Source organism: Helianthus annuus, chromosome 7 (genome assembly GCF_002127325.2).
Source record: "Helianthus annuus cultivar XRQ/B chromosome 7, HanXRQr2.0-SUNRISE, whole genome shotgun sequence".
In the NCBI taxonomy this organism is placed as follows: Eukaryota; Viridiplantae; Streptophyta; class Magnoliopsida; order Asterales; family Asteraceae; genus Helianthus; species Helianthus annuus.
In genome coordinates, this window is record NC_035439.2 from 47921068 (window position 1) to 47993156 (window position 72089).

A 72089-nucleotide genomic window follows, 5' to 3' on the forward strand; every position below is an offset into this window, starting at 1 on the left:
GTCGTTTAGGAGTAATCGCGGTTTTTCGGTCCGAATTCGCGTCATACGATACGATCAGACATGGTCCGCTCATTTGGTAATACAGGTTCGCTTATTTGGAATTGATTTGGTTCGCTCATTGGAATTAGATCAGGTTCGCTCATTGGAATTACATCAGGTTCGCTCAAAAATCAACATAATAGGTCCGCTCCAAATGCTTATTTTTTGGTTCGCTCATTGTGCCTGATGTGGTCCGCTCCAAATGTGTGTCAGTATGGTTCGCTTATAAGTCATCTTCTTCACGTAATTGTCTGATCATTACAGACTATCGGGAGGTTGTTGTCATTGTCGACAGGTTAATTGCCAGCCTAGGTTCGCCGCCCATTAAAAGTAATCGGCCAAATCAGTAAGGTTGTGGCAGATGGTTGTTTTTGTTTGCACGTGAAGTCATTGTCAGTAAATGATTGTTTTTGTTTACACGTGAACGTTTGTTTTTGTAAGTGGTGGTTCGTTACACTAAGTTTTAGGAAGTCAAAGGCACCGTCCCACTTTAATACCATTTAGTGGCCCAAGTGTTGAGATCACATGTTCACCGTCCCATAAAGTGTTAAGACCCAATCATCATTTCCTGTTGCCGCCCAGTGTTACAATTCTCAGGCCAATCAAAAGCCCATTAAATTGAAGGTCCAATCCAGTTGAATTGTTACACTGTTGCCATTAAAAGGGAGGCCCAATCACGGCTTTATTGTTGTTAAAAACCGGTAAACCAATCTGCAATCATTGTTAGCCGCCCACCGCCCCACTAAGATTGAAGAATTTTCAATGTTTTTGTGGTTGATTGTTACACCGCCCATTGTTACAAGTCTTAGGCCCTTTGTTCACCGCCAATATCATTTGTCGGCCCAATTAACAACCCTTATTCACCGCCATTTGTTATTGATTGTTTTGTTGTTGCCGCCCATGTGATCCAACCCAACTGCAACGCCCCGTTACATCTGCACCGCCCCATTACATCCCACTTTAATGGCCACGGCCCACTTACACATTTGTCGGCCCAATCCAAGTTCCTAAAGTTACCGCCCATTACATCACTGCCTCATTACTTCACTGCCCAAACATTGTATTTTGGCCCAATATGTCACACCCCGAAATATCAGAGCTGGCGTGACTGGACCGGTATCTTCATTGCACAGCGGAAGCAAATAAGCTAAGACTTCTAAACAATGAACGCCCGCTAAGTACTCGAATTCCCATGGGTTCTCCTATTCCAACCGTTTCATAGTTTTGAAAATGCAACCTGAGAAAGAACATGCGAAAAAGTCAACATAAAGTTGAGCGAGTTCATAGTTTGTTTTGAAAAAGATTTTAAACAAATCTTTTTGATAACCGGTTTTGAAGTTGTTGAGAAAATATAGTAAAATTATTTTCTTGGCATGATATATGAAAAACTGTGAGTCCAGCCCACAATAGTCTTTGTGCATTGCACGAGAGAGATTGGGCCGAGCCCAAATGAACCTTTGTAAGCAGGATCAGCGCGTCCTCTTACTTAGGTATAATTTGAAAAACGTTACCAAAGTTTGTAAATCCATGTATTTGTGAGTTTACATCAAATGAATCTTAAAACATTTGAAAGTTCAGTTATAAGTAGGTATGTAATGCGTCTATGAACATGTTGATCATTAATGTGTAGCTAAGACATTAATATGTGTGCCGACATAGGAAGCACTCAACCCGGTAGACGATTTAAGTGTCGATTCACTTCGACAGGGACACAAAAGCACTCTAAGTGGCCGCACATGGACCGTGAGTGGGGCTCGCCCGTACCCGATAGATCTACCCCCTGTTCCGTGGTCCTTAAAAGGATTAATGGTGCCTAAGTTAGCGCCTATTCGCACGTGATCCAAGAGTTCATTCCATAGCTTAATCATACCCTGGTTAATATGTATTTCAAAAGAAAAAAGGGGGACATAACCCATTGGGTTGTCTCGTTGTTCGTACGCAGAACAACCCAGTCCCGTTGTAGTAACTAGGACATTCCTGTCACTAGTCATGAAAATCATGCACGTTTGTGATAATACGCGTTTGTTTTGTGAAACCGGTATGTTTAGTATAGTCGTTCGTAAACCATTCAAGTTCGTTGAAAATCATTTGCAACATGGTTTATAAAGATGTGTTTTCGTTCATCGAAATAGTGTTTTCTTTTGCAAAAACTTGCATGTCTTTCCACCCCCGAAAACATTTATAAAAATGTAAAACAGTAAAAAGTGGGGGTTATGAACTCACCTTGAAATTCCTGTGCAAAGCTAGCTTAACGTGATTCCGTAGTGTCGTTCCAAGAACGTGTATTTAGCTAGCGTGCAACTATAGCATTCCTACAAATGAATACTTATGAGTTTTCTAATAGAAACAACGTAGCTAAACTACGTGTCCGAGCTCTACCGGGTCGTAAATAAAACGAATCTACGAAGGTGTTAATACTTTATTTTGGAATAACCGAACTATGGTTATTTGATCCCATTGATAATCGAGATAAAAGTAATTTTCCAAAAACAACTTAGTTCTCGAGTGTCTTAGAAAATATGTACATACTAGTAATAGGGAAAAATCCTTGTGCATGTGAAATAAACTGGTATCTAAAATTATTTAAACATGAACCCCATTACTTACAAAATAATTAACAGGATTATAGTTAACAAGAAGTCCGAAAATGTAAAAAAAAAAACTCATATGTATCAAGAGAACCATATATATAGTTATGTAAACTTATATTTAGCAAAAATATAAGTATATGGCCACGAGCCTCATAAGTTACTAAAAGCAAACTAGTTAACTTTAGTAGAGTTTTTAATGAAATTATGATATAATATCCATATAAATATATAACAAGTTAAAATCAACAACAACAGAATTTATAACAATAATGAAACCAAGATTTTACTTAAGTTCATAAATATTATTTACATGAAAATATCAAATCAAAATCATGCCTTTGTAAAATCTATGAACTTTAATACATGGAACATCATTTTGGGTGATATTACACAAGATAAAATAGAAAAAAAAAATAACAGATTTTTCTAAGAAAATACTTACAAGAAGCAAGCAAGGATTGATGTGAAAAGAGAATAAGAACTTGATCCGTAACTTGAATCCTTGATGTAAGCTTCTTGGACATATTCCTTGTGGATTTTTTTTTTTTTTTATAGAAAATGTAGGATGTATGGTTTCTTGAAAGATGACATGATGGATATAAAGGATGGTGGGTGATGTCTGATTGAGTGTAAATCCAACCATCAGAGTTGTTTTTATTTTCTTTGCCTTATTTGGTGTAAGGGGTATGATGTGTAGGTATGGCTCCACGTATTTTAAAAATACAATTATACATATGTATAATTAAATGGAAACTAAAGCTAGAAGGAAACAAGAAAACAAATATATGAAATACAGGGTTAAGGTTCGGACAAGGGTTTGGGGTGTGGTGGGAGGACATTGGGTAAATAAACTCGCTTGTATACGAAACTGTTTAAACGTTGCGCGTCTCGTTAATAAAAAAAAATAATTTATAGTTGCACGCTTGCTAGACGTGATTTTTTTTTGTTTGTTACAAAATAACTCGGTTAATATCATTTGTTATGACTTTACGATAACGTGTCGTATCTCGTTTAACCGTTCGATTAAATAAAAAAAGTAATTATTTTATTTTATTTAAGTCTCCGAGTTCGGTTAATTTATAAATCATGTTTATTGAAATTTTACCAAGTCTCGATACACATGCGTTCCGGTTTGACCATTGACCCGAGCTTGACCACATTAACCGGCAGTTGACCACGTTGACCGGCTGACCCGAGACGCCAAATCTGACCCGTTGACCTAGTTTGACCACAGTTGACCCGAACCCGAACCGAGTTGACACGTGTTGATCCAAACTTCTTGGAATGTCGTAAATTGTTTATTTAAAGTCAAAATTACGAAAAATTTTGTCGGTAATCGATAGTAGTCGCGTACGTTCATGGGTAGCGTTACAATCGCGTATGATGCTTCGGTTGTCGTTTCTAGTCCATTTTTCGATCCGATTTCCACTGCGAATATTAAAACTTGATTGCGAAGATAAATATATCATAATATTTCAACTTTTAAGGTAATACACGAGTCTAATGCTTCCGTTTCGTTGCTGGTGCATTCCTACAGTCGCGTTATTCATTCACGTGTGCGTTTTGTGACGTTCGAAAGCACGATAATTTCGCAAAACCAAAGTCATGTGTATAAAACATACGTGTAAAACTCGTATTTGTCGGCGTTGTCAACATTTTGTCCGTTGTCAGTTCGTTACCGTTAACATTCAGCAGTTTTCCCGCAAATCCACATTCACGTACTATAAAGTCAGATAGACGACACTCCAAAAGGCCTAATTAAGTTAATGCGTACCTTAAACACTAATTATTATTGCCTTAAACGCTTGTTAATCGCGTAATTAAGAGGCGTTAATTACCGGTTGTCACATTCTCCCCCTGTTGCAGAAATTTCGTCCTCGAAATTTAGTCTATGTTATCTCCTCAGAGTTGTGTCGTTCCTAGGTAAATCCGAATAATACCAAAGTTAATAACTACGTAATCAAAGCAAGAGTTATTCAGATTACGTGAATGTGAGGACATTTTGCATCAGTAAGAACCCAATTGTTCAACAGAGTTTGTTCTAGAAATCGATGTCAAGTGAACGAAGCGTTGTGATACTATCACCAATGTGATTATGTTTACGAGGGCCCAACAAAAGAGGAATTTCGACCAATAGAATTCCAAATGAACGTTCTCAGTGTGCAAATATATTTTGAGACAATAGAATTCAATACCAATGAAAACTTGCATTGGTTGTCGTTTAAATGAAACTCGAATTCAACAAACTCAAATAAATAGAATCAGAAAAATATTTGTCAACTATTGAACTAATAAAGGAATAAGATAAAATCAACGTGTTGACATTGTTGAGTTACAAGGATACACCGAAATGAAATACAACCGAACCTGGTGTATCATCATCTTAATACATAGTTGCATTAAGACTATTTAAATGATTTGTCAAACAAAGAGCATACGAAGTTTCGTAAGGAGCAATTGATCATGATTAGCACAAGCTACAAGTTTATATCGAGGCCACAAGGTGTCGTAGTGACTGAAATAATTCAACAATAGCGGTGACCGAACAAGCATCACCGTGTTTTGCATGAAACGCTCAATCTTGATTAGCCCAAGCTACAAGTTCGTTTCGACACCACAAGGTGTCGTAGTGATTGAAACAATTCAATAATAACGGTGATCAAACAAGTTCACCGTGTTTGAAATCAGATGAAAGGTTCAACGAAGTAAATCTGAATATTTATTTCAAACAAATCTCGTAGGATTTTCAACTGAAAACGAAACAAATAAACAATGTTTTCGAGTAAAGATGAAAAGCAATGAATATCACCAAAATGTCCGCTCGATGATGAAAGATCCGTTAAGAGGCACACCGAAATATGACATGAACTTGTGTACCATTGTCTTAACACACAATTGTATTAAGACTGATTTAACATGATAAATCAACAAAACAGATTTAATATCAATAAACAAATAAATAAATAATTAAATTCATACATGATGTGAGCAACAAGATTAGCACAAGCTTCAAATTTGGGAGAACGTCACCACAAGGTGATCGTGATCAAGGAAACGATTCAATGAAATCGAAGACCAAACAAGCATGTTATGGTTCAAAGCAAATGGAGTGCTTGTTGGGATTATTTGGAATATGATGGCCTCAATCCATCATATGGAATCTTGAATCGAATATATATTACGAGCAAGTTCAATCAATTGAACTTGGTAGAAACACAATCCAACGATAAATTCATGTATCAATAAGATAGTTTTGACATGGCCACAACGAAAAACCATGTATACCACTCAAAAGAAAATGAGTTTTCCAAGAAATTTGTCGACTCGATATCAAAGAGTCAACGCTTTGCAATAATGCGGTTCATCTAGATCACAATGCAAAGATCAAGTATAGCAAAACGATATTTGGGCTTTGATAAAAAAAAACAATTTGGAGTGAAGCCCTCCAATGGTCTTCACGAATCACGGACCACATGCGCTACAAACAATGCATGCGTACATATGAATTTATCAAAAATAAAACAATTGAGTGTTTGCTATTATGGAAGAAAATCTTCATGGTGCAACGACCACTAGGGGGGAGTAGAAATGCAAAAATCTACTCACTATATATGGAAGAAGTCGAAATTTCAACAAAAGAAATTTAAGGACTTTACCTGGAATTTCGTGTGAGGACTGGTTGTTAGGTGACATTACCATGGAATGCCGAACATAGCGTATTTGCCATAAATGAAATAGGGGGAATGCGAAGACGTGTGACTTCTTTTGCAGCGCCAGTAGTTGTGAGTCTCATTATACTAAGCATCGATTGTTATGAAATCTTGTTTAAGCGTCCCTCGGCGTGATTGGTGTCGCTTGCAGGATCACGTGGCAAATTACCGCTTTTCGATCAGTAGTTCTCCCACTGTCGGGATTAGCATCGTTGTTGTCATGCCCATTTGTGTTTTCCCCAAGGCCTTGCCTCTAAAGTCGTGTGTGATGTACCTTGACGTCCGCTGACGTGTAGTTTAAGTTTCACGTATAGTTGCGCAATAGTGTTACGTTCCACGTAGATTACCTGCTCGGGTAATTAAGATAGCATAGACAACATAACATAATGGTGTTTGTGCGAGTTAATAATCGCATTTCTTACGAGAGGACCTTTAATGAATTTCGACATAAGTTTCTCATCAAGAGTTTTCCAAAGGTCCTATATGCGTGTTACCAAATTTCTCAAAGTTTTGCTTTCTGTGTGTAATCGTTTCGTGTATCGTGTATCAACTCAACACTAGTGTATTTTTTTTTATCAAAATGCTTACTCATTGTTTCAGCGACGGTTGGAACCCATATTCGAGTGCTAGGCGTTCTATATGTATTCACAGTCTTAGAAATCTAAGTCCCTAGAGGAAGGTGAGGTTAGAGCCTAGGTACCTCTACAGAAACCTAATTCGCTGTAACCTATAGCTCTGATACCAATCTGTCACACCCCGAAATATCAGAGCTGGCGTGACTGGACCGGTATCTTCATTGCATAGCGGAAGCAAATAAGCTAAGACTTCTAAACAATGAACGCCCGCTAAGTACTCGAATTCCCATGGGTTCTCCTATTCCAACCGTTTCATAGTTTTGAAAATGCAACCTGAGAAAGAACATGCGAAAAAGTCAACATAAAGTTGAGCGAGTTCATAGTTTGTTTTGAAAAAGATTTTAAACAAATCTTTTTGATAACCGGTTTTGAAGTTGTTGAGAAAATATAGTAAAATTATTTTCTTGGCATGATATATGAAAAACTGTGAGTCCAGCCCACAATAGTCTTTGTGCATTGCACGAGAGAGATTGGGCCGAGCCCAAATGAACCTTTGTAAGCAGGATCAGCGCGTCCTCTTACTTAGGTATAATTTGAAAAACGTTACCAAAGTTTGTAAATCCATGTATTTGTGAGTTTACATCAAATGAATCTTAAAACATTTGAAAGTTCAGTTATAAGTAGGTATGTAATGCGTATATGAACATGTTAATCATTAATGTGTAGCTAAGACATTAATATGTGTGCCGACATAGGAAGCACTCAACCCGGTAGACGATTTAAGTGTCGATTCACTTCGACAGGGACACAAAAGCACTCTAAGTGGCCGCACATGGACCGTGAGTGGGGCTCGCCCGTACCCGATAGATCTACCCCCTGTTCCGTGGTCCTTAAAAGGATTAATGGTGCCTAAGTTAGCGCCTATTCGCACGTGATCCAAGAGTTCATTCCATAGCTTAATCATACCCTGGTTAATATGTATTTCAAAAGAAAAAAGGGGGACATAACCCATTGGGTTGTCTCGTTGTTCGTACGCAGAACAACCCAGTCCCGTTGTAGTAACTAGGACATTCCTGTCACTAGTCATGAAAATCATGCACGTTTGTGATAATACGCGTTTGTTTTGTGAAACCGGTATGTTTAGTATAGTCGTTCGTAAACCATTCAAGTTCGTTGAAAATCATTTGCAACATGGTTTATAAAGATGTGTTTTCGTTCATCGAAATAGTGTTTTCTTTTGCAAAAACTTGCATGTCTTTCCACCCCCGAAAACATTTATAAAAATGTAAAACAGTAAAAAGTGGGGGTTATGAACTCACCTTGAAATTCCTGTGCAAAGCTAGCTTAACGTGATTCCGTAGTGTCGTTCCAAGAACGTGTATTTAGCTAGCGTGCAACTATAGCATTCCTACAAATGAATACTTATGAGTTTTCTAATAGAAACAACGTAGCTAAACTACGTGTCCGAGCTCTACCGGGTCGTAAATAAAACGAATCTACGAAGGTGTTAATACTTTATTTTGGAATAACCGAACTATGGTTATTTGATCCCATTGATAATCGAGATAAAAGTAATTTTCCAAAAACAACTTAGTTCTCGAGTGTCTTAGAAAATATGTACATACTAGTAATAGGGAAAAATCCTTGTGCATGTGAAATAAACTGGTATCTAAAATTATTTAAACATGAACCCCATTACTTACAAAATAATTAACAGGATTATAGTTAACAAGAAGTCCGAAAATGTAAAAAAAAAACTCATATGTATCAAGAGAACCATATATATAGTTATGTAAACTTATATTTAGCAAAAATATAAGTATATGGCCACGAGCCTCATAAGTTACTAAAAGCAAACTAGTTAACTTTAGTAGAGTTTTTAATGAAATTATGATATAATATCCATATAAATATATAACAAGTTAAAATCAACAACAACAGAATTTATAACAATAATGAAACCAAGATTTTACTTAAGTTCATAAATATTATTTACATGAAAATATCAAATCAAAATCATGCCTTTGTAAAATCTATGAACTTTAATACATGGAACATCATTTTGGGTGATATTACACAAGATAAAATAGAAAAAAAAATAACAGATTTTTCTAAGAAAATACTTACAAGAAGCAAGCAAGGATTGATGTGAAAAGAGAATAAGAACTTGATCCGTAACTTGAATCCTTGATGTAAGCTTCTTGGACATATTCCTTGTGGATTTTTTTTTTATAGAAAACGTAGGATGTATGGTTTCTTGAAAGATGACATGATGGATATAAAGGATGGTGGGTGATATCTGATTGAGTGTAAATCCAACCATCAGAGTTGTTTTTATTTTCTTTGCCTTATTTGGTGTAAGGGGTATGATGTGTAGGTATGGCTCCAAGTATTTTAAAAATACAATTATACATATGTATAATTAAATGGAAACTAAAGCTAGAAGGAAACAAGAAAACAAATATATGAAATATAGGGTTAAGGTTCGGACAAGGTTTTGGGGTGTGGTGGGAGGACATTGGGTAAATAAACTCGCTTGTATACGAAACCGTTTAAACGTTGCGCGTCTCGTTAATAAAAAAAATAATTTATAGTTGCACGCTTGCTAGACGTGATTTTTTTTTGTTTGTTACAAAATAACTCGGTTAATATCATTTGTTATGACTTTACGATAACGTGTCGTATCTTGTTTAACCGTTCGATTAAATAAAAAAAGTAATTATATTTATTTTATTTAAGTCTCCGAGTTCGGTTAATTTATAAATCATGTTTATTGAAATTTTACCAAGTCTCGATACACATGCGTTCCGGTTTGACCATTGACCCGAGCTTGACCACATTAACCGGCAGTTGACCACGTTGACCGGCTGACCCGAGACGCCAAATCTGACCCGTTGACCTAGTTTGACCACAGTTGACCCGAACCCGAACCGAGTTGACACGTGTTGATCCAAACTTCTTGGAATGTCGTAAATTGTTTATTTAAAGTCAAAATTACGAAAAATTTTGTCGGTAATCGATAGTAGTCGCGTACGTTCGTGGGTAGCGTTACAATCGCGTATGATGCTTCGGTTGTCGTTTCTAGTCCATTTTTCGATCCGATTTCCACTGCGAATATTAAAACTTGATTGCGAAGATAAATATATCATAATATTTCAACTTTTAAGGTAATACACGAGTCTAATGCTTCCGTTTCGTTGCTGGTGCATTCCTACAGTCGCGTTATTCATTCACGTGTGCGTTTTGTGGCGTTCGAAAGCACGATAATTTCGCAAAACCAAATTCATGTGTATAAAACATACGTGTAAAACTCGTATTTGTCGGCGTTGTCAACATTTTGTCCGTTGTCAGTTCGTTACCGTTAACATTCAGCAGTTTTCCCGCAAATCCACATTCGCGTACTATAAAGTCAGATAGACGACACTCCAAAAGGCCTAATTAAGTTAATTCGTACCTTAAACACTAATTATTATTGCCTTAAACGCTTGTTAATCGCGTAATTAAGAGGCGTTAATTACCGGTTGTCACACAATAAACACTCTTAGCACCGCCCAAAAGACCCAATTGTTGTTACTGTTGCCGCCATTAATAGTGAAGGCCCACAATTGCTGCCCAACATTAACAGTCACAAAACTTGTGTTTCACCGCCCATTATTTTTAGAAAAGCCCAATCAATAGCCCATTATTACACCGTTTTTTTTTTTTGGTGTTATAAAAATTAATAATAAAAAAAAAACAACAAACAAACAAAACAAAAATAAAAAAAACCATTATTTTTCTATAAATAATTGGGGGCATTTGAATTAACAGTGTACATTCATTGGAACGTTTTCGCGGATCTTTGACACGAGTTCTAGATCAATTTCATCGACACACACTTTTACGGATTCAGTTCAGTTTAAACTGATCGTTTATCTGTGTATTTGCAGGTAATTCGAAGTGATTTGTTGTCACCGGATTTTCATCAATCGAATATTCATCAGATTTTTTGTTTGTGTGAAATCTTTTTAATTGATTGAAAATCTGTTGCTGTGTATTTCTCATTACCAAGACATGGATTCTGAAATTTATATTACACTGAACAAGTTTGAAAATTTTACAGGTATCGATGGAGAATCAATTGAAGAATTGATCAAAAGGTATATCGAGTTATATTGGGAGATGGTGAGATTGAAGATAATCAAGACAAATGAGGAATGGGTTAACAAGTTAGGAAATGCTTTACCGGGTGATGGATGGAGAACGTATCTGTCAGATTTGAAGAAGATATACTTAGACGTGAATTTGAGTTTGTTTATCGAGAAGATTAAAGAGCGAGAACGTGAATTCCAAAAGATTAGTAAGGCAGAAGCAACTGATAAAGCAAAATTCAAATCTGAGGAAATCGTTCGAGAGGTAGAGGAGCAGGTCAAAGAAATTTCAGCTATCAAGGTCGAGACGAAAGCTGAAGCTGTAAAAACGATCGAGAAGTGCTCAAACTGTGAAAATCTAAAATCTGAAAATGCCAAACTCTTGAGGGATTTAGAGAGTTTGACATTAGAAAACGAAAATCTTAAAAATTCAGAAAATGTTTTGAAAATTCAAATAAAAAATTCAGAAATTGAAAAAGTAAAAATTGAAAAAGATTTTCAAATTCAAATAAAGATTCTTGAAGATGGGAGGAATGTGTTTAGTAAGAATAACATCGAAAAGCAAAAAATGATAAATTCTCATCTTCAGAAGATTATCCAACTTGAAAAAGATGGAGAACAAGCTCGAAAGAAAATCAACGAGCTTGAAAATAAATTGAAAGATTTTGTGATTTCTTCAATGTATGTGAATATTCCATGTCCAAAACCGATCAATTCAATTCCAATAAGTGACGATGTCACAAACTTTGACAATGTCAAAGTTGAAGATTGTGATGAGAAATCTGATGATAAAATTGAAAAAATTGAAAAACAAAAATTGTTTTTAGAATTAAAAGAAAAATTCAAAAATACTGTTTTGCAATCTACCGAAATAGGTGAATGCTCAAAGCAGAAACCTGTTAAGAAGATTGTTAAACAAAAACAAATTGTTAAAAAGTCGAAAAATGTTCAAAACAAAAATAAAAGCTCATCAGATCAATCATCCAATCGCAATCAAAAATCACAAAAATTGAAAAACGAAAACTCAAAAATTGTTGGTAATAAGTGGTGCAGGTCAGACCACAGTGCTCAAAAGACAAATCCAACAATCAAGAAGAGGAAAGAGTATCACCAAGCCAGACAATGCTTTGATCTAAGCGTTTGGTATGAAAATGGTGATGGGTACGATAACAGAGTGTGTTACCGATGCGGGTATCAAGGACACATTGCTGTTAACTGCCAGAGACAGAGATTTGAGACGAGAAGATGCTTTGACTGTCAAATCAAAGGTCACATTGCAAGAGATTGCCCAAGGAGATCAAATGAAAGATCGAGGGCTGTATCTCAGAAGTTGGCAAAGAAACCAGTCACTGTCAAGCCCAAGGAACTGAGAGTTTCAGACCAGAAAGTCAAAGAACAGAAGGTCCAACAACCTAAAGTTCAAGAAACGAAAGTGAAGCTTTCTCAGGGGCAAAAAGACAAACTGCGAAAGAAGAGGAAGAAGGCCAGAGAATATCTGGAGAAGATTTTGTCCTCGGGTTCACCCGACAGATCGAATAAGAGTGCTGATGAATCAACCCCATCGTCTGCAAAGCCAAGCAAGATGAATTCATCAGATGCAAATCTGAGGACAAAAGAGGAGATAAAGAAGAAGGTAACAGTTTGTGGCAATGAATCTGTTTCTTCGGAAACAAAGGAGCCACATGTCGGCGACGAATCTGACTCAATAAAGTCAGACAAGCCACATTCAAGCAATGATTCTAGTTCGTCAAAACCAGAAGAGCCGATTGTTGAGATAAAATCTGAGAATTCAGGTTTAACAATGGATGATACGAACTTTCCTCCATTGATAAACAAGAATTCAAAATCACCCAAGGACAGTCAGGCTTGGGTAAAACTTTTCAAATGAAAAACCTGACTTGCCGGAGTTCCCAGGTTGGTAAGCGTGGAACATGAATCGGCATATTTCTTGAGAAATTTCATTCTGGTGATTTTTCGTCTTTCAAAAGATAAATCAGGGACATTAAGTTGTACTTGATTCATCTTTCCTATAAGTGGTAATTTGAAAAACAAGGTGATGAAACCCCGAGTTTATGAAATGTCACACAAAACTAATTTTCCGGAAAAACCATTTTGATTAAAACAAACTTAAGTATTTTGAAATCATAATGGGAAAATAGTTTGTTGTGAGGGGGAGTTCTGATTGTTTACGCCAAGTGGATGGAGAATTAATGTGATTCTCATCAAGTTGTCAAGTTTGTACAGTTAGTTTCAAATTTTCCCAGAAAATCAAAATTGAAACATATTTTGATTTTAGGGGGAGAAAATTTAAAAAAAATAGAAAATTTGAAAAAGTCAAAAACATTGAAAAATTTAAAAATGAGTTTTGTTGTGAAAAAGAGGAAATGATTGTAAATCAGTGGACTATCACAGCACGCTAAAGAAATGTAATGTCAAATGTAATAAACGGTCTCACTGATGATGTGACGATAGGTTTTGGTACATTTAGTAGATTTATTCGGGATATAAACCTAAAATTTCAAACTTGTGAAATTCGTGGGGAACACTACTTGGATATATAGGTAACCCCTGAAATCTCGTTTGAAAGGTCTCGTATTCTGATATACTAGGTGTTTATACTCTATGATGTCTGGGGTATTATTCCGGGACTTCTGCTGAACGGTAGTTCTGACCTAGTCCTTAGCTAATACTTTCCGCAAAATGCTTGAAACATAGCATAAAGCCCTCAGCTGATTAGACAATAAAATTGATAATCATCTGTTGTAGCTGAAAAGATCCTCTAAAGGGGACACACTGCTAAGTCGAAGCTGATATCTCTCTGCTGAACGGAAGTTCTGATCTGAGATCCCTCAGTTCTCGCATTTAACCCCTAATTTATGTACAGATATCATTGTAGTATTCTTGCCTGTAAGACTGAATATTGGGATTCTGGATACGGGAGTATATTCAAGAGGTGGGACACATGAACCGAACTAAGTTCATAAAACACTTAAATAGTATCCTGAATAGATTGAAAATTGTATGAAAATTTAAGATGACAACAATATCGTCAATCAACGTGAATCGTTTAAAACTTAAAACGATTAGAAGCTTAACGGTGCTTGTGATGTGTTTCAAAAACTGATATGATCCTCTTGCACAAACTCACAAAAACATGTTTGTTTTGCATTTTAGTTTCTGTCTTTGCATTTACGTTTCATATTTTGAAAAATCCAAAAAGATTTTCGACAACTGATGTTGAAAACCTGATATTCAAAATCTCAAAGGCTAAACAAGATGAACAGACAGGTTGGTTAAATGGTTTGGAATGTTTAGCTGATTCATTAAGTTGAATCACAATATTGTTTGTTATAATTGTGTGTTTGAGATGTGCAGGTTTCTGATTTGTTGATACGGAAAGCCAGGCGTCGATCCCAAAAGCACGGAAGCTTGACGAAAGGGGGAGCCTGAAGATTCTGAAGAAAGAGAGCAACGGAAGCTAAAGACAGATCCACCGGGATTTTGTTCAAGCAAGAGGAACTCAAGAGAGAGAGAAAGACAAGTTGCTACGAGTTTCACTACGAGATTGACTACGGCAATATCCAAGGGGGAGATTGTTGATGCATTTATTGTCTATCGCCTTCGTCAATCCGAGTCGTAGTGAGAAGCCGGAAGAAATCAAGCGCATAATGTCATATTTAGTTAGAAATGGCAAGGTGGCAAACTTGTAATTAATGAGAACTTTCATTAAGTTGCCTTGACCATATAAATAGGAGGTTATGTCATAATTTTAGTAAGATTTTTGGAAGAGTTAGAAGGAGAAGACTTCTAGAGAGAGAAAGTCTAGAGAGAGAAAGTGATTGTAATTGTGATTCTTGTACTGTACACGTCAAATCTAGCAATGGAATCACATTAGTAGTACGTTATCGTGTGTTCGGTCACGTTCGTTCACGGATTCCGCACGTGAAACGTTCGTTTCGCAATCGAACGGTCTCAAAACCGGTCCTACGTAAGTAAATGATGGAGGCATTAGGACTAACCCTTTTTCTTTCAACACCATTATTTTCATTTTTCTTTTCACCTACCCAAAAAATTCCCCCTAGTTAACCCCTTTGAGCCTAAACCTTTTCATTTCTTAACCCAAAACCCTTTTACCCACCAAAACCCCTTTTTCATTTTTAACCCCTTATTTTAGTAACAAAGCTTGGTTTTCATGTGACTCTTCAAAACAAAAAAAAAAAATGAATGATGATGAAGTTGGAAATAAACAAACAAAGCTCCTCAAACAAAAGCTTGTTTGAATAAATACTTCATTAAAAATAAAAAGTCACAAAAACAAAATGTTTTACGAAAACCAACGCTTTTTACGCCTTTCGCCCTTTTCAACTAACCACTAACCCAACCACCCACCTTTAGCCCAAGCCTAACCCTTCACCCGAAAAGTCCTCTTGATATTTACAAAGGTATAAAGTTAAAAAGGAGGAGGATTGATTGCTTGGCAAGCTTATGGTAGAAATAAGTTCCATGCCGCTCTCGAGTGATTCACTAAAAATACACCTTCGGCCGAGTGTGAGTGATTTCCCCCGTGAGGTATGTGAACTTGTATATAAATGGAATTTTAAAAAGGTATGTTATGCCTTAATAAATAATTTATCTTATGAAATGTTTTTAATAAATCATGATGAATAGGATTGTAAATAAATAAAAATAAAACCTAAACGATCTTGGAAAATCCCGACACTCTATGACAAGCCCAAAAACCTTCTCTTCTACCCATTCAATTTGGGAGTGAATAAAGCCACATTACAAAGAGTTTTGCTTGAGGACAAGCAAAGATTCAAGTGTGGGGGTACTTGATACGCGCAAAATGCAACATATAAATTATATCAATTGTGGCATAAAACTAACCCTTTTTTAGTACTAATGTTGGAAAAAGTGTGCTTTTGTCTTCCTTTTGTATTTTCAGGATTAAATGAGCTCAAATTAACAAAAGAAGCAAAAAGATAGCAAAATCTAACATAAATACAAGAAAAGGAACAAAAGTGGATTGCCCGACCCCTCGACAGCATCCTCCCAAGCAAAACAAAGAAGACAGAAGACTGAACACGCCCCGTGCTCAGTGAGCACGGGGCCGTGCCCAAGAAGCAGCAGAAAAGACAAACTAATAGAAGCTTCTATTGCCCACCATGGGGCCGTGCCCACCAGACACAAGGGCGTGGTCAGAGTACTGCAGGCGCATTTATTGTAATTGCGAATTACAATTAATGAAGAGAGAGAGTGTCAGACGGACATGGGGCCGTGCCCAGGCTTCTGTTCAGCCTATAAATAGGAGTGCTTGGAGCCATTTCAACTCATCCCTTGGCACACCACCTCTCTCACACTTCACCCACCACCCACCACCATCACAACACCATCATCCACCACCATCATCCATTGTCCATCATAGAGTGTGTGAGTCGTCTCGGGATCCAAGATTGATCGTAAGAGTTCTTGATAATCAAAGGCCATGTTTGCCTAAGTCTCTTACATCACTTGGTGAAGACAAGTGTCTAGTGTAATACTTTTTATTTTTAATCTTTTGCACTTTTTATTTGGTTTTGTATTAATGACTTTAATAACTAGTTTCTTATGTTGAAGGTGATTCTTCCTTATCGTTTGTCCGTGGTGTCTTGACATTATTTTACTGTCAATATAAAATAAAAGATTTTCACCATTCATATCTCCACGGTCTATATGGAGGTATGTTGGCTACCTGGTCGGGGGTTAAGGGAACGGTTTGGTAAGAGTCTTGCCCTTGTTCAGCGTTTAGAGGTCCTACAAGGGACCTGGGTCAAATTTAGTAGGATCTCCTTCAATACCCAAAGGTATTGGATGGCGGGGATCTAAACTCTTTGACCCCCTCATAAGTTAAACTACTATTAATACTATAACCCGGCTACTTAGGACTGTATCCCTGCTGACTCAGACTACTTAGTCGAGGGTAACGTCACCTTCAAAAGAGGGGCCTACCATAATTTGCATTAATAACTTAATAATTATCTTTCAATAATCCGACCTTTTAGGATTGTATCCTTGCTGACTCAAACTACTGGGTTGAGGGTAACGTCACCTTCAAAAGAGGGGCCTACTACAATAACTAAGATAATCTCTTAAACAAGTGCAAAAGTGCGAAAATAATCAAAGGTTGCACTATACACGAGTCGGATCCAAGTGATTCATCTTGTCTATCTGTTTTTATTTTTATTTATATTTTTCAGCATTTAGTTAGTTTTATTTTCTTAGTTTTAAAATCTTTTCTAACATTTTGGTTTGATTAGACGTTGAGGATAAGTCGGTACTAAAAGCTCTTGTGTCCTTAGACCACCTCGGTATCTTACCAACACTATACTACGTCCACGATGGGTGCACTTGCCCATATGTGTGCTTAGTGTTAGTAAATATCGTGTTTTATAAATTTAAAACTTTGCTAAAAAGTGTAAAAAGGGCTTAAAATATATACCTAAAACATATACACACTTGCACGCATCAGCCATATATCAACAAGTTGCTCAGCAACCAGATCAACAAAAGGAATCACAAACTGCACATGCTAGAATGATTGAAGATGCAAATAAGAAAGCTTATTATGGTATCATTGATCAAGATGATGAAAAAGTGGCAGAAGGTTTCAGCTGGGATAAATATATTCCACCTGATTCAAAAGTTGTAGCACTCATTGCAAAAGTTATTCAAGAACTAGATTTGTTTACAGAATGGATGAAAGTGATTGGTGTTAGTGAGAAGAATCAAGATGGAGAGTCTGTTTCATCAGATGAAAGTTCAGAGAGAACAACAGTTTTTGATAAAACACCATCTGATTCTGGATCTTCAGATGATAATTTAGAAAAGACAATAGATTTTGATCAATCTCCAACTGATGACAACAATGATTATGAGGAAGAAATGCATATTCATGTTGCAAAAACTCATTTATCTCCTGAAAGTTTTCAATTTTATTTTGCAGATCGAGTGGAGAAGTTGAAGAAGAAACGAGCAGCAAAAGAGTTGAAAAAGGTGAAGGTTGAAAGTGTTACTGGGACAATGAAGAATGAACAAAGCAAGGAAGTTAATGTTGTTGAGAGGAATGGTGAAGTTGAGAAAGTTATTGAAGTAGAAAAGATTGTGGAAGTCATCAAGTCTTGCTTAAAGTGTTCAGAACCTTGCAAGCAGTGTGAAGAAAAAGATGAGAAGTTGGTTGAACAAGAAAAGATGATAGAAAAGTTACTGTTTGATCTCAATTATGTGAAAGAATCTTACGATGTGCTGAATAGAACGGTAACTGGTCTGCAAAAGACAAATTCTGAAAGAGAAGATGCACTGACAATGTTGAATGCTGTGATGATGTCGAAGCAGAAAGCCATTAATTTTTACATTGAAGAAAGTGCAAAGTGGAAGCAAGAGTTGGAAACTGAAAAGATAGAGAATGAGAGAATCAGACGATTATTACAAAGTTATTCTAGTTCCGATTATTTGATTGATCGAATCTATCCAACTGTTGCAGGTCTTGAAGCATTTCAAGATGAAAAGCCAAAGAAGAAGGATACTGGTAAGAAACAGAGTGTTAGTTACAATAAGTATCCGCCTCCGATCTGGGAAGGTTAATCTCCCAGAAAACCAAATGAGGAGCAAGTCAAAAAGGTTGTCAATATAAAGCTAAAATCCAAAACAACTGATGAGTTACCAGAAAACATTGACGTCACGTTCACATCGTCTGACACTGATCATGAGTCTGAGTTAATAAAAAAGGTGGTCGATCAGGTGTTGGATACAGATGAGGAGTCGGAGTCAAAGTTTGAGTCTGAAAGTCCGGGATCATCATCAGTTGGCAGTCCAAAGACGTCGGTTAAACGGGTTTATAGTAAAAAGTTTCTGTTATCAAAATCTAATTTGAATGACGAACCAATCAAAGTGGCATATACTTTGATAGATTCTGACAAATTATATTCTGATTAAGAATTTCCAATAAGAAGTGTTCAAGTTGAAAAGATCAAAAAGGTTTTCAAACTAATAGAAATCAATATTTCTGAAATAAAAGATGTAAATCTTAATGAAAAACCTAAAAAATACACCTCAAGAGTTCAACAACGGTTAAACAAGAAAAAGGGTTACAGTTCTGGTTCTGGTTTTCAAAAGGAACCAAACCATAACGGTAATTTCAAAAAGAAAGGTTTTGGTTTTATCCCACCAGAAAATTATAAACATGAAAAAATTACTAAAACAAATACAAAATTTGTTTCAGGGACAAGTTGTGAAGAAGAATCAAAAAGCTCATTCTGGAAGCAATCAAACAGAGAATTCCTTGCCAAGAAGCAAGAGAAAATGAAGAATGAGTTTCATCAAAGAAAGGAGACAAGAACCTGTTACAAATGCAATAAAGTTGGTCACATTGCATGGAACTGTTCTCAAGCAACAAAAACAAAACAGGAAGTCTCTAAAAAACTCAAAGAACAAGTTGTTGATGAAGATGAACCACCAACTGAAAAATTTAAATTTTTGAAAATTCAACATATGAAGTTGGTGAGAGTTCAAAGTCAAGGTTTTATAAAAAGAGAGCTGAGCATGATAACCAAATGTGGGTTGTTAAAAAGTTTTATGAGAAACTTGGCGATAAATCTGATTCCACAAAGTCAGACGAGCCACAAGTTGATGTTAAAGAGGAAAACTCAGTGCCTCCAATGGATGATGAAAATTTTCCACCATTGAGGGCTGAGAATTTTAAACAAAAGGTTGGTAAGGTTGAGATCTCGAATCAATTCTATTATGAGAAGAAAGAATTTGATGTTGAGAAAGTGTTTAATGGAAATGTGAAAAAGATTTTTGGAAAAATGGTCGAGGGAAAGGCCAAAGGGGTAAAGGACTTTTATGAAACAAAGAAAGCGACTTATTACCCAAGTGAAGTTGAGGAGGAAACATCCAAGTTTGGTCAGGCTTGGATGGCAGTTTTTCACAAATAAAATCCTGACTTGCCAGAGCTCCCGGGTTGGTAAGAGTGGAGCAGGAATCAACATCATTCTTTATATCAGGTTTGATCGTGCATACCTACAACTGGTACAAAGGTTTGGTTTTCAAAGTGATTTATCAAGGTCATTAGTGTGAACTTGATGTAAATCTTCATATAAGTGGTTGAAAAACAATGTGATGATCTTATCCCATAACCTACAAATGGTTTGAAAAATCAACTACACTAATTTTTCGGAAAAACCATTTTGATTAAAACAAACTTAAGTGTTTTGAAATCTTAATGGGAAAATAGTTTGTTGAAAGGGGGAGTTCTGATTGTTTATGCCAAGTGGATGGCGAATTGAAGCGATTCACAACAGTTGTCAATTTACTTGTACAGTTTGTTTTCAATTTTGTTTAAATATGTTTGAATTTTAGGGGAGTAAAAATTTCAGAAAATTCAAAAACATTAGAAAATTTGAAAAATCCAAAAACATGATAAAATGAAAATGAGTTTTGTTGTGAAAAAGAGGAAATGATAGTACATCAGTGGACTATCACAACACGCTAAAGAATTGTTATAACAAAAATGTGATAAACAATCTCACTGCGGATATGCCAGTAGGTTTTTATACATTTAGTAGATTGTTTTCGAGATATAAACCTAAAAATATTCAAACTTGCTTATATCGTGGGGAACATTTCTTGGATATATGGGTAACCCCTGAAATCTTGTTTGAAAGGTCCCTCTTTCTGAGATACTAGGTCTTTATACTCAGTGATATCTGGGGTATTATCCCGGGACTTCTGATTTTGCGGAAGCAATGGCCTAGTCCCTGTATAATACTTTCTGCTTGCTTGAAATATAGCGCTGCCCTCAGTACAAAAATGATGAAACATTGCAAAATGCTAATCATGTGATGTTGAAGAAAAGATTTTCTAAAGGGAACACACTAAAAGACGAGCCGTCATCTCTCTGCTGAACAAAAGTTCTGACCGGAGCTCTCACGGTTTCTCATTTAACCCTTTTACAGATATCATCTAGGTATACTCACCTGTAAGACTGAATATTGGGATCTGGATACGGGAGTATATTCAAGTGGTGGGACACGCGAATAAGTTTTAAGTCTCTTAAAACACTAATATCGTATCTCGAAACAGTTGAACTTTGTGTGGAAATTTAAGTGGATCAGTATACTGACAATCTAAGTGAATTGTTTAGAACTTAAAATGTTAAAATCTTAACGGTGTTTGTCACACCCCGACCACGTGGGACAACCAAACGTGGCGGAAACGTCGGGGAGTGTTGTAACAGAATTAATTGTTTCACAACCATGGCATACAAAGTTATATTTTATTTATCAACAAGAGTGTTACATTGTCTCAAAAACAGGAAATAAGGAGTTCAGAACATAATTAATCTAGTTCTATCTTCGTTTTAAGTCTCTAAGGAACATGTCTGCCCTTGTGTCATGATCATCGTCCTACGCAAAAGCTCCTGAAAACACATGTGAAAATATGTATTTCAGCATAAAAATGCCTGTGAGATACATTAGTTTTGCGAAAATAGGATTCATGACTTAAGATTTAGAAATGTTTAATAAAATTCAGTCATGAACCTTGTAAATTGTTTTGTTTTGTAAATCATTTGAAAAGCGATAAGATCAGATGATATGTATACATAAAAGAATAATACATGGTTAAATAAATAACCAAGTATAGTAAGTTGGGAAAAAGAAGTTGTTTGTTAAAGCAATGTCTTGTGGAAGATATGTTATTTGTATAAAATGTTATTTATCTAAATTGAAATGATTCAAATAACGCTACGATATGTAATACCATACAAACACTTATATATAGGAAGTACCAGCGGCGTATCCACCATGCTTGTCTCATATTACACGTCTCGTTACTTAAATCATTTAAACAAACCACCAATGTATAAAATCCATGTTTAAACCAATTGTCAAAAAGTCCTCGTATAAGCCAAGTCAAATGTTAAAAAGTCCAAATGTAGTCAAATAATGTGTAACAAATGTTATGTATTGTAAGTAAAGTATTATTACATAATACAAATGTAGAGATGTACAAAACGAAGTTTTCAAAAAGTTATGTTTTGAAAAGTAAATGCATGTTACATTGATACAAACATTTATGTGGTAAGTTAACGCATACATTCAAGCCTTGAGACAGTCGGATAACCCTAAGTCAAGGTTATCAAAAGAAATGTTTTCGGATTCAGTCATTCCTTACATCCAAACAAACCCGAGATGTCAGGAATGGGATTTGTCAAGTCCTATGGTACCACTACTTACTACCGAGCGGCGTAGCTAATGTTAATGAACGTATATAAGTCTCGCTTGTGCAAACCAAATGTCATAGCAAATGTAAAACATGTTATATGAAAACAATGTACTAAGTATGCTAAGTTAACATACAAAGCAGAAAAGTCATGTAAATCAATGTGCTAGCATGCTATCAGTCAACATACATAGCAGAAATGTAAAGTAAAACAATGAACTAAGTATGCACACAATGGTCATACATAGCATAGAATGTAATGAAATCATGTACTATAATGTACTAATGAACATAACTACCATATGATATGAAAGCATGAAAAGCATGAAAGTAACAAGTAGGCACAAGTGTTTCACCCCAAAACAGTTTGGAAAATGGTAGAAGAGGGGTATATGTGACAACCGGTAATTAACGGCATCTAATTACGTGATTAGCGAACGATTAAGGATATAATTAATAGTGTTTAAGGCCTTAATTAACCTAATTAGGCTCTTAGTATGCCTAGGAACGCTTATCAGACGTGATAGTGCGCGTATGGTGATTTCTGGAGAAATCTGCGGAACGATACACGGAAACGAACTGACACCGTATAAACTACTGACAACGCCATCGATTACAAAGTTTATACATATAACATATACTTATGGATTACGTTTTGCGAAAATATTATGCTTTCAAACAACACCAAACGCAAATGCGAACGAAAAACGCGGAAACAGTAACGCACCGACAATCAACGACGAAACAAAAGCATCAGATGCGCGTATTAACTTAAAAACTGAAATATTATGATATATTTAGCTTCGTTTTTAAATCTTACTATCCGTAGTTGAAAATGAATCGAAAAACGAGTTAAGAATGACGACCGAGTCAATTTTACGTGTTTTAACTCACTCGACAAAATACGCGTCGAATATTGATTTCTGACGAAATCTTTGAGTATTTGTTGACTTAACATTATAATTTACGACATATACAAACTTCGAGTTCGAGAAACGGGCTTCAGAATTGTTACTGGGCTGCTTCAACCCGCTAACGGACCTCGGGCCCAACCCACTAAACCATTTGGTTAACCTAACTATATAAACACCTTATCTCATTTTTTTTGTTCATTTTGATACCCTAAACAATCAACACACAACTACAGTACGTCTGTTGCTCTCCATCTCCTTCACACACAACTAGGGAACTCATCTCCTTCATACCCACACCACACATACAGCTCCTGTATCTCTCTCTCTCTCTCTCGAATCCACCTGTGAACACAAGATATTTCACCCACACACCACAACAACCTCCTCACCCTCTCAACTTGCTGGAGCCGACAATCGGAGCCGAAACCGACGGCCGGTTTCTTCTCCGGTCGCGCACGACACCCACACCCCTCGTCTCTCTCTCTGATTCGCTTTTCCGGCACTCAAACACCACTCAGACGCACTCACACCCCCTCGTTCTCTGATGATGGTAACGAGGTAGGACGAAGATGATGATGTGTTGATGATGATCGACTGACAGAATAGCCGGTGGTGCGGCGGCGGTGCTTGTTTTCTCCCGACGACGACGACAAGGTTTGTGATTCGGTTCAAGTTTTAGTTCAGTCACGGAGATCAGTTTTAGGTGTTGCACGGGTCAACAGGTCAGCCCCGATTCTTTTTTTTGGTTTCTCCGACGTGATGTTGAGTGATAACGGCGACAACAATGGTGGAGATGTGGTTCAGTTTCGAGTATTAGTCAGCTTGGGGTGTTTTGAATGTTTTGGTTCAGTTTTGGTTGGTTTAAGATGCTTCGGATTCGGTTAGGCTCGACAAAATTCTCGGTTGGTTCATGTTCGGTTTCTGGTCTCGGTCACAGCAGGTCGGTCAACAAGCAGGTTCGGGTCTCGGCTCGTATCTCGGTTAAGTTTTGAGCTCAGTCAAGCAGATCAAAGAAAGTCAACATCAGTCAAAGTCAGTTTCGGCTCGGGTCAGAATTGGTCAACAGGATCGGCTCGGTCAACGCGGTCAGGTTCAGTTTTGGTGCGGTGCGAGTCGACTTGGTCAAACTAAGTCAACTCAGTCAGACCTGGTCAACTCAGTCAACGTGAGTCAACCCAGTTGACTCGGTCAACTCGAAGGACCCGGTAAAGTTTTAAGCATACCGAATTAGTTTACGTTAGACTTTATATAGTTAAACGCGAAACCGAGCTCGACCGATACTCTAGCGCTTAGTTACGTTTTTGATAGAGTTGATGAAAACTATATTTAGATGATTATATTGATTGAAATGTTGTTAAATTTTTGACAAATAACGACAACTTTGATTGTCGGGGCAACCTAAAAACAGGGGAAACTCTGCCCAATTTTCGTTAAAAACCCAAAACACGACACGTAATTTATGATCTAAAAACGACACTTATCGAATTTCGAATTCTTCTTATAAAATAAATATAAATATATATTTATTTTGGCGACTTTACGAATTACAAATAAAGTTATAACATTCGACGAATACTATTTATCTTTATTTTAAACCACTAATACTCGAATCTTATTATTTTATTTCAAAACGCGTTTAGTCTCAAAACATGCTTTTACAAAACGAGTTGTATGTCGAATGTCGAGAATTCTGAACATTTGTTTAAATGTAATGTCTATATGTATTTCAAACAATCGACTTCGTACATTGGTATGAAATAAGTATAACATTTTATATTTATTTTAAACCCCGACTTTAAACTTTCTAAATAGCTAAATATAATTTTTATATTTATTTCAAACTTTTGATATTCGGAAATCTTATGAAGTAAATATAGTTATTTATATTACTTTCAATTATTTAGGGTCCGAATATCCTTATAAGACGATCACAAATGTTTGAATTCATTTCAAACATCAAGCTTTCGATATATAGATACGTATGTATATATGTTCATTTATTTCCATGTTACAACAACTACGACGACACGATCCGTTATTCACCTACGTATTTCTATTCGCGACAACTAATACGACGCCATAAGTACATTTATATTTAAATATTTAAATGTATATATATACTAAACCATTCGAAAACTAAGTCGTTTTCGAGACATTGTTTTTATCCCGATTATAAGCGGGACCAAATAACCATAGATTGGCTATTCTAAATCAAAACAATAACACCTTCATAGAATCGTTGAGTTAATGACTCGGTAGAGCTCGGACACGTAGTTTAGCTACGTTTTAATTAGAAACTTATAAGTGATTCCTTGTTAGGAATGCTATAGTTGCACGCTAGCGAGTCACGTTCTTGGAACGGCATCACGGAAACACCATTAGCTAGCTTTGCACAGGAATGTCAAGGTGAGTTCATAACCCCCACTTTTTACTGTTTTACATTTTTATAAATGTTTTCGGGGGTGGAAAGACATGCAAGTTTTTGCAAAAGCAAACACTATTTTGATGAACGAAAACACATATTTATAAACCCTGTTGCAAATGAATTCCAACAAACTCGAAAGGTTTACGAAAGGTTTATACTAAACATACCGGTTTTACAAAACAAACGCGTATTTTCGCAAACATGCATGATTTTCATGACTAGTGACGAGAATATCCTAGTTACTACAATGGGACTGGGTTGGCCTGCGTACGAAAAACGAGACAACTCAGTGAGATCATGTCCCCCTTTTCTTTCAACGTTTCGGTTTACAACTTTCGGGGGGAAATACATATCAAACTTAGGTATGATTAAGTTATGGAATGAACTCTTAGATCATGTGAGCATAGGCTGTAACTGAGGTGCCATTAATCCTTTTGAGGACCAAGGAACAAAGGTTAGATCTAATGGGTACGGGCGAGCCCCACTCACGGTCCATGGGTGACCACTTAGAGTGCTGTTGTGTCCCAGTCGAGGTGATTCGACACTAAAAATTGCCTACTCGGGTTGAGTACCTCCTATGTCGTCGCATATATTAATGTCCTCGCGAAACATTAATGATCAACATGTTCATAGACGCTTTACATACCAACTCACAACACTATAACTTTCTTATGTTTTTAATATGCATTTGACGCAAACTCATACTACATGGATTTACAAACTTGGGTAACGTTTTCAACTTATGTACAAGTAAGAGGACGAGTTGGTCCTGCTTACAAAGACTCTCGTGGGCTAGACTCACAGTTTTCATATATCATGCCGAGAAAATGATTTTACTATATTTTCTCAACAACTTTTAAACCGGTTACCAAACAGATTTATTTTAAATCTTTTCAAAACAAACTATGAACTCGCTCAACTTTATGTTGACTTTTTCGCATGTTCTTTCTCAGGTGGCAATTTTCAAAACTATGGAACGGTTGGAATAGGAGAACCCATGGGAATTCGAGTAATTAGCAGGCGTTAAATTTCTAGAAGTCTTAGCTTATTTGCTTCCGCTGTGCAATGAAGATACCGATCCAGTCACGCCAGCTCTGATATTTCGGGGTGTGACAGATTGGTATCAGAGCTATAGGTTTCAGTGAATTAGGTTTCTGTAGAGATACCTAGGCTTTAACCTTACTTTCCTCTGGGAACTTAGATTGTTAAGACTTGGACACATACAGAACGCCTAGGACTGAATATGGGTTTCCAACCGTTGCCGAAAACAATGAGTCAACAGTTTTGGTTTTAAACATACACAAGTGTTGTGTTGGATACATGGTACATGAAACGATTACATATAGTAAGCAAAACTTTTAGAGTTTTGGATAACATGCATTTAGGACCTTTGAAAAACTTATGTCGAAACTCGTTAAAGGTCCTCACTTAGAAACCGTGACTAACAACTCGGGCAAACACTATTATCTATATTGTCTATGCTATTTTAAATGCCCTAGTAGGTAATCTATGTGGAACGAAACGCTAGTGCGCAAGTATACATGAAACTTAAACAATATGTCAGCGGACGTCGAAGTACATCACACACAACTTTCAAGGCAAGGCCTTTGGAAAACATGATTGAGCACGATAACAACGATGCTAATCCCAACAGCGGGAGAACTACCGACCGCGATGCGGCACTTCGCCACGTGATCCTCCAAACGACATGAATCTCGCTGAGGTACGTTGAAACAAGATTTCATAACTATAGATACTTAGTCTAATGAGACTCACAACTATTGGCGCTTCAAAAGAAGTCACATGTCTTCGTATTCCCCCTACTTCATTAATGGCGATTACACTATGTTCGACATTCCATGGTAATGTCATCTAACAACCGGCCATCACATGAAGTTCCAGGTTAAGTCCTTAAACTTTTTCTATTGAAATCCTGACTTTTGCATATAGTGAGTAGATTTTCGCATTTCTACTCCCCCTAATGGTCATTTCATCACGAAGATTTTATTTCATGATAGCGAACACTCATTTGCTTATTTCTTGACAAATTCGTACGCTGCACATGCATTGTTTGCTACACATGTGGTTTCACTTCGAGTGGTTGTTTTGTCAAAATCGTAAATATTATTTCGCTATACTAAATCTTTGCATTGTATTCTAGACGACCCGTATAGTTGCAAAATGTTGACTCCTTGGTATTGAGTCAACGGATTTTTTGGAAAACTCATTTTCTTTTGAGTGGTATACATGGTTTTTCATTGTAACCATGTTGAAACTTCCATGTCAATACATGTACTCATTGTTGAATTACTCATAAACCAAGTTCAATTGGTTGAACTTGCTCGTAATATATTCGATTCAAGATTCCATATGATGGATTGAGGCCATCATATTCGAAATAATCCCAACAATCACTTCATTTGCTTTGAACCATAACATGCTTGTTTGGTCTTCGACTTCATTGAATCGTTTCTTTGATCACGTCACCTTGTGGTGAGGTTTTTTTTTATCACAAGTTTGAAGCTTGCGCTAATCTCGTTGCTCACATCATGCACGGATTTAATTATTTAATTATTTATTTGTTTATTGATATTAAGTCCGCTTGTTCGATTTATTGTATTAAATTAGTCTTAATGCAATTGTGTGTTAAGATAATGGTACACAAGTTCGTGTTAAATATTCCGGTGTACCTCTTAACGTTTCTTTCACCATCGAGCGAATATTTTGTCATATTTATTGCTTTTTCATCTTCGCTCGAAAACATTAATTATTTATTTCATTTTCAATTGAAAATCCAATGGGATTTGTTTGGAGCAAATATTCATAAGTATTTCGTTAAACCTTCCATTTGATTTCAAACACGGTGATACTTGTTTGATCACCGTTATTATCAAATTATTTCATTCACTACGACACCTTGTGGCATCGATATAAACTTGTAGCTTGGGCTAATCATGATCGAATGTTTCATGCGAAACACGGTGATACTTGTTCGGTCACCGCTATTATCGAATTATCTCATTCATTACGACACCTTGTGGTGTCGGTATACACTCGTAGCTTGTGCTAATCACGATCAACTGCTTCATGCAAACCACGTATGCTTTTTGTTTGACTAATCATTTAAATAGTCTTAGTGCAACTATGTATTAAGACGATGATACACCAGGTTCGGTTGTATTTCATTTCGGTGTATCTCTGCAATTCAGTAATGTCAACACGTTGATTTTATATATTTAATGGTTCGATAGTTGATGATGTGTGTAAAATGCAACATATAAATTACATCAAATAAGGCATAAAACTAACCCTTTTTAAGTACTAATGTTGGGAAAAGAGTGTTTTTGTCTTCCTTTTGTATTTTCAGGATGAAATGAGCTCAAATTCACAAAAGAAGCAAAAAGACAGCTAATTCTAACATAAATACAAGAAAAGGAACAAAAGTGGATTGCCCGACCCCTCAACGGCATCCTCCCAAGCAAAGAAGAGAAGTCAGAAGACTGAACACGCCCTGTGCTCAGCCAGCACGGGGCCGTGCCCAAGAAGCAGCAGAAAAGACAAACCTTTAGAAGCTTCTATTGCCCACCACGGGGCCGTGTCCAGTGAGCATGGGGGCGTGGCGAAAGTACAGCAGGCGCATTAATTGTAATTGCGAATTACAATTAATGAAGAGAGAGAGTGTCAGACGGGCACGGGGGCGTGTCCAGCGGACACGGGGCCGTGCCCAGCCTTCTGTTCAGCCTATAAATAGGGGTGCTTGGTTTCATTCCAACTCATCCCTTGGCACACCACCTCTCTCACACTTCATCCACCACGCACCACAACCATAACACCATCATCCACCACCATCATCCATTGTCCATCGTAGAGTGTGTGAGTCGTCTCGGGATCCAAGATTGATAGTAAGAGTTCTTGACAATCAAGGCCATGTTTGCCTAAGTCTCTTACATCACTTGGTGAAGACAAGTGTTTAGTATAATACTTTTTATTTTTAATCTTTTTCACTTTTTATTTGGTTTTGTATTAATGACTTTAATAACTAGTTGCTTATGTTGAAAGTGATCTTTCCTTATCGTTTGTCCGTGGTGTCTTGGCATTATTTTACTGTCTATATAAAATAAAAGATATTCACCATTCATATCTCCACGGTCTATATGGAGGTATGTTGGCTACCTGGTCAGGGGTTAAGGGAACGATTTGGTAAGGGTCTTGCCCTTATTCAGCGTTTAGAGGTCCTGCAAGGGACCTGGGTCAAATTTAGTAGGATCTCCTTCAATGCCCATAGGTATTGGATGGCGGGGATTGTGACAACTCGTAATTCGAACTTACTTGGTGTAACGTTACGTGATTATGTGAACTTTATCTGAATAACATGTTATACGTGCTTTGTGTAAATTGTGAAATATAGGAATGTTACGTTATGTGTATACGCTTGTATGATCCGACCGCACAACTCTCACACGATCGCACAAGCCCCCTTGGGGGCCGTAATTCTTGTACTCGGACCAAAGGGGCAGCCCATGATGGGCCGGCCCACTCCCTTTATACGAATAGAGGATAGGGTATACCTCTCATTATTTTTGTAAAACACCTTCACTCACGAAACCCTAGCTCTCTCTCTCTTCTCAAACCGACGGCAACACTCGTTCCTATCAACCGAAGATCATAGTGCTCGGATCACCCCCTGGTTGGATCATTCTCGTTGTACTCCTTTCACCGGTTAGTGCTTGATGTTGTTTGCTTTAATAGATGATGCTTTGATTGTGTATGATTACATGTTTCGATTGCATGATTTGAGGTGTATGTATGATGATCAATGGTATTCTTATATGTATATGAATCGGCTTTCATGCAAGTAATCGGTTGGATATATGTTTTTGGATTTGTGTAAATGCTAATCGGCTTCATGTTTGTTAATCAGCTGATGTGCGTGTTCATATACGGATGATATGCGCAATTGTTAAGTTAGTATGTATACTAGTAATCGGACCGAATCATACGATTTAGTAAGATGTTGGCTATGTTGTTCATGTTTGATTATGATAGAGTTCATAAGAATTTGCTTAGAAAATGCTTGTTTGATCGATTAAGGGTTGGATAGAATCTTTGATTGTGTTGATTGGTTGTTATAAATTTGGAAACCGATTAACTGTTAATTGATATGATAAGTTTGGAAACTGATAAATGTTTGTAACCGAATGACATGATTTTCGGAAATTAAAACCATTCGCACAAGATGGTCCACTCGCACAAGAAGCCTGATCGCACAAGGCTTCCTAAGTTGCACAAGTCGGACGCACAATAGCAATCACACAACTCGGTCGCACAAGACACCAATGGTCGCACAAGACCATTGGATCGCACAAGTTATGTTCTTTTGATAACTGTTGGGCCTTGAAGCCCAAGTCACAAACACACAACCCAACCCGATCGTACAAGGCTAACCGGACCGCACAACCCACTATTAAGTTACTTTATTGGGCCGATATATTATTGGACTACTCATGTCATTGGGCCGAATATAAGGCTGATTGCACAACCAATTGTGGATCGCACAAGTGCGCTGATCGCACAACATGTTGGGCCGATTACTTTTGGACTTTATCTTTGGGATTGCATAAGCATTAGTATGATATGAACTTGACTTTCAATATGTGATACGCGTTTGCCATGTTCATACGTGCAATATTTGAGTCAAAACCTGACTTGTGTGGTAACCCTGTTAGGACGTGGTTGACCACCCTTAGTTCAAGAACCTTTTGTGTATCTGCCGAGCAAACCAAGGTGAGTTCACACAGCCAAGGCATGGGGTTCCCGGGTGGGAATGGGATTGGATGACTTATTGTACATACTCAGATGATAGAACCTAACGACAAGATACGGCTAGACTAGCAACACTTATTGAACTGATCTTCGCACACCTGCCAAGGGTTGGCCGCGATATTATGACTGACTTCGCACACCTGCCTTAGGAAGGCCACGAACCAAATTTACTAATCTTCGCACACCTGCCTGGGAGGCCGCGATACAAATAAACCTAGTCTAGAATACTTGGGAAAAACATCCCCTAATATCTTCGCATACCTGCCTGGGAGGCCGCGATGGAAACTAATACGATACATGACATGACGAACGAACATACTACTACTCACATATACTATTACTGAACTATTAACTGTGAACTCGCTCAACTAGTTGTTGACTCTCTGCTGCATGCCTTGCAGGACCTTAGGTACTTATGGAGCTTGCACAAGGAGGAGCAGGTCGTTATGGGATACGGATCGTAGACGTTATGATAAACAATTGAACTTATAACTTTACTTTGGGTTTTACATATTATGCTTCCGCTACTTAATTTACGTTTTGTTGAACATCAATCATGTCGTGATGAATTACATTAACTACTTTTAATATTAGATGCTATGTTCGATATGATTGGTGGCTTGATCCTGGTCATGTCACGCCTCCAAGCGGTGGTACTCCGCGGGTGGATTTCGGGGGTGTGACAGATTGGTATCAGAGCCATTGGTTATAGAGAACTTGGTTTTAATATGGGAAAAACGTTTTATTAAAACCAGACTATAACCAGAACAGTGCTCTCAACGATCCACAACGACGCTTCGTTCCACGTGCAAGACTCAACATTCTAGGTAATAAGGTTTATGTTTATTACCTGCTTGCTAGAACTATATAGAACTTTGCTCGTAGCATGCTAGATTACATTGCTTACTATACGTCGTCACATGAGAATACCTATGTGCTTACACTCCTTTGTCATCGCACTACTCGCGAACCATTCTCACTTACTCTACTTTCACTATGAAGATCATGTCTGGACGTGTGAACATGACTCAAGCCCAGTTGACGGCACTTATCAATGAACGAGTAGCTGCGGCACTTGCAGCTGCACCAGCAGGTAGTATACCCTGCGGATGGGATACACACTAGGATCTTTGAATCCTACATTCCTAAACCAACCTTGCATTTAACATTGTCCTATTCTATGCACAATAGGTCAAAACGCTCCACAACCTGTCTGCACATTCAAGAACTTCATGGACTGTCGTCCAAGCACTTTCAGTGGCACCGAGGGGGCAGTGGGACTCCTCCATTGGTTTGAGAAGCTCGAGTCGGTATTCGAGATGTGTGAATGCCCTGAGGCTCGCAGGGTCAAGTACGCCACTGGCACGTTGGAAGGGATTGCGCTAACTTGGTGGAACGCCCAAGTTCAGATCTTAGGGTTGGCAGCTGCTAACGCCACACCCTGGGAAGATTTCAAAGAACTGATCAAACGAGAATACTTCACGCGAGATGACATCCACAAGTTGGAGGTGGAGCTGTATCATCTGAAAATGACGGGGTCAGAAATCGAAACTTATACGAAACGGTCAAACGAACTGGCCATCTTGTGTCCAACGATGGTGGACCCTCCAGTTAAGCGCATTGAGTTGTATCTCAAGGGGCTTGCGCCAGAGATTCAGAGCCACGTGACGTCGGCTAACCTCAACAACATCCAAGACATTTAGCGTCTTGCTCATCGACTCACCGATCAGGCAGTGGAACAGAACAAGCTGCCAAAACGCATCAGTGCTACCACTACTGCTGTCACTACTTCTGCTACTCCCAGTGACAACAAGAGAAAATGGGAGGGGGATTCCAGCAAGGGATCAGTCTCTGTTCAGTCTCAAGCACAGCAGCGCAAGACAAATGACTACCAGAGTCCGAATCAGCAATCATCAGGCAGTCAGGGACAGGGTGGATATCGGGGAATTCACCCATGGTGTAGTAGGTGCAACAAACACCACAGTGGAAGCTGTCGCAGGGAACGTTGTCAAAGATGCCTCAAGATGGGTCATGAGGCTAAGGATTGTAGAAGCTCATGGCCAGCAAATTAGAACCAGCAACTCCCACCGCCAGCTCCACAGAACCAGCAGCAGCAGCCACAGCGTGGAAACCGGGGATGTTTCCAGTGTGGGGCTGAAGGCCACTTCAAACGTGATTGCCCACAATTGAACCAGAACCAGAATCGCGACAACAACAATAACCAGGGCAACGGGAACAACAACAACGGGGGAAACAACAACAACAATGGCAACGAAGCTCGGGGTCGTGCTTTTGTGCTGGGTCGGGGCGACGCGATGAATGATCCCAATGTGGTTATGGGTAAGTTTCTTCTCGACGATATTTATGTTACTGTCTTATTTGATTCGGGTGCTGATACAAGTTATATGTCCTTGAAAATGAGTAAATTGTTAAAACGTACACCAACACCCCTAAACACCAAACATGTCGTAGAATTAGCGAATGGTAAAAGTGTAGAAGCCGCACATGTAATCAAGGGTTGTAGCATCGTCTTAGCTGATCAGACCTTCACGATTGATCTTATACCCATAGTTTTGGGTAGTTTCGACGTCGTCATCGGTATGGATTGGGTATCCCAACATCACGCAGAGATTTTATGCAAGGAAAAGATCATTCGTATTCCTCGCTCTAGTCAGGAACCACTCGAAGTTCAAGGCGACAAGAGTGGTGCTGTGGTTGGCATCATCTCTTTCTTAAAGGCGCAGAAATGTTTACGAAAGGGGCACACTGCAATTCTGGCACTTGTCACTGACGCATCAGCAAAGGAAAAGAAGCTGGAGGATATTCCAGTTGTGCGTGACTTTCCTCAGGTGTTTCCTGAAGATTTACCCGGTTTACCGCCTCACCGCCAAGTCGAATTCCAGATTGAGTTAGCTCCTGGAGCAGCACCAATAGCCCGCGCACCATATCGTTTAGCTCCAACCGAACTGGAAGAACTGTCGAAGCAGCTACAAGAGCTCTTGGAAAAGGGCTTTATTCGTCCAAGCTCATCGCCTTGGGGAGCTCCAGTACTTTTCGTGAAAAAGAAGGATGGCACTTTCAGGATGTGCATCGACTACCGTGAACTCAACAAGGTGACGGTGAAGAACCGTTATCCTCTTCCGCGTATTGACGACTTATTCGACCAGTTGCAGGGGTCGAGTTACTACTCCAAGATAGACTTGAGGTCAGGGTATCATCAGCTGAGAGTCCGGGATGAGGACGTCTCCAAAACCGCATTCAGAACTCGCTACGGTCACTACGAGTTTCTTGTCATGCCATTTGGGTTAACGAATGCGCCTGCTGTATTTATGGATCTGATGAACAGGGTGTGCAAGCCGTACTTATACAGATTTGTGATAGTGTTTATTGACGACATCCTGATCTACTCTAAGAGTCAGGAGGAGCACGAGCAGCATCTACGACTTATTTTGGAACTCCTACGAAAGGAACAGCTGTACGCTAAGTTTTCGAAATGTGACTTCTGGCTTCGTGAAGTCCACTTTCTAGGCCACGTAGTAAACAAGGATGGGATCCATGTCGATCCATCCAAGGTAGATTCGGCCAGAAACTGGCCTGCACCACGTACACCAACGGAAATACGCCAATTCTTGGGTTTGGCGGGATATTACAGACGGTTCATCAAGGACTTCTCAAAGATTGCTCAGCCGCTTACACTACTGACACAGAAATGTGTCACCTACCATTGGGGCAACACTCAGGAAACTGCTTTTCAGTACCTAAAGGATAGGCTTTGCAGCGCACCTATTCTCTCATTGCCAGAGGGCACGGACGACTTTGTGGTTTATTGTGACGCGTCGATACAGGGTCTTGGGTGTGTATTGATGCAACGGGATAAGGTTATTGCTTACGCTTCTCGTCAACTCAAGGTTCATGAACGAAACTACACGACGCACGATTTAGAGCTGGGAACTGTTGTTTTTGCACTTAAGATATGGCGACACTACCTGTACGGTTCCAAGTGCACAATTTACACCGATCACAGGAGTCTCGAGCATATTCTTAAGCAGAAGGATTTGAACATGCGTCAACGATGATGGGTCGAGTTACTCAACGATTATGAATGCGCCATCAAGTACCATCCAGGCAAGGCCAATGTTGTGGCTGACGCTCTCAGTCGAAAGGACACTCTACCTAGACGCGTACGAGCCTTGCAGCTCACTATTCAGTCCAGTCTTCCTGCACAGATACGAACCGCTCAGATAGAAGCATTGAAGCCCGAAAACGTCAAGGCTGAAGCCTTACGCGGCTCAAGGCAGCAAATGGAACAAAAGGAAGACGGCGCCTACTATGTAACGGGGCGTATTTGGGTCCCACTATATGACGGATTATGGGAACTTGTGATGGATGAAGCACACAAGTCTCGCTACTCAGTACATCCAGGGTCGGATAAAATGTACCACGATCTCAAAGCAACATACTGGTGGTCTAGCATGAAAGCCCACATCGCTACTTACGTCGGCAAGTGTTTGACATGTGCAAAAGTCAAAGTGGAATATCAGAAACCAGCGGGCCTACTTCAGCAACCCAAGATACCACAATGGAAATGGGAAGAAATTTCCATGGATTTTGTTACAGGCCTACCCAGATCCCAGCGTGGGAATGATACTATATGGGTGATCGTGGATCGACTCACCAAGTCTGCACACTTCCTGGCTATAAAGGAAACGGATAAGTTCTCCACTCTCGCAGACGTTTATCTTAAAGAGGTTGTTTCAAGGCACGGGGTGCCCACCTCCATCATTTCGGATCAAGATGCACGATTCACGTCAGAGCTATGGCAAGCGATGCACAAATCTTTTGGCTCACGATTAGACATGAGCACAGCGTATCACCCTCAGACGGATGGGCAGTCTGAGCGAACGATCCAAACTCTTGAAGACATGCTTCGGGCATGTGTTATTGATTTCGGCAACGGCTGGGAAAAGCACCTCCCTTTGGTGGAGTTTTCATACAACAACAGTTATCACACCAGCATACAAGCCGCTCCATTCGAGGCATTGTACGGGCGTAAATGCCGGTCACCTCTCTGTTGGGCAGAGGTGGGGGATAGTCAAATCACGGGTCCAGAGATTGTAGTGGACGCCACGGAAAAGATTGCATAGATACGACAACGCATGGCGGCAGTACGCGACCGTCAGCAAGCCTACGCGGACAAGCGTAGGAAGCCTTTGGAATTTCAGGTCGGGGACCGGGTTTTACTTAAAGTCTCACCCTGGAAGGGTGTGGTACGATTTGGCAAACGGGGCAAACTAAATCCGCGGTACGTCGGATCATTCGAGATCATAGAAAGAATAGGCAAAGTAGCCTACAGACTGAACCTACCAGCTGAACTCGGGGCAGTTCACAACGTTTTTCACGTGTCGAATCTGAAGAAGTGTCTGTCAGATGAGACCCTCATAGTTCCTTTGAAGGAACTCACTATCGACGAGCGGTTGCAGTTCGTCGAGGAACCAGTCGAAATCACGGACCGGGATGTTAAGGTCCTCAAACACAAGAGAATCCCTCTTGTCCGAGTTCGTTGGAACTCCAAACATGGCCCAGAGTACACCTGGGAACGCGAAGACCAGATGACAGAAAAGTATCCCCAGTTATTCAGAACCAATGCAACCACTACTGAGGCTGAAGCTACTGCTGCGGAATTTCGGGACGAAATTCCAGATCAACGGGGGGAGGATGTGACACCCCAGGAAAACCAGTGAACGATACAACTTACCTAGCTTCCTCAGTGAGTGCATACCAAATTTCGGGACGAAATTTCTTTTAAGTTGGGGATAATGTGACAACTCGTAATTCGAACTTACTTGGTGTAACGTTACGTGATTATGTGAACTTTATCTGAATAACATGTTATACGTGCTTTGTGTAAATTGTGAAATATAGGAATGTTACGTTATGTGTATACGCTTGTATGATCCGACCGCACAACTCTCACACGATCGCACAAGCCCACTCGGGGGCCGTAATTCTTGTACTCGGACCAAAGGGGCAGCCCATGATGGGCCGGCCCACTCCCTTTATACGAATAGAGGATAGGGTATACCTCTCATTATTTTTGTAAAACACCTTCACTCACGAAACCCTAGCTCTCTCTCTCTTCTCAAACCGACGGCAACACTCGTTCCTATCAACCGAAGATCATAGTGCTCGGATCACCCCCTGGTTGGATCATTCTTGTTGTACTCCTTTCACCGGTTAGTGCTTGATGTTGTTTGCTTTAATAGATGATGCTTTGATTGTGTATGATTACATGTTTCGATTGCATGATTTGAGGTGTATGTATGATGATCAATGGTATTCTTATATGTATATGAATCGGCTTTCATGCAAGTAATCGGTTGGATATATGTTTTTGGATTTGTGTAAATGCTAATCGGCTTCATGTTTGTTAATCGGCTGATGTGCGTGTTCATATACGGATGATATGCGCAATTGTTAAGTTAGTATGTATACTAGTAATCGGACCGAATCATACGATTTAGTAAGATGTTGGCTATGTTGTTCATGTTTGATTATGATAGAGTTCATAAGAATTTGCTTAGAAAATGCTTGTTTGATCGATTAAGGGTTGGATAGAATCTTTGATTGTGTTGATTGGTTGTTATAAATTTGGAAACCGATTAACTGTTAATTGATATGATAAGTTTGGAAACTGATAAATGTTTGTAACCGAATGACATGATTTCCGGAAATTAAAACCATTCGCACAAGATGGTCCACTCGCACAAGAAGCCTGATCGCACAAGGCTTCCTAAGTTGCACAAGTCGGACGCACAATAGCAATCACACAACTCGGTCGCACAAGACACCAATGGTCGCACAAGACCATTGGATCGCACAAGTTATGTTCTTTTGATAACTGTTGGGCCTTGAAGCCCAAGTCACAAACACACAACCCAACCCGATCGTACAAGGCTAACCGGACCGCACAACCCACTATTAAGTTACTTTATTGGGCCGATATATTATTGGACTACTCATGTCATTGGGCCGAATATAAGGCTGACCGCACAACCAATTGTGGATCGCACAAGTGCGCTGATCGCACAACATGTTGGGCCGATTACTTTTGGACTTTATCTTTGGGATTGCATAAGCATTAGTATGATATGAACTTGACTGTCAATATGTGATACGCGTTTGCCATGTTCATACGTGCAATATTTGAGTCAAAACCTGACTTGTGTGGTAACCCTGTTAGGACGTGGTTGACCACCCTTAGTTCAAGAACCTTTTGTGTATCTGCCGAGCAAACCAAGGTGAGTTCACACAGCCAAGGCATGGGGTTCCCGGGTGGGAATGGGATTGGATGACTTATTGTACATACTCAGATGATAGAACCTAACGACAAGATACGGCTAGACTAGTAACACTTATTGAACTGATCTTCGCACACCTGCCAAGGGTTGGCCGCGATATTATGGCTGACTTCGCACACCTGCCTTAGGAAGGTCGAGTTACTCAACGATTATGAATGCGCCATCAAGTACCATCCAGGCAAGGCCAATGTTGTGGCTGACGCTCTCAGTCGAAAGGACACTCTACCTAGACGCGTACGAGCCTTGCAGCTCACTATTCAGTCCAGTCTTCCTGCACAGATACGACCCGCTCAGATAGAAGCATTGAAGCTCGAAAACGTCAAGGCTGAAGCCTTACGCGGCTCAAGGCAGCAAATGGAACAAAAGGATGACGGCGCCTACTATGTAACGGGGCGTATTTGGGTCCCACTATATGACGGATTACGGGAACTTGTGATGGATGAAACACACAAGTCTCGCTACTCAGTACATCCAGGGTCGGATAAAATGTACCACGATCTCAAAGCAACATACTGGTGGCCTAGCATGAAAGCCCCCATCGCTACTTACGTCGGCAAGTGTTTGACATGTGCAAAAGTCAAAGTGGAATATCAGAAACCAGCGGGCCTACTTCAGCAACCCAAGATACCACAATGGAAATGGGAAGAAATTTCCATGGATTTTGTTACAGGCCTACCCAGATCCCAGCGTGGGAATGATACTATATGGGTGATCGTGGATCGACTCACCAAGTCTGCACACTTCCTGGCTATAAAGGAAACGGATAAGTTCTCCACTCTCGCAGACGTTTATCTTAAAGAGGTTGTTTCAAGGCACGGGGTGCCCACCTCCATCATTTCGGATCAGGATGCACGATTCACGTCAGAGCTATGGCAAGCGATGCACAAATCTTTTGGCTCACGATTAGACATGAGCACAGCGTATCACCCTCAGACGGATGGGCAGTCTGAGCGAACGATCCAAACTCTTGAAGACATGCTTCGGGCATGTGTTATTGATTTCGGCAACGACTGGGAAAAGCACCTCCCTTTGGTGGAGTTTTCATACAACAACATTTATCACACCAGCATACAAGCCGCTCCATTCGAGGCATTGTACGGGCGTAAATGCCGGTCACCTCTCTGTTGGGCAGAGGTGGGGGATAGTCAAATCACGGGTCCAGAGATTGTAGTGGACGCCACGGAAAAGATTGCATAGATACGACAACGCAAGGCGGCAGCACGCGACCGTCAGCAAGCCTACGCGGACAAGCGTAGGAAGCCTTTGGAATTTCAGGTCGGGGACCGGGTTTTACTTAAAGTCTCACCCTGGAAGGGTGTGGTACGATTTGGCAAACGGGGCAAACTAAATCCGTGGTACGTCGGATCATTCGAGATCATAGAAAGAATAGGCAAAGTAGCCTACAGACTGAACCTACCAGCTGAACTCGGGGCAGTTCACAACGTTTTTCACGTGTCGAATCTGAAGAAGTGTCTGTCAGATGAGACCCTCATAGTTCCTTTGAAGGAACTCACTATCGACGAGCGGTTGCAGTTCGTCGAGGAACCAGTCGAAATCACGGACCGGGATGTTAAGGTCCTCAAACACAAGAGAATCCCTCTTGTCCGAGTTCGTTGGAACTCCAAACATGGCCCAGAGTACACCTGGGAACGCGAAGACCAGATGACAGAAAAGTATCCCCAGTTATTCAGAACCAATGCAACCACTACTGAGGCTGAAGCTACTGCTGCGGAATTTCGGGACGAAATTCCAGATCAACGGGGGGAGGATGTGACACCCCAGGAAAACCAGTGAACGATACAACTTACCTAGCTTCCTCAGTGAGTGCATACCAAATTTCGGGACGAAATTTCTTTTAAGTTGGGGATAATGTGACAACTCGTAATTCGAACTTACTTGGTGTAACGTTACGTGATTATGTGAACTTTATCTGAATAACATGTTATACGTGCTTTGTGTAAATTGTGAAATATAGGAATGTTACGTTATGTGTATACGCTTGTATGATCCGACCGCACAACTCTCACACGATCGCACAAGCCCACTCGGGGGCCGTAATTCTTGTACTCGGACCAAAGGGGCAGCCCATGATGGGCCGGCCCACTCCCTTTATACGAATAGAGGATAGGGTATACCTCTCATTATTTTTGTAAAACACCTTCACTCACGAAACCCTAGCTCTCTCTCTCTTCTCAAACCGACGGCAACACTCGTTCCTATCAACCGAAGATCATAGTGCTCGGATCACCCCCTGGTTGGATCATTCTCGTTGTACTCCTTTCACCGGTTAGTGCTTGATGTTGTTTGCTTTAATAGATGATGCTTTGATTGTGTATGATTATATGTTTCGATTGCATGATTTGAGGTGTATGTATGATGATCAATGGTATTCTTATATGTATATGAATCGGCTTTCATGCAAGTACTCGGTTGGATATATGTTTTTGGATTTGTGTAAATGCTAATCGGCTTCATGTTTGTTAATCGGCTGATGTGCGTGTTCATATACGGATGATATGCGCAATTGTTAAGTTAGTATGTATACTAGTAATCGGACCGAATCATACGATTTAGTAAGATGTTGGCTATGTTGTTCATGTTTGATTATGATAGAGTTCATAAGAATTTGCTTAGAAAATGCTTGTTTGATCGATCAAGGGTTGGATAGAATCTTTGATTGTGTTGATTGGTTGTTATAAATTTGGAAACCGATTAACTGTTAATTGATATGATAAGTTTGGAAACTGATAAATGTTTGTAACCGAATGACATGATTTCCGGAAATTAAAACCATTCGCACAAGATGGTCCACTCGCACAAGAAGCCTGATCGCACAAGGCTTCCTAAGTTGCACAAGTCGGACGCACAATAGCAATCACACAACTCGGTCGCACAAGACACCAATGGTCGCACAAGACAAGTTATGTTCTTTTGATAACTGTTGGGCCTTGAAGCCCAAGTCACAAACACACAACCCAACCCGATCGTACAAGGCTAACCGGACCACACAACCCACTATTAAGTTACTTTATTGGGCCGATATATTATTGGACTACTCATGTCATTGGGCCGAATATAAGGCTGATCGCACAACCAATTGTGGATCGCACAAGTGCGCTGATCGCACAAGTGCGCTGATCGCACAACATGTTGGGCCGATTACTTTTGGACTTTATCTTTGGGATTGCATAAGCATTAGTATGATATGAACTTGACTGTCAATATGTGATACGCGTTTGCCATGTTCATACGTGCAATATTTGAGTCAAAACCTGACTTGTGTGGTAACCCTGTTAGGACGTGGTTGACCACCCTTAGTTCAAGAACCTTTTGTGTATCTGCCGAGCAAACCAAGGTGAGTTCACACAGCCCAGGCATGGGGTTCCCGGGTGGGAATGGGATTGGATGACTTATTGTACATACTCAGATGATAGAACCTAACGACAAGATACGGCTAGACTAGTAACACTTATTGAACTGATCTTCGCACACCTGCCAAGGGTTGGCCGCGATATTATGACTGACTTCGCACACCTGCCTTAGGAAGGCCGCGAACCAAATTTACTAATCTTCGCACACCTGCCTGGGAGGCCGCGATACAAATAAACCTAATCTAGAATACTTGGGAAAAACATCCCCTAATATCTTCGCATACCTGCCTGGGAGGCCGCGATGGAAACTAATACGATACATGACATGACGAACGAACATACTACTACTCACACTATACTATTACTGAACTATTAACTGTGAACTCGCTCAACTAGTTGTTGACTCTCTGCTGCATGCCTTGCAGGACCTTAGGTACTTATGGAGCTTGCACAAGGAGGAGCAGGTCGTTGTGGGATACGGATCGTAGACGTTATGATAAACAATTGAACTTATAACTTTACTTTGGGTTTTACATATTATGCTTCCGCTACTTAATTTACGTTTTGTTGAACATCAATCATGTCGTGATGAATTACATTAACTACTTTTAATATTAGATGCTATGTTCGATATGATTGGTGGCTTGATCCTGGTCATGTCACGCCTCCAAGCGGTGGTACTCCGCGGGTGGATTTCGGGGGTGTGACAGGGATCCAAACTCTTTGACCCCCTCATAAGTTAATTACTATTAATACTATAACCCGGCTATTTAGGACTGTATCCCTGCTGACTCAGACTACTTAGCCGAGGGTAACGTCACCGCCAAAAGCGGGGCCTACCACAATTTTCATTAATAACTTAATTCATTATCTTCCAATAATCCAACCCTTTAGGATTGTATCCTTGCTGACTCAAACTACTGGGTTGAGGGTAACGTCGCCTTCAAAAGAGGGGCCTACTACAATAACTAAGATAATCTCTTAAACAAGTGCAAAAGTGCGAAAATAATCAAAGGTTATACTAATACACGAGTCGGATCCAAGTGATTCATCTTGTCTATCTGTTTTTTTATTTTATTTTATTTTTCAGCATTTAGTTAGTTTTTATTTTCTTAGTTTAAAAACCTTTTCTAACATTTTGATTTGATTAGACGTTGAGGATAAACCGGTACTAAAAGCTCTTGTGTCCTTGGACGACCTCGGTATCTTACCAACACTATACTACGTCCACGATGGGTGCACTTGCCCATATGTGTGTTTAGTGTTAGTGAATATCGTGTTTTATAAATTTAAAACTTGGCTAAAAGTGTAAAAAGGGCTTAAATATACATCTAAATTATATTACACTTCACACGCATCAAGTTTTTGACGCCGCTGCCGGGGACACAAGGATTTTAAGAAAGCTTAAAATCGACGGCCTAATCAGTTTTTCAAAACTTTTTTAAAACACGCGCATTTTTTTCTGCATTTTAGTTTAGTTTGCATTTACAGTAGCCTGAACACGGGGCCGTGCTCACTGAACACGCCCCCGTGCTGCACATTTTTTTTAGATACCCAGATACAGAGTCTGAACATGGGGCCGTGCTCGCTGAACACGCCCCCGTGCTCAACGTGACCAGTAACTTTAATTAAAACGCCCAGATATAGATCCTGCCACGGGGCCGTGTTCACTGAACACGGGGCCGTGTCCAGCTTCTATTTTCGTCTTTATTTTTGTTTTCTGGTCTCGAGACTTGGTTATGATCTGCTGAGTGATTCTTATGGATCAATACTCAGGAGGTTACAACTACACCTATGATGAGGATGATTATAGGGGTAATTATTGCACTAATTGTCGTAACACACGCTCGGTTCAATATAATAACTCATATCAACCATCCAATTCATACAACTATTATGAGGAGCCCAGGTACGAGCCATCAACTTCATATACATCCTATGAAGACCAAAGGTATGAACCTCCTCCCTCATACTCATATTTTGATGAACCAAGGTATGAGCCTTCATACTCATACTTTGAAGAGTCAAGATATGAGCCACCACCTTCATACTCTTATTATGAGGAACCATGGCGTGAACAACCCACCTCATATGAGTACTATGAAGAACAAAGTTTCGACCCTTATCCATCATATACTTACAATGAAGAACAATGGTGTGAACCATCTACTTCATATGAGTACTATGAGGAGCCAAGGATCGAACAACCGGATTCAAGCTTTGAGGATCCAAATTCTTTTTCTCTCACCGAAGTGACCAATAGGATATTATAACACATTAAAACTATCGAACGTTGCATAAAAGAATCTCGCGCAAGGGAAGAGGAGTCCCGCGCAAGAGAAGAATTAAATTGTAATAATAACGTAGAGATAGTTGAAAATGTAAAAATGGAAGAACAAGAAAGTGAAAAACCGACACATGAGTTAAACAACGAAAAAGGTGAGTCCGATAATGTTAAAATTCAAGAAGAGTCTAATTTTGAAGAAATTAATCTCTTGTCACCTACTTTCGAAAATCCTTGTTTAGTAACCCCTCATGCTAAGTTTTTAAAAGAGTTAAACACTAATATTAAATTCAAAGAAATGGTAAGTGTTAAGTTAACTAATGATCAAACCTTGCTAATAAAAGAAGATCCTTTTGAAATTAACATTACACCGGTTCCATGTTTCTTTCAAAATTCATTTATTAGTAATATCACCATTGATAAAGATCTTTGTGTTAACATAATGCCTAACTACATTTTTGAAAAATTAAGTATTAGTGGCTTTACTCCACCTCAAATACCCATTTTTCTATCCGATCGAAAAGTGATAAAATCAATCGGTGTAGTTGAAGATGTTTTGGTTCAAACAAATCAAATGGTAATCCCAACCGACTTTGTCATCCTCGATGACACTCCTTTAGTCTTGGGAAAACCTTTTGTACAAACTCATAAAGCTGTGAAAAACCGGAAATTCAACAATCTACATCTTCAGTTAGGGGCATTCAAAAGGAGCATAGATCTTGAGCATTCAATGAAATATCCTTTTGGCAATAATGACCCCCTAATTGAAGATGAAGCTGAACCACCCGATACAACTGAAGAAGATGACCACTTTGTTGAAGAAGAAGTCGCCATAGAACAAACCTTTAAGGTTCTTGATTTAGATGAGCCACAAAATAAGGTGTCTTCTAAAGACCCACCCATTGAGCTCAAAGAACTTCCTAAAGGTTTGGAATATGCTTTTCTAGACAAAGATGGTAGTTTACCTGTAATTATTTCTTCTAAATTAAGTAACATAGAAAAAGAGAAATTAATTAATCTTCTTGGAAGCTTATAGATATTAAAGGAATAAGTCCTTCCATGTGCACGCACAAAATTTTAATGAATGATGACTACAAAATAGTAATTCAACCACAACGAAGAGTAAATCCCAATGTACAAGAAGTGGTTAAAAATGAAGTCATCAAGCTACTTGACGCCGGCCTAATCTACCCTATCTCCGATAGTCCGTGGGTGAGTCCCGTCCAAGTAGTCCCAAAGAAAGGAGGTATGAAGGTAATAACTAATGAGAAAAATGAACTAATACCAACAAGGACCGTCACAGGATGGAGAGTTTGTATAGACTATAGACGATTAAATGAAGCAACAAGGAAAGACCACTTTCCTTTGCCTTTCATCGATTAAATGTTAGAACGACTATCCGGTCATTAACGGCATCTAATTACGTGATTAGCGAACGATTAAGGAGATAATTAATAGTGTTTAAGGCCTTAATTAACCTAATTAGGCTCTTAGTATGCCTAGGAACGCTTATCAGACGTGATAGTGCGCGTATGGAGATTTCTGGAGAAATCTGCGGAACGATACACGGAAACGAACTGACACCGTATAAACTACTGACAACGCCATCGATTACAAAGTTTATACATATAACATATACTTATGGATTACGTTTTGCGAAAATATTATGCTTTCAAACAACACCAAACGCAAATGCGAACGAAAAACGCGGAAACAGTAACGCACCGACAATCAACGACGAAACAAAAGCATCAGATGCGCGTATTAACTTAAAAACTGAAATATTATGATATATTTAGCTTCGTTTTTAAATCTTACTATCCGTAGTTGAAAATGAATCGAAAAACGAGTTAAGAATGACGACCGAGTCAATTTTACGTGTTTTAACTCACTCGACAAAATACGCGTCGAATATTGATTTCTGACGAAATCTTTGAGTATTTTTCGACTTAACATTATAATTTACGACATATACAAACTTCGAGTTCGAGAAACGGGCTTCAGAATTGTTACTGGGCTGCTCCAACCCGCTAACGGGCCTCGGGCCCAACCCACTAAACCATTTGGTTAACCTAACTATATAAACACCTTATCTCATTTTTTTTTTGTTCATTTTGATACCCTAAACAATCTGCACACAACTACAGTACGTCTGTTGCTCTGCATCTCCTTCACAGGGCCGGTTATCAGCAAGTTCAGAGTGAGCTTGAGAACAGGGCCCAAATAATTAAAGGGCCCAAAATTTTTATGTTTTCTTTATATATATAGCCCAATTTTTTAACAGGCCCCAAAGTTTGGTAACAAACCCAATCCCTTAACTGATTATAGGAAATCAAAAGTCGCGTACGCTGCTGCAGGAAATCAAAAGTCGGTCGCTGCTTGCAGGAAATCAAAAGTCGCGTACGCTGCAGGAGTGCGATTCAGGAATCATCAACAATTCAACATCCGGAGACATCCGCAGGTTCCAAGTTTAACCGTAAAACTTTTGTTGATTGATTTTAACTGTAATACTGTTGTTCCGAAAAAGATTCAGATTAAATTAATCTGATTAATGATCATCATCCGCAGGTTCCAAACCTGCCCTGCAACTTCCCCACGGATGTCAAACGATTTATTAAAATATTTTTTTATTGTTATCAATATTCATATCGTATGATTTGATTAGAGTACTAGTGGATGGAAGTCTTTTTTTTTCTCGACCAATAATGAAATGGCAAGTTATTATGGGAAGAGGTGTGGGTACTATGAAAAGAATGATAAAAGTTAGTGGATGTGACTAGAGAAAATAAAACTATGATATATGTTATATTTTATAAATATTTGTAGAGAAAAGCATAGAAATAAAGGTTAACGATCTTAGTGTCGTTTCGAGTCTGATTTCGAGTTTACGAGTCGCTAAGTGTTTCTGTGTTTTCATATCCTGATTTCGATAATTTGATTGATTAAACTGTTATTTAGATAATTAGTTTATTTAGATAATTGTGATTGAATGGATTTTATTCGTTAATATGTAGAAATTATGTCTCCCGTTCCTAAATACAAACACCTATCCGGCCATCAAAAACGTAAGAGGAAGAAGCTAGAGGAAGAGAAAAGAAAGGCAGACGAAGTAAAACAAAACCGAATACACAAGGAGTTGATCGAGAGCTTTGCTTCAAAAAACGCTAGGAGAACCACACTGTTTGCTTAGCAAGTAAGCTCGATATTTTGATCATTTTTGCTATCTATTTTTGTTAATTTGTTTTATCTATTTCATAACAATTATCGTAGTCGTAGTATTATGAATTTTTAGTTATATAATTGAATAATTGATGAGTTTATGTTATATAAAGATTTGCGAATAGGGCCCAAATTTTTTATCTCGAACAGGGCCAAAATTTTTTTTAGGATTTTCGGAGACGGCCCTGCTCCTTCACACTACAACACACAGACAAAAGACCAGGGAACTCATCTCCTTCATACCCACACCACACATACAGCTCCTGTATCTCTCTCTCTCTCTCGAATCCACCTGTGAACACAAGATATTTCTCCCACACACCACAACAACCTCCTCACCCTCTCAACCTGCTGGAGCCGACAATCGGAGCCGGAACCGGCGGCCGGTTTCTTTCTCCGGTCGCGCACGACACCCACATCCCTCGTCTCTCTCTCTGATTCGCTTTTCCGGCACTCAAACACCACTCAGTCGCACTCACACCCCCTCGTTCTCTGATGATGGTAATGAGGTAGGACGAAGATGATGATGTGTTGATGATGATCGACGGCCAGAATAGCCGATGGTGCGGCGGCGGTGCTTGTTTTCACCCGACGACGACGACAAGGTTTGTGATTCGGTTCAAGTTTTAGTTCAGTCACGGAGATCAGTTTTAGGTGTTGCACGGGTCAACAGGTCAGCCCCGATTCTTTTTTTTTTGGTTTCTCCGACGTGATGTTGAGTGATAACGGCGACAACAATGGTGGAGATGTGGTTCAGTTTCGAGTATTAGTCAGCTTGGGGTGTTTTGAGTGTTTTGGTTCAGTTTTGGTTGGTTTAAGATGCTTCGGATTCGGTTAGGCTTGACAAAATTCTCGGTTGGTTCATGTTCGGTTTCTGGTCTCGGTCATAGCAGGTCGGTCAACAAGCAGGTTCGGGTCTCGGCTCGTATCTCGGTTAAGTTTTGAGCTCAGTCAAGCAGATCAAAGAAAGTCAACATCAGTCAAAGTCAGTTTTGGCTCGGGTCAGAATTGGTCAACAGGATCGGCTCGGTCAACGCGGTCAGGTTCAGTTTTGGTGCGGTGCGAGTCGACTTGGTCAAACCAAGTCAACTCGGTCAAACCTGGTCAACTCAGTCAACGTGAGTCAACCCAGTTGACTCGGTCAACTCGAAGGACCCGGTAAAGTTTTAAGCGTAGCAAATTAGTTTACGTTAGACTTTATATAGTTAAACGCGAAACCGAGCTCGACCGATACTCTAGCGCTTAGTTACGTTTTTTATAGAGTTGATGAAAACTATATTTAGATGATTATATTGATTGAAATGTTGTTAAATTTTTGACAAATAACGACAACTTTGATTGTCGGGGCAACCTAAAAACAGGGGAAACTCTGCCCAATTTTCGTTAAAAACCCAAAACACGACACGTAATTTATGATCTAAAAACGACACTTATCGAATTTCGAATTCTTCTTATAAAATAAATATAAATATATATTTATTTTGGCGACTTTACGAATTACAAATAAAGTTATAACATTCGATGAATACTATTTATCTTTATTTTAAACCACTAACACTCGAATCTTATTATCTTATTTCAAAACGCGTTTAGTCTCAAAACATGCTTTTACAAAACGAGTTGTATGTCGAATGTCGAGAATTCTGAACATTTGTTTAAATGTAATGTCTATATGTATTTCAAACAATCGACTTCGTACATTGGTATGAAATAAGTATAACATTTTATATTTATTTTAAACCCCGACTTTAAACTTTCTAAATAGCTAAATATAATTTTTATATTTATTTCAAACTTTTGATATTCGGAAATCTTATGAAGTAAATATAGTTATTTATATTACTTTCAATTATTTAGGGTCCGAATATCCTTATAAGACGATCACAAATGTTTGAATTCATTTCAAACATCAAGCTTTCGATATATAGATACGTATGTATATATGTTCACTTATTTCCATGTTAGGACAACTATGACGACACGATCCGTTATTCACCTACGTATTTCTATTCGCGACAACTAATACGACGCCATAAGTACATTTATATTTAAATATTTAAATGTATATATATACTAAACCATTCGAAAACTAAGTCGTTTTCGAGACTTTGTTTTTATCCCGATTATAAGCGGGACCAAATAACCATAGATTGGCTATTCTAAATCAAAACAATAACACCTTCATAGAATCGTTGAGTTAATGACTCGATAGAGCTCGGACACGTAGTTTAGCTACGTTTTAATTAGAAACTTATAAGTGATTTACTTGTTTGGAATGCTATAGTTGCACGCTAGCGAGTCACGTTCTTGGAACGGCATCACGGAAACACCATTAGCTAGCTTTGCACAGGAATGTCAAGGTGAGTTCATAACCCCCACTTTTTACTGTTTTACATTTTTATAAATGTTTTCGGGGGTGGAAAGACATGCAAGTTTTTGCAAAAGCAAACACTATTTTGATGAACGAAAACACATATTTATAAACCATGTTGCAAATGAATTCCAACAAACTCAAAAGGTTTACGAAAGGTTTATACTAAACATACCGGTTTTACAAAACAAACGCGTATTTTCGCAAACATGCATGATTTTCATGACTAGTGACGAGAATGTCCTAGTTACTACAATGGGACTGGGTTGGCCTGCGTACGAAAAACGAGACAACTCAGTGAGATCATGTCCCCCTTTTCTTTCACGTTTCGGTTTACAACTTTCGGGGGGAAATACATATCAAACTTAGGTATGATTAAGTTATGGAATGAACTCTTAGATCATGTGAGCATAGGCTATAACTGAGGTGCCATTAATCCTTTTGAGGACCAAGGAACAAAGGTTAGATCTAATGGGTACGGGCGAGCCCCACTCACTGTCCATGGGTGACCACTTAGAGTGCTGTTGTGTCCCAGTCGAGGTGATTCGACACTAAAAATTGCCTACGCGGGTTGAGTACCTCCTATGTCGTCGCATATATTAATGTCCTCGCGAAACATTAATGATCAACATGTTCATAGACGCTTTACATACCAACTCACAACACTATAACTTTCTTATGTTTTTAATATGCATTTGACGCAAACTCATACTACATGGATTTACAAACTTGGGTAACGTTTTCAACTTATGTACAAGTAAGAGGACGAGTTGGTCCTGCTTACAAAGACTCTCGTGGGCTAGACTCACAGTTTTCATATATCATGCCGAGAAAATGATTTTACTATATTTTCTCAACAACTTTAAAACCGGTTACCAAACAGATTTATTTTAAATCTTTTCAAAACAAACTATGTACTCGCTCAACCTTATGTTGACTTTTTCGCATGTTCTTTCTCAGGTGGCAATTTTCAAAACTATGGAACGGTTGGAATAGGAGAACCCATGGGAATTCGAGTAATTAGCAGGCGTTAAATTTCTAGAAGTCTTAGCTTATTTGCTTCCGCTGTGCAATGAAGATACCGGTCCAGTCACGCCAGCTCTGATATTTCGGGGTGTGACAGTATATGTACTCACTTGAGATTGCTTTGAAGTCCTTGTATAACAACCAAACAATGCTAGAGATCACGGATATCAAACGACACCTAATATAGGTAACTATGTTAATATACCGGACCTAAATCGGAGGATTGGATAGGATGAGAGTTCGTAAACCAAACGAGTATGGAGACTCGTGTAATATGGTTTAACAAAGCCCACATACTAAAATGAAACCTAACCTAAGTGCTTACGACCCATTACGACCCGTTTAGGTAGCTTATGCTACCTTAACGCGCCGTTCGCGTAAAACACGTTTGGAACGCCTAACGTCGTGACCATAAGGTATAACCTCGGAAGGTTATTCCCTATACAACTATGGTCACCCAATGCGTTTGGTCAGATCCTAATGATCGACCAAATGGCTCGGGTTCGAAAGTATAAGCGATTGCTTAGATCGCTTACCTTACAACCCTACATAAGCACTATACTAAAAGTGACGAGCTAAGCATGTTAGAACATGCTTAACTAAGTTTAGAAAAACAGGTTTGGTATCAAAACAAACGGTTTTGATACCTATTAGTAGTTTGGTTACAAAATACGCAAGAATGCACATTTTGGCCGAAACTACGACTCGTCACTGAGCCTAGATAACGTGGTAATCAGTAGGTGTAGTCACTATGGACTATAACCATCGTGATCACGCTCACGTTATGAAGTCCAAACGAACTTCGTGTTGACCATAAACTGGTCAACGCAGAAAGTCAAACAAAGCTTGACTTTTGGACTCGAAAAGCGATAAAAGAACGAAAGAACACTTACGAAGGGTCCCCGAAAGCTAATCTTGATCCAGGAGCTCAGGTATGAAGCAATGGCATCAACTTAGAGTTCTTTGATCAGATTTGTGGGTTTTAAACAAGAATGGGGGGGGGTATTTATAGGATATGCAAGACCGTTAGGATCGTTTATCGATTTACGTGCTCGAATCTCGTCCGTACAAGTGTCGCAAAGTTGTGGTATCATAATGTGACCCCAACCCCAGAGATTTGCAAAGGGCATTGCCCTTTGGAGGGCCGAAAGGCTGCTAGCAGCTGGAAAAACAACCTTTGCTAATCTGAAGGGTTGTCGTGGGCCGCGTAAAGGGTCACCCTGGGCTTACGCGGGCCGCCTGGATGTCCTGATCAGAAGACAACTTTCAAAAATGACAGTTTAGGTCCCTGTTGTGGTTTAAGGCCATTTCCGACATGTTTAAGGCCTGTTAAGCCATCTTTAAGGCCCTAAAATGATGCTTAAACATTGTGGACATGAAACATGCTCAAAAATATGCCGGATGTCGGTTCGTTTGGCCGTACGATCGCGATGTTCGCTTAATTACGACAGAATACGCATAAGCGCGAAAAACGATCCAAATGACCCGACGAATGGATTTTTCTTATGCCAAACACTAAGGCATAATATTATGATGCTTACATAAATTTTTGGATGTCCGGATGTATTCAGAACATAAGTTATGCGCGAAAGTGCAAACTTATGCACTTTTTGACACTTTTAGTCCCTGAATGATCCAAAAGTTTATTTTAGCACACTGAACCCCTCGAAGCCTATTTCTAAGCTATATAAAAGGATATTTAAGGTGAGTTTAACTTATGGTCATGTTCCGGAATGTCTGTTACAGTTCAAATTGGCATACTTTCGCAATTTGTCAAATTTAGTCCCTGTAAGCGAATTAACTTGTTTTTGCCATACAAAAGCCTTCAAAACTTATTTCTAAGTTATGTAAAGGTTATTTAAGGTATGTTGAGTATATGTTGATGTTTCGGAGTATTTGTCGCATTAAACTGAGTACGTTTATGCACCAGTTTGCGTATAATTCTCCAGAAAGCGATGCAGAGTTTAAAAATTGAACAAGAGTCAAAACATGAAAAATGTAAAACATAACCAAACAAACATTGGGATCAAATAACATTGTTTTATTGATAACTTAACTGTTCACAATGATTTCAAGCACAAATGTTACAGTGTTGGTGATTTGTCTCATAAACTGATATGATCCTCTTACACAAACTCACAAAAATATTGTTTGTAAATATTTCTTTGCTGCATTTCTTTATATAAATCCAAAAATATTTGAGTGTGTTTTAGTATAATATTTTGAAAAATTCAAAAAGATTTTCGGCAACTGATGTTGAAGAGCTGATTTTCAAAATTCCGAGTGCTAAACATGATGATCATTTTGAGGGGGAGTCTGTGTTTAAAATGATAATATTTTGAAATGTTTGTTTTCAAATGGTTCATCAGATCTTATTATTGTTAAATCATTTTGGTTGATTTTGAGGGGGAGTCTGTAAATATAAATTTGTCAAATGTTAAATTTGTGAAATTTATTGTGAGGTAGAGAATGTGCAGGATAGCCTGGATTCTGAGTTTGAGTAAAAAGCCAGGTCATGATCCTGATCTTGTGAAAGCTTATAGCATATCGAAAGGGGGAGTCTGAAGATACCTGAGTAGAATGTGAGCCAAATTATGATCATGGAACTGATGAACTTAAGGAATCAAGAGATCTGATAAAGAGAATTGGAGAGAAGATAGAGTCAAGTTCAGATCCTGGTAAAAGAAAGACAGGAGATTAGACTGATAAAGACTGAAGATGTGGAAGGCTCGACACTTAAGACTCGTCAACATCCGAGGGGGAGTCTGTTGGTGCATACGTTTGTCGACTTCGTCTTGTATCGAGTCTTGCATTATTCAGGGCATGAAGATCAAGAAATCAAGTCAAAGAGTTAATTCCGCATGAATAGGCTAATTCTGCTTGAAGATGTCAATATGTAATTCCGCACGGAATTAACGAGTAATTCCGTTTGTGTTTAATTCCGTTTGTATTGTTATTCCGCTTGAGTCTGTTTCAAACGGAATTAGGTTGGCTATATATAGGAGTAGGTCCGTTTCATTTGGAACGGAATTAGGAAGGGTTGTTTCTGACGGCGAAGCTCTGTCGAAGTGTCTTCGTGGTGTAATTTGTTACCAGATCAATAAACAAGACAGTTTAAGTGAATTACTAGCTGAATCGAACTCATTATGTCTGTTTCCGCCTTTCATTTTGAGTAGACGCCTCTGAACGACTCGTTTCGGGTCTGCACACGATCCTACAGGAATCACCCCGGTCCGTTCAGTTAACTGTCCATGACGGTTGTTCATTTTCAACCCGTTAAGTCGGTTATCTCGTTGATGGAAATCAGATCTCAGACCGACACATCACTAGAGAAGAGTGGAAGGCCTGAATGAGCTCTGATTCTATCGGTTTTGAGTGCATGAGTGTAAAATAGTTGAAAGAAAAGTTATGAAAACATCTTTCAATCCTGCTAATCTTAAAATGTTTAGATTTATTTGAAATCAGTGTTTAAACATGTTGAAATCTCTTAGATCTGGGTTGTTCTTGGTGGAATGAAGCCAAATCTTGAAGTTCATAAGAACCCCATGATGACATCATCCTAGAACACCTCAAATCAGCCGATTTCATGGTGAAAGTGAAAATTCAAAGGTGAAAATGATGAAGAAGTGTGTATAGATGATAGAAGTACAAGATTTGAGGAAGAAACTTATAAGAATCGCGTGAAATCGAGAGAAAATAGGCTGAGAAGTTGAAGGGTCGCACCAGAGCTGTCACATCACTGTTCAAGTGATGTGACAGGTGCTATCTATAGGTGCCAAAAAAGGAAAGGCGGTGCAGGCGACGGATCGGGGGGCAATCCGATCGGATGGCCATCCGATTGGATGGTCATCCGTACGGATAGCCATCCAATCGGATGGTCATCCGTACGGATGACCATTCGATCGAATGGTCATTCGTTCGAAGGTCTCCGGCGAGTTGCGTTTCGACGTTTTGTTTCGTGTGTTGAGTGTTGCGATGCGTTTAAGCGAGTGTTGATTAAGTGATTGCGATAGATTTAGATAATAGTCACACAAATAACATAACTAACTTACGACAACATAAATAAACTTGCATTTCCAGTTCGCGATGAGATTGCGTTGCGATAGAGTTGCGATTACGTTTTCGATTAATCACCACAATTACACAATAACATGCACAAGTAACACATCAATAGCACACACACACGTAAAACAATATACAGAACCTACCGTTCCGGTTGCGATGCGATGCGATTAGTGATAAATAGGTTAGCGATTAGCATCGATTAAACTACGATTATTACAGATACTCCACATAATACAAGTAAAGTAAACAAATTAAAAGATTCGATTACAAGTCAAGAAAGTACAATCAATAATTAAGCAAGGAGTGACAGATCGCATTTAGCAATCTTTTCTTCCTTTGACTTATACTTTGACTTCCAGAACGCGGGTTGTTACATGTAACCTGGTTTAATGCAGGATTAAACATCTGTAAACCCAGGAACAAATTACCTGGCTCTCTCCCCCTATCAAATAACTATATATTTGACATTTAAAGTATTCAAACACCACAAACTTTCATAGATAATCAAGTTCAACTTAATAACCTTGAATCATCTGATTATCTGCCAAGTCCAAATTAATGACCTTGGAGACTTTCACAAACTGTTTTTAGATTTTTCATTACAAAACTTCAAGTTTCAAATTAATGAACTTGTTTATGACATTTTCAACATACTTAGATTTTGAAACTCAACTTTCCAACACCGGTTGTCAAAACATAATGTGAAACAAAATCTTTTTATATTTAACAAATTTTATGCTAAAACACTCTCAAAATCTTTTTGTAATTTTTCTTTAAAGAAATGCAATAAATAAGTATTTACACATATATTTTGTTTGAGATTGTATCAGAGGATCATATCAGTTTATGACACATCACTAGCACCATTGATCTTTATAAACTTTAAGTTCTAAACGATTCACTTAGAGTGTCAGTATACTGACCCACTTAAATTTTCACACAAACTTCAATTGATTCACGATACGAGATTAGTGTTTTAAGAACTTAACTTTTTCGTGTATCCTACCTCAGAATATACTCCCGTATCAAGATTCCCTGGATTCAGTCGTACAGGTGAATATACCTAAGTGATATTTGTCTCTGGGTTAGTGCGACACATTGAGAGCTCATGTTAGAACTTCCGTTTAATCAAGGAGATGAAGGCTCGACTTAAAGGTGTGTTCTACTTAGGAATATTCTTTACAACTGCACTTGATATATATCTTTCGATATTATCTCAATTTTTATGCAGGGGAAAGCTTTAAGCGCAAAAGTATTATACAAAGTCTAGGCTATTGCTGACGAAAATCAGAAGACCGAGTATGTCACACCCCAACCGATGGCGGAATCATCGGGGCGTGACACTGAGCGAAACAAATTGTTCAGAAGTTTCCATAACAACTATTTATATAATCCAGTTAAAGATACGTCCCATACCGTATCCCGAATAAACAAACATGTCATTACAGATAATCATCCAAACAAGAAATTCCGTTCCGACAACTCAGATTCAAATATTATTACAGCAATTGTTTATCTGCTTCTAGACCCCTATTCTGTTGTCTTTCTGGCTGTAATGCCAGAGGACAAGATTTACAGACAACTATGCCTCAGACGCTTGTTCTTGGCAGACAACTATTTGTTGGGGGCTTCTAGAAACTTATTCTAGCCTCGCTTTCCTAGCAAATAAGCATCCTAATTACCTGTCACATACGTTAAAATGAAGTCAATACATAAAATGTAAAGGTGAGCATACAAGTTTGATAATAGCATATAGAGTTCGAATAGTTTACGCATAACCAGCACGTACACAGAGGAAAATGAAGCATGTTAATTATCGACATGGACCTATCGATACCAATGACTGCGGGTTGACCGTCCGAGACGGTTCGCAATACATGATTACCACCGTAATCCATGCAAGTAATTGTCCTTAACAACCCCCGTGTGAACGGGTGCTGAGTCCAAACTATAGTACTACGTCGTTAAGGCAGATAGACAACATTCCACGTGTAAACACAATCAACAAGCATTCATTAAGTCACGTAATACATGCATATTGGTTAGCGTTCAAATAGTTGAGTAGTGTGATCGTTTGTGTTTTGATATAAGTAACGTATGTAACACCCAAAAGTGCTAAAAGCAAAAAGGGATCGAGTATACTCACAGTGATTAATTATGGATTGAAGGGAGCGCTGAGAGTAGGGTTAGCCTGAATAGTTTGATAGCACAACAATGAGTAATCGTGGAAAGATAGAGAAGTGTGAATGGATCGAATAGGCTGGTATGTCCGTTTGGACAGTCTTGTTCGATCGGCCGGTAGGCTCGATCGGCTGGGCCATTCGAGTGGATTGTTTCTTCCTCTGGTGTGTTTGTGTTTGAGGATTTGAACTTTTGAAGTTTTCGTTGTAGTATATGAGAACACTAAAATGTTCTTACCTTTCAGGTCGATCGATCGAACGGTCTGTTCGATCGGCCGGCTTAACTGATTCGGCTGGGAACCTTTGAAGTGATTCTCGATAGGATGTCGTTCGATCGAACGGGCTGTTCGATCGGCTGGCATTCCCTACTACGAACGAATTGTAGAATCAATCAAGTGTTGAAGCATAGTATCTCATGATCCGAAGAGTAATGTTTACCAATCGAGTAGCCTACTCGATCGAACATCACTTCGTCAATACCATACCTCAGGAAGTTTGAAGAATGCGACGCCATGTGCTAGCCGATCAGCTGGCCCGGTCGATCGGTTGGCATGTCCGATCGGCTGGGCTGTTCGAACAGCCTAGCCGTTCGGCCAGCAAGTCTGACCTGGTCGGCCTTTCGTCTAACTCTTGGCTGTTTAATTACTTGTCGTCATATCGAGGTAGTTTGATAACGAGTTGAACTATGATATCCTTCGTTCCTACTCGCTTCTTCGGCTCGGACAGGAATCACCCAAGTCCGGCCGGTGAACGGTTCGGAGCGTCGGTTTAGTGTTTAACCCGAAATCGGTGAACCTTGTTCATAGAACCCGAATCTTGAACCTCTTAGCTGTTAGCATGATTAGCTAGCCGGTTCAAGCTCCGTTTCTACCGATTTTAAGGTTTCGAGTGTAAAAGGTTGAAGAAAGTTGGAAATTATACATAAAAATATTAAGATTTGTAAGAATCTTAGTTTGTTCATGTGGAAATCGGTCAGATCTAAGCTATTCACGGTTGAATGAGGCCAAAGTTTGGTGTTCTTCAAGAACACCATGATGACATCTCCCAAGAACACTTAGATCTTGGTGATTTCATGGTTAGAAATCGAGTTTTGAAAGATAGAAAGGTGTAGAATCATGCAATGATCAACATCGTACAAGAATTAGAGTGAAAACTTACCGGAGTTGAGAGAAATCTGAGAAAAGGTGAAGAAGAAGGCTGGTTCGGTCAGAGCTTTCCAAAAATAGAAAGTGTGACAATGACAGCCCTATTTATAGGCTCCAAAAGAGGAAAGTGGCAGCCGATCGGCCAGGAGCTCCGATCGAATGGGCTGCTCGATCTGCTAGGAAGATGCTAGCCGATCGGCTGGCCTGTTCGATCAGGATGCCTCCTGTTCGATCCGCGACCCACTTGGAGTATTTCGCGACGATTTTCGATGTTTCGATTTCGATGGACGATGATACGAATACGATAGAGTTCCTAGTCAAATTACTTTCAGTCCCAATCACTATATCTACATACAAGCATCTACATTTCACGTTTCGATGTCGGTTTCGATTGAGTTTGATTGTCTTTCGAGTTTCGATTCGATTTTCGATTGATTCGCTTGTATACCACACCAAACATATAAATAAACATGCACAAGTAACACATAAGGCACACACACACATATAACAACACCAGAGTTCACATAGTTTGAGTCTCGAGTTTGATTGATAAATCGATTAACTTGGTTATTGATTGATTAACTTTATCGCATTGTTACTTCCTACTATTCACAGTCGTAAATCGGTCGCATTGATTAAACATTCGATCATTTCATTTAGACAACACTTACTCCACATAATACAAAAAGTAAAGAGAAACATTAACAGTCAAAGAAGTCAAAGTTGACTTGGACTTTGACTTTGACTTTGACATTTGAAAACACGGGGTGTTACAGCCTCCCCTTGTTTAGGGAATTTCGTCCCGAAATTAGGTCGAAGGCTACACAACGCCGTGATTTACCAATTTGATGCTTCAGATCTATTTATTTAAACAACTGCGGGTACTTGGACTTATTGTTGCTTTCGAGTTCCCAAGTGAACTCCGCACCTCGTTTGCCTTCCCATCGGACCTTCACGATCGGGATGCGAGAGCGCCTGAGTTGCTTGGTTTGGCGATCCATGATTTCTACAGGCTTTTCCACGAAGTGTAACGTTTCATTGACCTGAAGATCGTCGAGCGGTACAATTAGATCATGATCAGCAAGGCATTTTCGCAGGTTAGAGACGTGGAAAGTCGGGTGGGCGTTACTGAGTTCCTCCGGTAGTTCGAGTCTGTAGGCGACTTTTCGGATCCTTTCCAGAATCCTAAAAGGTCCCACATATCGAGGCGCGAGTTTCCCTTTCTTGCCGAATCGGACTACACCCTTCCAAGGTGATACCTTTAGGAGTACGTAGTCACCAACTTCAAATTCAAGGGGCTTGCGTCTTTTATCGGCGTAACTTTTCTGTCTGTTCCGAGCTTTCACCAAGTTGTCTCGAATCTGGTGGATTTTGTCAGTCGTTTCTTGTAGAATCTCGGGACCGGTTAGTTGCGAGTGACCGATCCCGTGCCATACAATAGGTGATCGACATCTTCTACCATACAAAGCCTCGAAAGGTGCCATTTGAATGCTGGCATGGTAGCTGTTATTGTACGAGAATTCCACCAATGGCAGGTGTTTGTTCCAACTACCACCAAAATCTATGACACACGCTCGGAGCATGTCTTCAAGAGTACGGATCGTTCTTTCAGTCTGTCCGTCGGTTTGAGGATGGAATGCAGTACTCAAATTAAGCGACGTACCAAGGGCCGCTTGAAACATTTCCCACAATCGCAAAGTGAACCGCGCGTCACGATCTGAAATGATGTCACGAGGCGTACCATGATTACAAATGATCTCGTCAGTGTAGATTTGGGCTAGTCGCTCCACCTTGTAGTCTTCTCGTATCTGCAAAAAGTGGGCTGATTTCGTTAGACGATCGACTATGACCCAAATACTGTCGTGACCTGATGGCGTGGGCGGGAGTTTTGTTATGAAATCCATAGCTATACTCTCCCACTTCCATATAGGTATCGGCGGTTGTTCGAGTAAGCCAGAAGGTGTTTGATGTTCAGCCTTGACTCTTGCACAAGTTAGGCAACTTCCAACGTATAGGGCGATATCTCGTTTCATACTCGGCCACCAGTACTTATAACGAAGGTCCTGGTACATCTTATTTGCACCGGGATGAATAGAATACCGGGATTTGTGGGCTTCATTCATGATAATCTTTCGCAATTCGGTCCGCTTAGGGATCCAAATTCGGTCCAGATAATAGAATATCCCATCGGATTTGCTTACCAACTGGGCTCCATCATGATAGATTCTCTATTTCTTCAATGTACGTTCGTTAAAGCAAGCATGTTGAGCTTCACGAATAAGGGTTTCGAGGTTGTGCTGGGCTTGGATGTTTCAGGTACTGAGCACGTAACTCTTTATGCTGAGCGCGTCGGCAACCACATTCGCCTTGCCTGGGTGATAACGAATCTCACAGTCATAATCGTTGAGAAGTTCTACCCATCGGCGTTGACGCATATTAAGCTCTCTCTGATTAAAGATGTGTTGTAAACTCCTGTGATCAGTGTAGATCGTACACCTAGTGCCATACAGGTAGTGTCGCCAAATCTTCAATGCAAAGACAACCGCGCCTAGCTCGAGGTCATGGGTTGTATAGTTCTTCTCGTGGATCTTGAGCTGACGAGATGCGTAGGCTATAACCTTGTCTCGCTGCATGAGGACACAGCCGAGACCAAGGATAGAAGCATCACAGTAGACAATGAAGTTGTCGCTTCCGTCGGGCAGCGTAAGAATCGGAGCGTTGCACAGCATATGCTTGAGAGTTTGAAAGGCAGTCTCTTGTGCGTTTCCCCACACAAAAGGCTTGTCCTTATGAGTAAGAGCGGTAAGTGGCACAGCGATCTTAGAGAATCCTTCAATGAATCGTCGATAATAGCCCGCTAGTCCGAGAAAAGAACGAACTTCAGACGGGTTCTTAGGCGTAATCCAGCTTTTGACGGCTTCGATCTTCGCGGGATCGGCATGGATACCCTGACTATTCACGATGTGACCCAGAAACTGTACCTCCTCCAACCAGAATTCGCACTTGGAGAATTTGGCGTAGAGTCGGTTCCCCTGGAGTAACTCGAGAACCAAACGTAGATGTTGCGCGTGTTCGGTTTTCGTTTTGGAATAAATCAAGACATCGTCGATGAACACGATGACGAAACGGTCAAGGTAAGGATTACACACGCGATTCATAAGGTCCATAAAAACCACGGGTGCGTTGGTTAGACCAAAGGGCATAACCACAAATTCGTAATGGCCATAACGGGTTCGAAAAGCGGTCTTAGGAATGTCTTCCTCTTGAATCCGCAACTGATGGTAGCCTGAACGTAGATCGACCTTAGAGAAACATGATGCACCTTGTAGCTGATCAGACAGATCGTCGATTCGAGGCAAGGGGTATCGGTTCTTGATGGTTAGCTTATTCAATTCCCGATAGTCGATGCACATCCGGAACGATCCATCCTTCTTTTTGACGAAGAGGACTGGCGCGCCCCAAGGAGAGGTGCTTGGGCGAATAAAGCCTTTTTCGAGTAATTCCTGGAGTTGATTCGAGAGTTCCCTCATTTCGGATGGTGCGAGTCGGTAAGGGGCTTTAGCAACGGGGTTAGCTCCAGGAATGAGGTCGATGCGAAAGTCGATATCACGACTTGGTGGTAGTCCGAGAAGATCATCAGGGAACACCTGAGGAAATTCACGAACCACTGGAACGTCTTTGACTTCAACTTTCTTTTTCTTTTCCTTCTCCGCTACTACAATGTTGTCCAAGAAAGCTCGGTATTTCTTGCGGAGATACTTGCTAGCTTGGACACATGACATAAACTTGAGACCTTTCGATGCTGTTTCACCGTACACACACAATAGATCACCATTCGCGAGCGAGAATCGTATCATCTTTTCAAAGCACACAACTTCAGCATGGTTTTCACGAAGAAAGTCCATGCCTATTATGTAACACCCCGTGTTTTCCAAAAGTCAAAGTCAAAGTCAAGAGTTGACTGTTACTGGAATTAAAGATCAATAAAGATTAATTTCATTTTAGTTTCATTTTGATTTTCATATTATTTGGAGTAAGTGTTGTATAATCAAACTAATCGGCCGATAATCGAACTGTGAATCAACGACCGACTGTGAATGATAGGAAGTAACAATGCAATAAAGCTAGTCAATTAATAATCAAGCTAATCAAATCAATCATCGAACTCAAGTGTGGATAATTTTAATGCTTTTATACGTGTGTGTGTGCCTTACGTGTTACTTGTGCGTGTTACTTTTATGTTAAAGAGTGTGGTGAATCAATCAAAATCAATCAAGAATCGAAGGATAATCAAACTCAATCGAAACCGACTTTGAAAATAGGTTGTAAGGATGCTTGTATGTTAGATATAGTAGTTGGGACTGAAAGTAATTTGAATAGGAACTCTATCCTACTCTACTCCTCAATTATCGAACTCGAAATATCAAAAATCGTCGCGAAACACTCAAAACCAGGCAAGCCGATCGAACAGGGCAACCTGATCGAACAGGCTAGCCGATCGAACAGGCTGTTCGATCGGGCAGCCGCTCGATCAGGGATGCTGTTCGATCAGCCAACCCTTTCCACTTTTGGAAGCCTATAAATAGTTTCCACTTTTGGAAAAGCTCTGACCGACCAGCCTCTTCTTCTCACTAAATCTCAGATTTCTCTCAAACCGGTAAGTATTTCGCTCTAATCCTTGTACGTTTTTGTTCATTAATCGATTCTCCATCTTTCTATCTTTCAAAATCTGAATTCCAACCGTGAAATCACCAAGATCTAGGTGTTCTTGGGTGATGTCATCATGTGTTCTTCAAGAACACTAGGTTTTGACATCATTCCACCATGAATAGCTTAGATCTAACCGATTTCCACATAAATAACCTAAAATCTACCAAAGATCTTAACATTTCACGGTGGAAAAGGATTGGAAGATGGGTTTTCATCTATCTTTCAACTCTTTTACACTCAAAAAGGTGAAAACGAGACTTGAACCGATTTACAAATCAATCTAAACAAACACATGGTTCAAGATTCGGGTTCTACCGAGAGATATACCGATTTCGGGTTAAACGTTAAACTTAGTTTCCAAACCGTCTCTGACCGAGTTTGGGTGATTCCTGCTCGAGTCAGTGGGCTAAGTGGGGATTTCAGTTTTGTGGTTCAACTCGTAGTCAAACTATCTTTAAATCACTCCAAGTAACGGGAATAACCAAGTGTTAACCGATAGGTTAACCAAGTCGAACAGCTGGCCGAACGACTAGACTATTCGATCGAACAGCTAGTCGAACGACTACGCCAGCCGATCGGTTAGGCTAACCGATCGACTAGCACTTAGACCCACAAACTCACAAGGTGTAGTATTGACTGAGTTCTGTTCGATCGATCGAGCCACTCGATTGTAAACATTACTCATCGAATCATGAGATACTTCACTTCAACACTGAACCTTTTCGAAACATTGGAATGTTACCCGATCGAGCATGCCACTCGATCGAGTGACAATTTGCCAAGTGTGCAATGCTAACCGATCGGTTGGACCAACCGATCGAACGGACTGTTCGATCGGCCAACTTGAAAGGTAATACAAACCATCATACACAAACACATCCTTCACATCAAAGGAAGAAACAATCCACTTGAAAGAACCAGCCGATCGAGCCAGCCGGTCGATCGAACGGGACGTTCGAACGGACTTTAACCCAATCGAACAGCCCACTCGATCGAACAGCCGTCCGATCGAATGGTCTATCCGATCCAGTTTCCACTGTTCACTTTTTCCGCATTACTCATTGTATTGTTATCGAACTATTCAGGCTAACCTATTCTCAGTGCTCCTTTCAATCCACAACCAACCACTGTGAGTATACTCGATCCCTTTTTGCTTTCAGCACTTTTGGGTGTTACATACGTAATCTACCAAATTCACAAACGACACGAACTATTTGAACGCTAACCTACTTGCATGTATTACTTGACTAAATGATTGCTGTTTATTATGTATACACGTGGAGTGCTATCTGCCTGCTTTAGCAACGTAGTACTATAGTTTGGACTCAGCACCCGTTCACACGGGGGTTGCTAAGGACAATCACTTGCATGGATTACAGTGGTAATCATGTATTGCGAACTGTCTCGGACAGTCAACTCGAAGTCGTTGGTATCGATGGTCCCATGTTGATGATTTACATGCATCGTTTGCCCTTGTGTACGTGCTTGGTTATGCGTAAACTTTTCGAACTTTATATGCTATATCAAACTTGTGTACTCACCTTTACATTATATGTATTGACTTTTATTTTAACGTATGTGACAGGTGTTTAAGCTACTAGCGTGCTAGGGAAGCGAGGCAATAATAAGCTTCTAGGAGCCTGTGACCTTAGGACAGTGTCCACATACCTGCTCCAGGGCCATAATTATCTGTAGATCTTGTACTGGCACCTGTAGTCAGTAGGATCTACAGTTAGCCGTCTAGAAGTCTTAAAACAATATTTAATTCGGTCTGTAATAATTAAGAATCTGAGTTGTCGGAACAGTTCCCATATTGTTTAGTTGATTTCTATGATAACTTGTTATTATTTGGGACACGGTATGGGACGTGTTATATAACTGAATTGTATGATAGTTGTTGTGGAAACTTCTGGACAATCTGTTTCGCTCAGTGCCGCGCCCCGATGATTCCGCCATCGGTTGGGGTGTGACATATTATGACATCAAAGCTTCTGAGTTGCATTGGAATAAGGTCGATTGGGAAGATGTGATTGTTGAGTTCGAGAGTACAATCACGGAGTACTGAATTAACGGCAATAGTCCTTCCCGTAGCGAATTCGACTTCGAATGACGAGGACAGATAAGAGCGCTTACGACTAAGGAGCTTCTCGAATTCAAACGACACAAAGCAGTTATCGGCTCCAGTATCAAACAAACATGATGCATAAATACCATTCACAAGGAACGTACCATTAACCACGTTGTTATCCGCCTGAGCCTGACGGGCATTGATGTTGAAGGTTCGGGCATGGTCTGCTTGCTGCTGTTGCTGAGGCTGCTGTTGCTGCTGGGGCTCTTGCTTAACCACCCTGTTCGGGCACCTGTTTGCAAAGTGGTTAGGGTCACCACATGCAAAGCAGACTCGAGCATTGGCTGTTGGTGCTTGAGCTGCTTGTTGGGCTTGAGGGGCAGGGAGTAGAGCTTGGTTGACAGTGGCTTGAACTAGGGCTTGACGGGGACCATGGCGGCAGTTTGCAGTGAAATGACCGTAAAGGTTGCAGTGAGCGCAGAAACGACAAGCCAGGCCCACTGGGTGATGATAAGAGCATGTCGGGCAGAGTGGGTGAGGGCATGTGTATGCACGCTTCGCTGGTGGTGCATTGATCACTGGAGCTGAGCGCTGGTGCTGCTGTTGTTGAACTGGTACAACTTGAAGAGGAGCAGCAGTGGTTGCGGCAACACAGCTCTTGTTGCTGGAGCTGTTGTTGTTGTGCTTCTTCTTCCTTCTTGATGACTTGGAGGATTGAGCAGATGAGTCGGTGGGTGTTGTGGTGGCTTGGTGCAGAGACTTGGTTTGCTTGTCCCAGAAACCAGACTTTACTCGCTTGTCATTGATCTCAGCGGCGAGTAGGTAGGTTTCTTCGATCGTTGCTGGCTTGGAGGCGTGAACAAAATCTGCTACACAGTCTGGCAGGGCTCGGATATACTTCTTGATGGTCATCTCTGGAGTCTTGACCTGATCGGGACATGTGATACTAAGCTGCTTGAAGCGAGCAGTGAGAGCAGCGTTGTCTCCGTCCTTCTGCTTGATGACCCAAAATTCATCCTCCAGCTTTTGGTGTTCATGAGGAGGGCAGAATTCATCGATCATAATTGCCTTCAGTTCCTCCCATGTCAGCTCGTAAGCTGCATCATTCCCACGCTTGTTTCATTCAGCAGTCCACCAGTCTAGGGCACGGGACTGGAAGACACCAGTAGCATTGAGAGTGCGGAGATTTTCGGGGCATCCGCTTTGTCGCAGAGTGACTTCGACCGAGTTGAACCAATGAAACATGGCAGTAGGGCCATCCTCACCGGTGAACTCCTTTGGTCCGCATGCTTTAAACTACTTGAAGCTAAAAGCAGTCTTGCTGGAATCTTTAGGGGTATCAGCATGAGATCCTTCCGACGACTTACTAGCGTTTTCATACACCTCACTCACAGCTTTCGCCACGGATTTGGAGATGATAGCAGCGAGACGTCTGTCTCTCTTTTCTTGGCGGGTCAGACGTTGACGTGATCCAGACGACGACATGGTCTGTAATAGACATCGTCACGGACTCAACACAACGTAATCGAATCTCATCTCACACGTCTAGACTACTAAAGCTTAGGAACACGTCGAAACACATATTACGTAATCTCATAGACACAAAAGCACAGAATCCACATAACCACAGAAGCACATAAGCAAGTAGAGCACACAAGCACTTAGTCATGAAAGGCACATACGCATTTAATCACAGAGGCAGGTAATGTCACGTAGTTCCCCTATAAGCACATATAGCATTCTGACTGCCTCAAGATCCTATCATTCAAAACTCGTGCGTCGTTCATATAGCTTATCGAATAGCATCGTATTAGCCTAACTTGATCGTACGGCATAACATAGCATAATATCGCCTGGATTGCAGCAACTGGAGATCGAATGGGGATAGAATAACAGTATGAGTCGTGTGTGTTGATCGAAATAGCAGTAAAATCGAATAATATCCAAAATATAAACACGTAAACAGAAAATCAACGAGTCATCAGAGTGCACGGTTGTGGTTCTCAGAATCGAAACCCATAAAATCGAGAGATAGATTGTCTGCGGCTACTAGACATCGACTATCCCAAGCAACTCGACTATTCACAGTAGACTTGTCATCATTTTTGACTCTAGAGGTCGCGTTTCTGCCTCGACTCTTTGGCATTCCACACGCGTTCCCTAGGTCATACTTGTGAGTTCAGGTCGTTGGAGTCCGTCGAGGCCTTGGTGAGATAAATAAAGTCCAGAACAAACTGCCAAGGTTAGGGTTTCACCCCTTGGCTTAGCAATTTCTTCCTTGTTTTAAGAAAATTTAAGGAGATTGAGCAGATAATTTCGTCGAGAGTTCACGATTTCCACACCTAGTCTTGATGAAAATTCTCCTCATACCTTTTGGAAAACAATGCGATAAGCATGAATAAATAGATGAAATCAGCATTAGTCAGGCAATTTGGTCAGGAGTTTGCGGCTTTCACACCTATTCCCAACCAAATCGCTTAACTTTAATTGGAAATTCGGGTGCAGTGATAGTGAAGAATTGTAGAATAAGGCACATAAACTTGGTCTGATGGTTCCTAACTATAGTCTAGGTCTCTAAGACAGCGACTCGTACTAGGTCGTATCTAACCTAATTCCCTATAGTTATGGCTCTGATACCAATCTGTCACACCCCAACCGATGGCGGAATCATCGGGGCGTGGCACTGAGCGAAACAGATTGTTCAGAAGTTTCCATAACAACTATTTATATAATCCAGTTAAAGATACGTCCCATACGTATCCCGAATAAACAAACATGTCATTACAGATAATCATCCAAACAAGAAATTCCGTTCCGACAACTCAGATTCAAATATTATTACAGCAATTGTTTATCTGCTTCTAGACCCCTATTCTGTTGACTTTCTGGCTGTAATGCCAGAGGACAAGATCTACAGACAACTATGCCTCAGACGCTTGTTCTTGGCAGACAACTATTTGTTGGGGGCTTCTAGAAACTTATTCTAGCCTCACTTTCCTAGCAAATAAGCATCCTAATTACCTGTCACATACATTAAAATAAAGTCAATACATAAAATGTAAAGGTGAGCATACAAGTTTGATAATAGCATATAGAGTTCGAATAGTTTACGCATAACCAGCACGTACACAGAGGAAAACGAAGCATGTTAATTATCGACATGGACCTATCGATACCAATGACTGCGGGTTGACCGTCCGAGACGGTTCGCAATACATGATTACCACCGTAATCCATGCAAGTAATTGTCCTTAACAACCCCCGTGTGAACGGGTGCTGAGTCCAAACTATAGTACTACGTCGTTAAGGCAGGTAGACAGCATTCCACGTGTAAACACAATCAACAAGCATTCATTAAGTCACGTAATACATGCATATTGGTTAGCGTTCAAATAGTTGAGTAGTGTGATCATTTGTGTTTTGATATAAGTAACGTATGTAACACCCAAAAGTGCTAAAAGCAAAAAGGGATCGAGTATACTCACAGTGATTGATTATGGATTGAAGGGAGCGTTGAGAGTAGGGTTAGCCTGAATAGTTTGATAGCACAGCAATGAGTAATCGTGGAAAGATAGACAAGTGTGAATGGATCGAATAGGCTGGTATGTCCGTTTGGACAGTCCTGTTCGATCGGCCGGTAGGCTCGATCGGCTGGGCCATTCGAGTGGATTGTTTCTTCCTCTGGTGTGTTTGTGTTTGAGGATTTGAACTTTTGAAGTTTTCGTTGTAGTATTTGAGAACACTAAAATGTTCTTACCTTTCAGGTCGATCGATCGAACGGTCTGTTCGATCGGCCGGCTTAACCGATTCGGCTGGGAACCTTTGAAGTGATTCTCGATAGGATGTCGTTCGATCGAATGGGCTGTTCGATCGGCTGGCATTCCCTACTACGAACGAATTGTAGAATCAATCAAGTGTTGAAGCATAGTATCTCATGATCCGAAGAGTAATGTTTACCAATCGAGTAGCCTACTCGATCGAACATCACTTCGTCAATACCATACCTCAGGAAGTTTGAAGAATGCGACGCCATGTGCTAGCCGATCAGCTGGCCCGGTCGATCGGCTGGCATGTCCGATCGGCTGGGCTGTTCGAACAGCCTAGCCGTTCGGCCAGCAAGTCTGACCTGGTCGGCCTTTCGTCTAACTCTTGGCTGTTTAATTACTTGTCGTCATATCGAGGTAGTTTGATAACGAGTTGACCTATGAGATCCTTCGTTCCTACTCGTTTCTTCGGCTCGGACAGGAATCACCCAAGTCCGGCCGGTGAACGGTTCGGAGCGTCGGTTTAGAGTTTAACCCGAAATCGGTGAACCTTGTTCATAGAACCCGAATCTTGAACCTCTTAGCTGTTAAGATGATTAGCTAGCCGGTTCAAGCTCCGTTTCTACCAATTTTAAGGTTTCAAGTGTAAAAGGTTGAAGAAAGTTGGAAATTATTCTTAAAAATGTTAAGATTTGTAAGAGTCTTAGTTTGTTCATGTGGAAATCGGTCAGATCTAAGCTATTCACGGTTGAATGAGGCCAAAGTTTGGTGTTCTTCAAGAACACCATGATGACATCACCCAAGAACACTTAGATCTTGGTGATTTCACGGTTAGAAATCGAGTTTCGAAAGATAGAAAGGTGTAGAATCATGCAATGATCAAAATCGTACAAGAATTAGAGTGAAAACTTACCGGAGTTGAGAGAAATCTGAGAAAAGGTGAAGAAGAAGGCTGGTTCGGTCAGAGCTTTCCAAAAATAGAAAGTGTGACAATGATAGCCCTATTTATAGGCTCCAAAAGAGGAAAGTGGCAGCCGATCGGCCAGGAGCTCCGATCGAATGGGCTGCTCGATCGGCTAGCAAGATGCTAGCCGATCGGCTGGCCTGTTCGATCAGGATGCCTCCTGTTCGATCCGCGACCCACTTGGAGTATTTCGCGACGATTTTCGATGTTTCGATTTCGATGGACGATGATGCGAATACGATAGAGTTCCTAGTCAAATTACTTTCAGTCCCAATCACTATATCTACATTCAAGCATCTACATTTCACGTTTCGATGTCAGTTTCGATTGAGTTTGATTGTCTTTCGAGTTTCGATTCGATTTTCGATTGATTCGCTTGTATACCACACAAAACATATAAATAAACATGCACAAGTAACACATAAGGCACACACACATATAACAACACCAGAGTTTGCATAGTTTGAGTCTCGAGTTTGATTGATAAATCGATTAACTTGGTTATTGATTGATTAACTTTATCGCATTGTTACTTCCTACTATTCACAGTCGTAAATCGGTCGCATTGATTAAACATTCGATCATTTCATTTAGACAACACTTACTCCACATAATACAAAAAGTAAAGAGAAACATTAACAGTCAAAGAAGTCAAAGTTGACTTGGACTTTGACTTTGACTTTGACATTTGAAAACACGGCGTGTTACAGAGTATAATACCCTAGATATCAATAAGTATAAAGACCTAATATCTCAGAATCAGGCAATCTCTCAAACAAAATTTCGGAGTACTAAGTCCATATATCCGAGAGATGTTCCCCACGAGATAAGAAAGTTATTGATTTATGTTTATATCTCAAAATTAATCTGCTAAGCGTGTAAAAACCTATTGGCATATTATTAGTGAGACCGTTTATCACATTTATAACAAGTATGTATAAACAATGTATAAAAAGGATCGAGTTTTATTATGATTCAAGTCTCGGATTATAATGCTTGGAAATGAAAGACGAATATAAAGAGATTACAAGTTTCCATAAATAGAAATACAAATAACCTTTCTAGATAAAGAAAGTTCCAAACTGCGAAGCGTTACAACCACCACCCCAACCTCCGGCAACCACGAGCACCACCACCATCTTCGCAATTACCATCGTTGGAACACCTTCTCTCTCTTCTCACTCACAAAACTATACCCATTAGAAGCCCTAATCTACCCAGATCTGAACATTTACTCGTTTATGAGTCGGTTTGGGAGGTTGTTTCAGGAGTTTTAATCGAAGAGGATGAGTTGGTTGGCTGGGGATAAGTTTGTTGATAATCAGAATTCTATTGCGATTAGGTCAAATTGGGTGTTGTTGATGGTAAAATGTATTTGGAAGTGGTGGAATGCTTTGATGGTGATATCATTCATTCTTCCGGTGGAGAGTTTTAGGGCTAGTGTGTATCCACTAGTTTATTGTGACAACTAGCAAATAACTGGTAACTCCGTACAATCTAATCACTATTTATATTTCTAAATCTCATACATTTAGCATAATTTAATTACGTAACTGTGTCGTATACTGGATAACAGTGTTAGGACAAGAAAACAAAGCCAAAACACGTAATGCGAAACCAAACAAACAATGTCCTAAAAGTGTTGGTAAAAAGTGTTGCGTGCACTATTCACGGTTAAACTATTCATGCCAGCAAACCGTGAAATCAGACCGAAACACTGAAAAACGACACTCGGATAACATAATTGAGTCCATTTATATACGAAAACATTATTATGAAAACACATCTTGCAAACAAACAAGACTTTCCGGTATAACGCCCTAATCTCAAAAATGTCCGTTTCGGCTTAAATAATAGCATTTTTAACGCGTCCGAACCTATAACAAAGCATTTTCGGGACTTCGGAATAATGTCAATTGATGAAAAACATACTAAAATTATAGGATGATATCAACGGAATGTTCATAATCACAAGTTTCCGGTATTGCATCGCCATGCACTAAACTAGTCCGTTAGCGAACCGACGAGCTAGTAAGCAATATTTCCGTCATCGTAGCAACCAAATGGAAACTCTAGTGAACTAGTTAAGCTAAATTTG

General features: G+C 39.9%; 1 protein-coding gene across 1 annotated transcript; it reads left to right on the forward strand.

The window, feature by feature from the left end:
* Positions 1–10968: 10968 nt before the first annotated feature.
* Positions 10969–47669, forward strand: LOC118480183 (myocardial zonula adherens protein-like). Its single transcript, XM_035974898.1, has 4 exons — positions 10969–11367; positions 18048–18338; positions 18822–18921; positions 47494–47669. Exons 1-4 carry the CDS (start codon positions 10969–10971, stop codon positions 47667–47669), a joined length of 966 nt encoding a protein of 321 aa, XP_035830791.1.
* Positions 47670–72089: the final 24420 nt, after the last annotated feature.

Excerpts from the sequence above, each read along its gene's own strand:
- LOC118480183 (XM_035974898.1), top strand. The coding sequence starts at position 10,969 with ATGGATTCTGAAATTTATATTACACTGAACAAGTTTGAAAATTTTACA. Across the intron at positions 18,339-18,821 it reads ACGATGTGCTGAATAGAACG|GTGTTGGATACAGATGAGGA; the intron begins GTAACTGGTCTG and ends GTGGTCGATCAG. Across the intron at positions 18,922-47,493 it reads GTCGGTTAAACGGGTTTATA|AAATTATGTCTCCCGTTCCT; the intron begins GTAAAAAGTTTC and ends GTTAATATGTAG.